This window comes from Macrotis lagotis, chromosome 1 (genome assembly GCF_037893015.1).
Source record: "Macrotis lagotis isolate mMagLag1 chromosome 1, bilby.v1.9.chrom.fasta, whole genome shotgun sequence".
Lineage (NCBI taxonomy): Eukaryota > Metazoa > Chordata > Mammalia > Peramelemorphia > Peramelidae > Macrotis > Macrotis lagotis.
This window is the reverse complement of record NC_133658.1, coordinates 903,775,738-903,847,826: the sequence shown is the minus strand read 5'-3', so window position 1 is coordinate 903,847,826 and position 72,089 is coordinate 903,775,738. Positions and strand designations below refer to the sequence as shown.

Below are 72,089 nucleotides of genomic sequence, written 5' to 3'. Positions count from 1 at the left end.
CTTCCAGTGAATACAATTCACTAAATTCCAATTATAATCTTAATGAAGTCCCAATTAACAAACCCCTACCTAAAGCTTGATTATCCTTCCTGGGTCTTTGCCTAAAACCAGGTATTCTAACTATGACTGGCCCTACAGGCCTGTCTCCTACCTCTTACTAGAGACATCCCTTTGTCTGAAATCATATCTACTCCATCTCTATATATAGATGGTATATCAGATTCCCCTTGGCTAGTGAAACCTCTCTCTAGCCTGTTGTGTCTTACAACAAATAAATGCCTTCTTTGGAGATTGCAGAGGAAAATCTTGAATTTTTTGTGTTTATCTTTCTCATATCACATGCTTTTGCTTCAAAGCACACAGTCACCACTTTGGAATATACATATAGATCTAAAATATTCCCAATTCACACACATAGCTAGAAATTTCTATACATAAACTTGTTTACCTACTAGACATCCTTAGTGTATGAATAGTTATTTTTGTTTTGGCAAGGCAATTGGGGTTAAGTGATTTGCTGAAGGTCACACAGCCAGATAATCACTAAGTGAAGCCTGACTTGAACTCAGGTCTGCTGACTCCTGGGCATAATGCTCTATCCTCTGCACCACCTAGCTGCCCCTTAACATACAAATTACTTTGTCAGAATTCTTTAAAACCATTAAAACATCTTAGGTAGCTTTAAATTTCCAAAATGCGTTCCTAATTTCATTATAAGAGGACAGCAATAAGAGTAACAGAGTAACACACAAATTACTAGATTGTACAAAGCAATCCTTCCATTATTACCTTATTCATGAATCCACAGACCTATCCCAGAAAGGGTCATACTTTTTCATATTTTCCTTATTGCCCTTCAAAGCAATTACCTTAATCCCAGGCTTAACAATACAGTATTTAAATAACATATTCACAATAGATAGTTGAATATTAAAAATATAATGTCCTTGTGGTTACAAAAGAATATCACATAACTGATAAAAACATCTTATTCATCAATAAGTTACCTTACAATAGGGCCCACAATTGCAATTTGTTTGGAGCCCCCCCTGCCCCCATCAGCTGTCTGCAGTAAGAGAGAAGTCCACATTTTGGACTTCTTGAAAATTAAACATACATTGTTAATATACATTAATCATAAGATTCCTATTTAAACATCTTATTTCCCTTAGAACAAGAGCAAAATGAATATCCCATGTTCTTTACACTTTTGTCTCTTTACCCACATTCTCAGAATCCAATCTCAAACATATGCCACATTTAAAACCCCAATGTAATTACAACACAACTAACTTCCCAACAGCTTAGTTTGATAAAAGCTTTAGAGTACCTTATACAGAGAATCCAGCACTCACTTCCAAAAGCTCTATCCAAAACAAAAATACAATTGTTAGCATTATTAAACTTAACATTAAAACCAATTAGAGCTTTTTCCCAAAAGAAATCAGTAAACATTTCTGGTAACCTAGGTATTTCTCTTCTTAGTTAACCCAGTACCACTTTTCTTTAACCCAAAGGTGTTACAATAGACTTTAAAATTCCAAACCACATAACTCATTGCAAGTTACAATAGTGTTAAAATAGCTTAATCCCAAAATAATTAACAATCTAGGTAGGTTATTTAATTCCTCCCATTCTGTACAAATTTTGTCAGAATGTTACAACACTAGTATCCCTCTTTTAAAACCCTCAGAGTGCTTTCCAAAACTCTCCTTCAGAAACTTCAAAAACAATGAGTCATTGCTCAGGCCCCATGGCCAGCAGAGATATTCATTAAAAGTGATTCCTTTCAATAAAGGAGTCTCTTAACCCCTGGATCTTATATATTTATTTTCTTCTTTCCTAATCACATATCCCACCTGTGGAGGGGTTCTTTCCCTTTAAGGCTTAAGCACTTGAGCTCTCCTGTCTATCCCCTCTCCCTCCACTGTCGGGTGGGCTCTCAGGTGGACTTGGTCTAGGGTTCAAGTCTTAACAAGATGGCGGATGGGATTGAGACCACCACATGTCTCACCAACCCTTCCCCCAACCCAGGGAAGAAAGCATAAGGATAGGAAATCTTCCCTCCTCTGACTTCTCACTCTTTCCCTTAAAGGTTCCTTCTTCTCTTGAACTTCTTCTAAACTCTTTCCCCAAAGCACAGCTTTTTTTTTCCCTTTAAGAATCCCCTCCCTTCCCTTAACTCTGCACAGCTACCACCGGCTCAGTGATGGAGGGCCTGATTTCTACCTGGGGGCTGCTGCACAACCACTTCCTTCTCCTCTTAGAATGATTTGTAAACCACTTTGTAAAGTTCCCAAAATGAATCTTTGGTGTACAAAGTCAAACCTGCTCAAACTTTCTGTCTACATGTTTCAACCAATTTTCATACTTAATTCCTTTTCATTAGCTCCTCTTGACTTTACTTCATACTATTCTGAACTAGAGTCACATAGCTTATCCAGCTATAGAAACCACAGATAGGATTCCACTTTTCACAATACATTTTCCATCCCGAGCTTTTAATAGTTAGCATTTCTTGATTATAACTGCTAAAACCCTGGAGAAGGCAAAGAATCATCCGAAAATCCCTTAGCCTAATCAGAATATTCCTTGTCTCCCCCTCCTTCTTCAAATAGAGTAAACTGAATAACTTTTATAGAAGGACAATCCTTTCTGAGCTTCTATTCTTAAATCCTTACATGTCCCATAATTTTCTGTAATAACCAACATTACCAGAATCTAAATTGATAAACTCCTGAAGCTCTGTTACCATATCATTCTGGAAAAAGATGAACAATTTAGTTTCCTCTACATTGGCATCTCTTGGTAACCACATTATATACTTTAGGATTAACCTGACTCTCTAGTCTTTCTGAAATTTATTTTCTAATAACCTATTTTTTTCAAATTAAAATAGCATTTCTTTCTATGATAATATTCACTGTCTCTTTCCTGTTTCTTTAACTTCAAAATAAGGTCCCTTTGAACATTTATTTTACTAATTCTTGCTGAAGTAACTCTCTCTCTCTCTCTCTCTCTTAGTCCTTTTTCTAAAAGAGAGTGGGTGAAAAACATTCTAGCACCACAGAATCATGGAGAACTAGGAAGAGAAGGGAATATAAGCAGGGAAGGGGGGACCCTTCTCATAATGGTAGAATAACAGGGTGAGTAGTTTGGCCTCCATAATCCATTCCTTTTTTTAGGCTTTTGCAAGGCAAATGGGGTTAAGTGGCTTGCCCAAGGCCACACAGCTAGGTAATTATTAAGTGTCTGAGGTCGGATTTGAACTCAGGTACTCCTGACTCCAGGGCCGTTGCTTTATCCACTGTGCCACCTAGCTACCCCAATCAATTCCTTTTTAACCAAAATAAAAATCCCTCTTTTAAGCACTCAAGAGACAACCTAGGAGTGAGGAAGGAGGGATCATATTATCCATTGTAACACAGGAAGAAAGCAGGCTCAAGGGAAGAGTTAGATGAATATTGCCTAAAAATCCAAACCAAAATGAGGCTACCCAAAGAACTCTTTAGGGGAACTTGCTAACTCCTCCTTTCTCTGTTTAACAAATCACACAAGTAAATAGACATAGACATTCTAAACACATAAAGACAGATGAGGCACAAAAACAGATCACACAAAAACGCAACAGAATTTTCCAAACTGACAATTTCAAAACATAGGCCAATGGCAAATTCCTGACATCTCAGGAATGCAGAAAGGGGAGATTTTAGTCTCTCATCTGACAATCTCTTTCTCTCAAAGGCAGACCAAATGCATTCCTTCTCCTATATCTTTATTTTCCCATGCAAGACTTAATCATTTTCTTCTTAGTTTTCCCTTTATATTTTAGTCTTATTTACCTGATTTACTATGGGGGAAGGCTTAAGACAGGGCCATTCCTATTTTAAATATTGACAGAGACCTCTCAGGATCAAGTGCCCTTAGATCCAAATCTCTTATGCCCAAACCTGGAAGGGGTCACCCCCAACCTTCAGTCACCCAAATGGACCCTCCAGGAATCTAGTGCCTTCAGATTCCAAGGTCTAGGTTTACCATCTTTTGGGTCACTGCAAAGAAGTTTAATGACTGTTCTTTGTCCTTGCTGATGGTCAGGGTCTTGCTGTGGATTTGCTGTTCTCTTCCTACCAAGTCTCTCCACTTTGGGTCACTTGCACAGAGGGGAAAACAAGGCTTCCCAGAAAATGGCAAACTGCCAGAATTTGGGGCAGTGGTGCATTTTTGCCAAGTTCTCAGAGGCCGAGGTCCCCAATGGGAATGCACTCCTGGTATGAGCCCCCAAACTGTGTGGGACAATTGCCACTTAAATAAATTTCGGAGATCTCTTAAGGTATGAAGAGAAAGTTTTGTTCGTTTCTCGAGGAACAGGCCACAATCAATTACAGAGATTGAGGCAAAAGCGAAAGGCCCAAGAATCTCATTTATCCTAACTCAATCCCCCCCCCCCCCACTGACACACTTTCGTTAATGAGGAATGTGGTCTTACAATATAGACTCACAAACTAATCTAGGGAAAAGAACATAAAATTCAAACCAAAACTAGATTATTTCTTCAGCCCCAGGAATTGAACGGTCATTGGACTTCATCAGATAAGATGGGGTCAGTTGACTCTTCACCAGTATCCCAGAGGTTGCTTTGTCAAGGGAGGAGGGACACATAGTTAACTATTCTCCAATCTATAATATTCTACTGAAGAAATCTCAGACTTTATCCCACTCAACAGTCAAAAGTAGGTCAATGGGCACCACTCTGAGTAGGACCTGAAACCATAGTTGGTTGATAATTTTGAGAACATCTAACAATACTTTCTCAGTAACTTAATATGAATTAGACAGTTTAACCCAATTTTGGGCTAATTCCAGGATCAAATGTTCCTGTGAGGGTGATACCTCCAACATCACTAACAGCAATTACTATTTTTCTACACTAAAGTCATCAAAATCATCCAAATGAAAATCCCTGCATTACACAGTAAAAACCATTCACTGGAGAGGGCTAGTCTCCATACTGTACTTTTGCATGAAGCATTCGGGTGACATAGTTTACCACCACTGATGCCAACTTCTGCTGAAGGGCACCATTCCTCATGACCAGTACAGTCAGCTGCACCACATCCATCCAGTCCAAGTCTCTGATAATGGCAAAGGCTTCGTTAAAAAGCTGCTGTTGCTCATTAGGGGGAAGTTCCATGATGATCTGAGGAATTGGTTTAAATTGTCCACTAGTCATCCAAGCACCAAGGAGGACACCCACTGCCACCCCAACAGCTATTCCTGGGGGGCCGCCGACCAATGCCCCAACCAAAGCCATAGCCCCTGCCACCAGTGCCCCCTTCCAGAAATGCTTAAAGGCAGCTTTCATCTTCCTCTTCTCTGAAATGGTGCAGAGCAATTTCATAATGTCTTCTATCTTGACTGGCCTTCTGACTGACCCCGCAGGTAGTAGGAGCCGCAGTACAGACCTGGTCTGTGGCGACAGAACCTCTGAAGTCTCGACGGGAGGGGGAGTGGCACAGCGTGGTCTCCTTCCTTTCTCCATGCCTGGGCCCACTGTTGCTGCCCCCATGGGCCACAGGGTCTGGAAGATAACAAGTGCTCAGTAAAAGCCTGTTGGTTTGATTTTCCTTCTTTTCTCTTGGTGATTTGGAGGGATTTCCTGAGGAGCTCTGCTCTCCCTTGTTTTTATAGGTTTGCTCTTAAAAATTCATTGTCTTTCCCAATTCCTGATTTTAATTATGCAACTAAACCACTCATGATTTCATAATCTATCTAAGTCAGTGAATGGGACTCACTACGTTTCACCACTAATGACTAGTCCTTTCATGGGCCCTTTATGAGTCAAGAATGGACCTTTCCAATTTTTATATATTAAATGATCGTTGAACGACTCTTACCGCAGAAATAGCAATTCATTGCATTATGTCTCAAGGCAAAAAGGAGACTTTCCCCCAACTTAGAAAGGTTCCATATGCCCCAAAATATTTGCAACAGTATTTTTTGTGGTAACAGAGATGCAAGCAAAGTCGATGCCCATTGATTTGGTGAATGACTAAATAAATTGGGGTACACAATTATAATGGAATTTTACTGTGCTATTAAAATGATTAAGTCAGAGGATTTAAATGAACAGAAATATATAACCAAAAGTGGGAATACACTGCCCAAAAAATAATATTCAAAGAATTGAAATCAAATGTTGTTTCTTTATAATGGCCAAATTTAGTCCTGATTGAAGACCTATAGAATGTCTCTCCCTCTCTCCTTTGTTATGACTTTTTTTTTGTTTTTTGCAAGGCAATGGAGTTAAGTGACTTGTCCAAGGTAACACAGCTAGGTAATTATTCCCTGTCTTCTTTGTAGAATGCCAAATATATTGTTGAAATCAGTTGATGGCAGTTAGGAGACACAGTGGCTAGAACACTGGGCCTGGAGACAAGGAAAACTGAGTTCAGATCCAGCCTCAAATACTTTCTGACTGTGACATTAGGAAAGTCTGTTTGTCTCAGTACCTTCAACCATAAAATGAAGACTGGCTTGGTGCCTACCTTCTTAGGATTGTTGTAAGGATCAAATGAGATAATAATTATAAAGTATTTAGCATCCTGCCTGGCACTACATATATTTGTTGTTGTGAAGAATGACTATTTTACAATTCTTAAAAGCCCTCTGTAAATGTTTCTTATGGTGATGATGCCTTTCTTTTTTAATTTTTATAATAAAGAATGGCTCTCTGGTTAGAGGGATAGTCTTGGAAATAAAGGGTGAAATAAAAATGAAAACTATCAATATTGTTTTTTCTAGCAAAAAGAAGGGGTCAATAGGGGGCAGTGGATAGAGCACCAACCCTGGAGTCTGGAAGACCAGGGTGAAATCTGGCATCACACACTTAATACTTACTTAGCTGAGCAACCTTGGGCAAGTCACTTAATCCTTCTCTGCAAAAATAAAAAAAAAGGGGCAAAATAGATGACTGGGTGGGTAGAACAGTTGTCCTGGAGTTAAAAGGACTTGCATTCAATTATTGCTCTAAGTGCCTTTAAGAAAGTTTGTGGTCGGAAGAAATGAAGTTTTGAATGAATGAATCAAAAAACTTTTGTGACTTGTCCTGTGAGAAGCACTGAAGATACAAAGACAGCAGGACAGACAGTTCCTTTCCTCAGGGAGTTTTACTTTACTCCCTCTCCTATCTTGCAGACACCTTGACCCTATCATTCCCTTTAGTTCCTGAAACAGAATTCATTCTGCCATTGCTCCTGGAAGGACTAAAATTTAAAACTATCACCATCATCATCATCATCATCATCACCACCACCACCATCATCATCACCACCACCACCACCACCACCACCATCATCATCATCATCATCATCATCAACTATCACACCACCATCATTACTACTACCATCATTGTCACCACCATCTCCACCATTATCATGGTCATCATCATGATTGCTCTTGTTGTCATACTTTCCCTGGCAGCTACAAGGCAACATAGTGCACAAAGGGCAGAATGTGATGTATGTTCTTTGTTTTTGAGGAAGACCATCAGTGAGATGATGTCATGACAAGCAAGTGAATTGGATTTGAGTGAGGGATCAACAGTTTCATTTTCTTCTCCAAAACCATCCGGGTCCAGTGATCAGATAAGGATCAGGATGACTGGAGATGGCCCTGGATTCGAGGCAACCAAGTTACACAACTAATCATTAGCAAGTGTCTGAGGTTGGATTTGAACTCAAGTCCTTCTAACTTCAGGGCTGGTGTTCTATACACCATCTTGAGTTCAAATCTAGTCAGTCACTTATTAGCTGGGAGACTCTGTGCAAAGGCACTTAACCCCCAGTTTCCTCATCTATAAAATGAGCTGGAGAAGGAAATGACAGATCTTTGCCAAAAACAATTCCCAAATAGGGTCACAGAAAGTGAGACATGATTGAAACAATACAACAACAACAGGATAAAAGGTAAAAGAGACCTCTGAGACCATACCATTGTACCTTTCAAAAAGCTTCGCGTCAAATTGACGTGGAGGCTGAGAAATACATGGACATAATTATAGAGGTTGAATTATTTTAAATGCCCAGGTTTCAGAGCAACTGGCAGGTGTTCTTTATTATACTCACTTCTGATCACGGAAATGGGAGTGTCCTTTCTTGCACAAGCAACCAGGTGCCTTTACTCCTCCAGATAAAGTTCTCCCACTTAAGACAGCCTAGGGCAGAACAACTTCAATAGAATCTCAGTCTTGCCAATCTGGCATGCAGAATGTTTTTTAAGGGCTCTGAGACTTTAGATCTCATAGATTACAGAGTAGATATTTCCATCCTCTCTTCTGCAGAACTGTCCTTATCTAATACTATCAGTGGGAGGAGGCAACTCTACTAGGGATGTTGTTATTGTTCAGTCATTTTCAGTCCTGTCCAACTCTTCATGACCCTATTTAGAGTTTTCTTGGCGGAGATACTGGAATGATTTGCCATTTCTTCTCTAGCTCATTTTACAGATGAGAAATCTGAGGCAAACAAGGTGAAGTGACTTGCCCAGGGTCTCATAGCTAGGAAGTGACTGAGACTGATCTGAACTCAGGAAGATATTTTCTTGACTCCACATTCTACAGTCTGTGCATTATGGAGTCACCTAGTAGTCAAGGATTGAGTATGACTACAATAGTCACCATGATGATGGTGATGATGACACACACCTTCCAGTATATCAATGAGAATATGATAATGATGGTGATGATGATGATAATGATAACACTATTACCAATAATGATAATATCTCACATTTGTTTACTATAGACTCCTTTAAACCCTCATCCATACTAGCAGATTGGGTCTCCAGAAGACCACTGCTTCCTTCTGCCATCCAGGTACTAATGGTAACTGAATAGTTTGAAGAATTTTTTAATGCTCAAGAGTCCTAACTGGTATCCTTCCTCATTAATTATTCAGTTGAAATCAATTAATGAAAGCAACTAGGTGGCATAACCTTCCTGAGGTCAGGAAGACTCACCTTCATGAGTACAAAATCAGACCTCAGACACATAGTAGCTGTGGGACCTTGAGCAAGTCACTTGACCCTGTTTTCCTTAGTTCCTCATCTTTAAAATGAGCCGGAGAAGGGTGTGAACAATGAAGAGTGCCCTTAAGAAAAAAATATTTTTATTTAATTCATTTCTATGTCAATAAAAGCAAAGTGGATAGAAAGGTCATCATTCATCTAGAGAAATCCTGGTAGCTAACTCAATTTACAGTTAAATAGACATACCCTGTTTTGGAGTCCCTAAACTTTATCAGATAAATCCTATACCCGCCCCCCAACTTTTGAGACTTTGATAAGACCTCCTCCCATATTTAGTATAACTGATAAATCTAAAATCAGGAGAAAGGAGGGATCATTTCTGAAATGCATAGAATTATTGATAACTATCTTTCTACTTGAGGCAAAACTCAGTAGAATGACCCAAAAATTCAGCTGCAAATTTCCTCTTGGAAAAGTGTTGAAGATTCTATTTACTGGAAACACCCCCTTCTGACCATATCAGGGGAATAAAACTTGAACCAATGAAAAGCTTTTTCTTGACCCTCAATCTTGTGAGTTCCTCTTTCATGAAAGATTCATGAAGGTCTTGTGAACATTAAACACGTGAATATTGCTCTGTTTGTCTTTTTTTTTTGAAGCATAGTATTTCACAAGGGAATGGTAAAACACTCCAGTATTTTTATCAAGAAAATCTCACGTGAGATCACAAAGAGTCAGATAAAACTTAACAACAATAATCGATTAATGAGCTAAAGTTAATTTGCCTTTAGAAATAATTTTTTACTTAGGTAGAATCATAAGAAAAATTGGTACAAAATATCCTCTAAACTGAGGGCACACTCTCTCACAAGTATATCCAGAGACTGGGGGAAAAGTCTTAGAGAACATTCATGGCAATGGAATAATTCACAACATCCATTTGCTGGAAGTTATTTTTCTATTTTCTGTTTTTTTCTATTTTTTTTCTATTTTTTCTCCCCTTTTTGAGGAGCTTATGAAGCTTCCTTTAAACAAGGCAAACTTTCTCTTGGGGTCTATGGTTCTTTATTCAATTTGTCTCTGTTTGCTTTGAATCTCAATGTAAACATTGCTGTCAACCGCTATTGTTCCAGGGACACTGCTGCTCTATACATTTTTTTTTTTTTGCAAGGCAAATGGGGTGAAGTGGCTTGCCCAAGGCCACACAGCTAGGTAATTATTAAGTGTCTGAGACCGGATTTGAACCCAGGTACTCCTGACTCCAGGGCCGATGCTTTATCCACTGCACCACCTAGCCGCCCCTCCAGGGACACTGCTAGGACACCAGTCTTCTAACTTTCCACATTCATTAAACAATGTGGTCATCCTCTGGTCAAGGGATAGGGGAAGAAACTAGTTTTTCAGCATGATGTCATGAAGTCTCTTGAATCAAATACAATCTCCACTTTGTTTTATGAAGTGTTTTAAGGATTAGCATGTATTATATGAATGATGTTTTTATCCATATATGTGAACATGTATATGCATCCATATATAATATTATCTAGTCGTCATGACCACCCTGTGAATTAGATGTTAATATTATTTCCATATTTTAGAGGAGGAAACAGAAAAGTTAAGTAACTCACTCAAGATCATAGGGTTAGTAATTGTGATGATGCATAATTCAAATGCTGACTCAATCCACTATACTTGCCCTTCAGGGAATTATATAAAGGTCTACAACTCAACAGTATTCTCCTGTCCTTCATCACTCTTAACCAGTTGGAGCAGGAGACATAGAATATTATTTGGAACTGCAAATTGCCTAAGACATGGGCTGCAGCCAAAAAGGATGAGTGTGCTCTTCTGAGTGTAAAATCCAGCCTAAATACATTAAACTGAACTCAGCCCATAGAAAATACTCATGGGAAGACCTGAAAGAATTACTTCATTCTTATTCTTCATGTGACTGATGAAGATAGATTGAATCATAGCTGGAAATGGATGAAATATCTTAAGTTTTCCATTCTCAAGTCTTGGAGACATTGCTAAGGATCCTCAATGGACTATGTCACTCCTTATAACTCAAAGATTGGGTCCGTGTGAAATTACATCAGTGGAAAATACTTTTGGAGTCTTTTGTGATGGGACCTTATCAGTACTGTTAACTATGAACACTGCCATAAGGTACTCCATCATTCATTTCCTACTGTATACAGACATCTTTTATTAACAACTTTTCCTCTCCCTGTCTTCTTACCTGTTCTGGTCTTTAGTCTCAATTGGGTCAAAAATCAGAGAACTAGTCATAGGTAAAGTGATGATGGGAAAAGGATTATAATGCAGAGTGTTAGGGAGATGAGTTTAGGAAGAAGAACTGGTGGCATGAGGTTTATTATTCTATAGGATTCCCATACCTTCTGAGTGAAACCACTAAGAGTTGCCAAAAGACCTGAGATTGACACAAACATGCCCTTTTAGGCTACACTGCTACTTATCATTCCTCCTAGAAAAGGATTCCTATCCATTGTTTTCTAATCTGGGACCCTTCTTTTTATTTGTAAACAAAGAACCTTCTTGAACTGGGTTCCTTAACTTTCCTTTCCTTCTTTCTCCTTGTCAAAATTAGGGGAGATTTGGTCTCCAAAGAGGAGGCCAAATGGAATGGGGAAAGGGAAATACTGATCAGCATGGTTCTGATTTTCTAGCCAAGATTATTAGAGGTCTGGAGACAGGAAGACTTACCTTTCTTAATTCAAATCTGACCTCAGCCACTTACTAGCTGTGTGACCCAAGACAAATCACTTCATCTTGATTGCTTCATTTTCCTCATCTGTAAAATGAGCTAGAGAAGGAAAAGGCAAATCACTCCTGTTTCTCTGCCAAGAAAACCCCAAATGGAGTCAGGAAGAATTGAACAGGACAGAAAAATGATTGAACAATAAATTGCCAGAGAGGGAGCTAAATCTTAAGGTGTGGCATTTCCCTGCTACAGACTAATCCTTTCACCTAAGTATATTCCTATTTCCCATTGAGAAAGTGATAGAGAGGAACTGAGGTAACTCAAGTCCTCACCTTTTTTTTAAAATATCTACCAGTCAGGATTGGTAACCTTTGCCAGAGGAGGTCCAAATATGTCTTGTTGGTCAACCATAAGGAAGACTCACCTTGGTTTAAAAGACTTGGTCTTGGGATAGCTAGATGGCACAATAGATAGAGTACCTGCCTGAAGTTAGGAGAACCTGCATTCAAATTTGACCTCAGACACTTAATCCTTACTTAGCCAGATGACTTTGGGCAAGTCACTTAACCCCATTGCCTAGCAAAGACAAACAAAAGCCACTACCAACAAAAAAAGACCCTTTCTGCCGTCCCTCCCAGTTCTTTTGGTTATTGAGAGAGAGACTATTGACTCAATTTATTGGTTATTGCTAGCCAACTAAGAAACTGATCACTCTCAGATACCTGGTCTTTGACTGAGATGGTCAGCTTGACCCATTTTACTAATGGTATAATCATCATCATTAATAAAATATTATCCTGCCCCAGAGAAAACTGTCTCAGCATGCCTTTATTGCAATTTTACTCACCACACCAACATTGCATGCTAATAAATATTGGAGGTGAGACTGCCAGGTTTCCTGGTAATTATCCTAGGATTCTTTTTACTACACTATACTGCTTTCACCCTGATATCCCTCCCCTCAATATATAGCAAAGAGTTAACCGGGAGCTTGCATTCCTTGAGGGTACTTCTTGGATCCAAAGAAGAGTCACAGAGAAGTGTCCAGTTTTCTGTCCTTTTTGGGTTGGGTCAAGTTGGCTCTGGGATGCCCCACTTTTTAATTGGATTGGAAGAAATGAGAGGTAATGACATATACAAAAAAGCCAGCCTGACTCTATGAGAACAACTCATTCTTTTTCTTTGTGATGTTGAAGCTGGTTTCTGTAATGGGGGATGTTGTTTCCGACCATGAACCTATGAAAGAAATGGTCTTGGTCAGAGAGTATCCAAAATTTATATACTTACAAAATCTCAGGGTAGGAAGCAGCCTCATAAGGAACCTGCTCCACATCTTCCTGGTGCAGAAATAACTGCAGAAGAGGTTCATCACCATTTTTGTGCCCTGGACTTCTTGGTAGTCTGGTGAAGCTAAGGGATCCCTTCTCAGAAAAATGGTTATATAAATATATAAAATAAAACATTGGATGACAAAGGAACCCATTATATTGAAATACAGTTAATGAATTGTTTTTTTTTAAAACCAAGTCAATGGGGGCAGCTAGGTGGTGCAGTGGATAGAGCACCAGCCCTGGAGTCAGGGGGACCTGGGTTCAAATCCAACCTCAGACACTTAATAATAATTGCCTAACTGCATGACCTTGAGTAAGTCAGTTTAACACCACTGCCTCGCGACAAACAACCAAGTCAATAGATGCCCATTTGAAAGTCAAGGGTCTCCCAACCCTCACTTAAATATTTTCCAAGAGGGCAAAACTTATTACTGCCTGAGGCAATTCACTCCCTTATAGAACAACCCTCTCTGTTGGAAGTCTTTTCTCTACATTGAGTCTAAATCTGCCTCTCTTCAAAGAAAGAGAAAAGGAACTTATAATGCAATAATATTTATTGCAGCTCTCTTTGTGGTAGCAAAGAATTGGAAATGGAGGCAGTGCCCATCAATCGGGGAATGACTAAATATGCATGTGATGGAATACATTCATGCTATAAGAAATGATGAAAGGGATTATTTCAGAAAAATCTGGGAAGACTTATTTGAACTGAAGCAAAGTCAACTGAACTGAACTGGGAGAACAATTTATTCAAAGATAACAATATAAGGAAGACAAACAACTTTGAAAGTCTTAGGAATTCTGATCAGCACAACGACCGATCATAATTTCAAAGGATTCAAGTTATAACATGGGACCCGGCTCCAGAGAGAGTTTATAACTCCTAGGGCAGACTGAGATATATTTTTTTTGGACATGGTCAATGTGGGAACCTTATTTGATTGACTATACATATTTGTGAATAGGGAATTTTAATTTTTTTACTTTCTCAGTAAAAGGGAGGGAAAGGAAAGGGAAAGAAAGGGAAGAGATAGAAGGTCAATCTTTATTTTTATTTATTTATTTATTTGTTTGTTTGTTTATTTATTCATCCACTTATCTATCTATCTATCTATCTATCTATCTATCTATCTATCTATCTATCTATCTATCTATCTATTTTTCAAGGCAATGGTGTTAAGTGAATTGCCCAAAGACTCACAGCTAGGTAATTATTAAGTGTCTGAGGGCACATTTGAACTCAGGTCTTCCTGACTTGAGGTTAAGTGCTCTATCTACTGTGCCACCTAATTGCCCCAGTCAATCTTTGTTTTTTAAAAAATTTGCATCTCTGTAACTTCCTCTTAATCTTGCTCCCTGGGGTCAAACTAATCATTTTCATCCCATGTTTCCATCACAGACATTTGACTATTTGAAGACATTCATCAATTCCCCACCCCCAAATCTTTTCTTCTTTAGCTTTAAAACTCCATTTCTTTCCATTCATTTCACATAGCATGTTTTCCAGTCCCTATCATCTGACCTAGTCCTGTTCTGAGAGTCCTCAAACAAGAATGAAGGGATGGGAATGAGAGATTTATGGGCTGTGTTTGAAGTGAGGGTGGACAAGAAACCTCTCAGAATCAAGGTCTGGAAGGAGACAAAAAGTTGCAATGAATTTGAGATTCTTGACCTTGAAAGATTTGAGGAGAATGGAGCCTGAAGGACAAATAGTATGTCCCATTAAAAGGGAGGGACAGAATTCTTTCTTCTGGACCTTTCAGAACTGGTCACAGTCCTTGGACACAATCCCTTGTTTGGGCTTCATAGGGAAGGTTCAGAGATTTTGTGACTATCATCCTCCCCTACTAATCTCATTGGTAATCATTGGTTCTGCTTCCATTCCACATTCTGAGACCTTGTCTCTCATGCAGTGCTGGGTATGGTACCTGAAGGAAGAGTCACCAACACCAGCAGCTGTCAAATAGATAACATTTTAAGGTTTGCAGAACACTTCCCAAATATCTCATTTTATCCTCATAACAACCTTGAAAGGCTCATTCATTCTGGTCTCCAATTTTTTTTGTTGGTTTTGTTCCCCAAGGCAATGGGATTAAGTGACTTGCCCAAAGTCACACAGCTAATTCAGTATTAAATGTCTGAGTTCTGTGCTCTATCCACTGCATCACTTAGCTGCCCCTCTAATCTCCATTTTACAGACGAAGAAACATATTCATCAAGAACACATGAAATCTCATCCCTTAGTTCCATAGCTCTTGGCTGGCCAGGCATTGGGAAAGGGTGGGCTAGTTCTCTGACTAGAGCTGGTAAGATAAGATTCCTTTCTAGGAAACACAGATGAGAAGATAAAGTGGTCTGGTCTGATGGCAGATGGGCTTCACCAGTTATCATACTTTCCTCTTTTTTTCCCTCCTCTTCTCCACACTTTCTAGGTCTTTCAGGGCTTTAGATTCCAGCTAAGGTTGGCCCATCCCTCAGTCCAGAAAGGCTTTATGACCAGCCCTAACCCCTGGGTTTTCTCCCCTCTGTGAGCTCCTCCAATCTTTCATGGAGTACCCTATACAGGATCACTGAGATTTCCAAAGGCCTGCATTTTACTACTGAGAAGAGTTAAATCTATCATAATTGATCCTGACACAATATTGTTGTTCATGTTTACAATGTTCTCTTCGTTCTGTTCACTTCATTCAGCATCAGTTCATGTAAGTATTTATTGGTTTTTCTGAAATCCACCTGCTCATGATTTCTTACAGAATTTCTATTTCATTCATTATAATCTTTCTCAATTGTATTCTTCATTCATAATATTCATTATTCTTCCAGAATTCCATTTCATTCATATACCACAATTTGTTCAGCCCTTCCCCAATTGGTGGGGCTCCCCTCAATTTCCAATTCTTTGCCACCATTAAAAGAGCTGCTATAAATATTTTTGTACATGTGGGTCCTTTTACCTTTTAATGATCTCTTTGGGATACAGATCTCATAGTAGTATTGCTGGATCAAAGACTTTGCAGTTTTATAGCCCTTTGGGCAAAGTCACAAATTGCTCTCCAGAACAGTTGGATCAACTCACAACTCCACCAGCAGTGCATTAATGTCCCAGTTTCTCCACAAAATTTCTTACAACATTTATCATTTCATTTTTCTGTCATTTTAGCAAATTTATTAGTGGGAGTTGGTATCACAGAGTTGATTTAATTTGCTTTTTCTCTAATCCTTATCTATTTTGAGTATTTTTTCATATGACTATAAATAGTTGTAATTTCTTCAGCAGGAAACTACCTGTAAATATCCTTTGACCATTTATCAATTGGGCATGATTTGTATTCTTATAAATTTGGCTTAGTTTTCTATATAATTTTTGAAACAAGACCTTTATCATACTTACTAGAAAAATTGTTTCCCAGCTTTCAACTTTTCTTCTATCTTGGTTGCATTAGTTTTGTTTGTGCAAAAACTTTAAAATTTTATGTAATCAACATTATCCATTTTGCATATTATAATCTTCTCTATCTCTCTTGTTTGGTCATAAATTCCTCCCCCTCCATAGATTTGAAGATAAACTATTTCTTGTTCTCCTAATTGACTAATGGTGTCACCCTTTATGTCTCAATCATATACCCATTTAGATCTTATCTTGGGATAGGGTATGAGATGATGTGTTATGCCTTGTTTCTGTCATACTATTTTCTAGTTTTCTCAGCAGATTTTCTCAGATTGAAAATTCTTATCTCAGAAGCTGGATCCTTTGTGTTTATCAAACTCTAAATCACTATGGTTATTTGCTACTGTATATTATGTATCTGATCTGTTCCACTGTTTCACTACTCCATTTCTTTTTTTTTTTAATAAATTTGTTTTTTCAATTACATACAAAGATAGTTTTTAGCATTCATTTTTTTTTTAGGTTTTTTTGCAAGGCAATGGGGTTAAATGACTTGCATGAGGCCACACAGCTAGGTAATTATTAAGTATCTGAGGCCAGATTTAAACTCAGGTCCTCTTGACTCCAGGTCCAGTGCTCTATCCATTGCACTACCCAACTGCCCCTTAGCATTCATTTTTGGTAGGATTTTGAGTTTCGTATATTTCTTACCCCTTCTTCCTACCTCTCCCTCTGACAACAATTATATGTGTACAACCATATTAAACATATTTCTGTATTATTAATGCTATAAAAGAAGAATCAGAACAAATGGGGAAAAAACCATGAGAGGGGGAAAAAACAATAAAATATAAAACAAAATTTAAATATGGTAAATAGTATGCTTTGGTTTTTATTCAGACTCCATAGTTCTTTCTCCGGATGTGGATGGTATTTTCCATTACAAATCCTTTAGAATTGTCTTTGATCATTGCACTACTATGGCAAGCTTAGTTCATCACACAGTATTGCCATTATTGGGTTCAATGTTCTCCTAATTATGTTCACTTCACTTAGCATCAAATCTCATAAGTTTTTCCAGACTTTTCTGAAGTCCTTCCATGCATGATTTGTTTTGTTTTGTTTTGTTTTGTTTTTGTTTTGTTTTGCAAAGCAAGGGGGGTTAAGTGACTTGCCCAAGGTCATGAAATCAAGTAAGTAGTAAATGTCTGAATCCGGATTTGAACTCAGGTCCTTCTGACTTTCAGGGTGGTGTTCTATCAATGCTCCACCTAGCTGCACCCCCCTTCATGATTTCTTAAAAACCAATAGTACTCCATCACATTCATATACTGAAAATTTGTTCATTTATTCCCAGCTGATGGGTATCCCCCAATTTCCAATTCTTTGCCATCATAAAAAGAGCTACTATAAATGTTTTTTTTTTTAACATGTGAATCTTTTCACCTTTTCTATGATCTCTTTGGGATACAAATAATATCCCAAATAGTAGTGATATTTTTGCCTCAAAAGGTGCAGGTTTTTAACCCTTTGAGCATGGTTCAAAATTGCTCTCTGAATGGCTGGATCAGCTTACAACTCCACCAATAACATATGAGAGTGCAAGGTTTCTACATGCCCTCAAACACTGATCACTTTCTTTTTTGTCATATTAACCAGTGTGATATGTGTAAGTTGTTACTTCAGAGATGGTTTAATTTGTATTTCTCTAATCAATAGTGTTTTAGAGCATTTTTCATATAATTATAGTTTTAAGTTCTACATCTGAAAAGGTCAGTTCATATCATTTGACAATTTGTCAATTGGGGAATAACTTGTTTTCTTATAAATTTGACTCAGTTCTTTCTGTATTTTAGAAATGAAGCCTTTATCAGAAACATTAGCTGTAAAAATTGTTTTCCAACTTTCTGCATTCCTTTTTAATTTTAGTTGTATTGTTCTTATTTATGCAAAACTTTTTAAATTTAATGTAATCTCTTTCTTTTGCTTGGTCATAAGCTCCTTCCCTCTCCAGAGATCTGAAAATGAAGTTATTCCTTGCTCTCATAATTGGCTTTTGGTATTACCCTTTATGTTTGAATCCTGTACCCATGTCAACCTTATCTTGGGATAGGGTATGAGATGTTGGTCTATGCCTAGTTTCTGCCCTGCTATTTTCCAGTTTTCTCAGTAGTTATTGTTAAATAGTGAGGATTACTGAGGTCATTTGCTACTGTTTTTTTTTGTGTGTGTCTTATCTATTCCGTTGATACACCACTCTATTTCTTAGTTTATTATGCTAGTTTATTATATAGTTTTAGATCTGATATGATTAACTAACTTTTCTTTGTGTTTTTTCCATTACTTCTTTTTTCCCCTTTTTTTTAGGGTTTTTTTTTTTTTTTTTTGGCAAGGCAATGGGGTTAAGTGGCTTGCCCAAGGCCACACAGCTAGGCAATTATTAAGTGTCTGAGGTCAGATTTGAACTCAGGTCCTCCTGACTCCAGGGCTGGTGCTCTACCGCTGTGCCACCTAGCTGCCCCTTTCATTACTTCTTGATGTTTGATATTCTTGATGTTTTGTTCCTCCAGATGAACTTCATTACTATTTTTCAAGTTCTATAAAATAAATTTTTTGGTAATTTGAATGGCATGTCACTGAGTAAGTAGACCAATTTAGGTAGATTTGACATTTTTTATTTTATTAGTTTGATCTACTAATGAGGAATTGATATGTTTTCAGTTGTTTAGATTTGACTTTATTTGTATGAAAAGTGCTTTGTAGTTATGCTTATATATTTCTGGGATTTTTCTTGGCGGGTAGATTTTCAAGTATTTTATATTGTCTACAATTATTTTAAAATGCAATTTCTCTTTCTTTTTATGCTGCTGGACTGTATTGAGAAAAGCTGATGATTTATGTGGGTTTATTTTATATCCTGAAGCTTTGTTAAAGTTGTTAATTTTGGGGGCAGCTAGATGGCACAGCGGTAGAGCACCAGCCCTGGAGTCAGGAGGACCTGAGTTCAAATCTGACCTCAGACACTTAATGATTACCTAGCTGTGTGGCCTTGGGCAAGTCACTTAACCCCACTGCCTAGCAAAAACTAAAAAAAAAAGTTGTTAATTTTTTCATAGTTTTTTCATTAGTTTTGTAGAATTCTCTAAATATATATATATATATATATATATATATATATATCAACTACAAAGAACGCGAGTTTTGTTTCTTCATGGCCTACTCTAATTCCTTTAATTTTTTCTTCTTCTTTATTGCTAAAGCTAAGATTTCTAGTACTTTACTGAATAATAGTGATGATAATGGACATTCTTGTTAAACCCCTGATCTTATTAGGCATGCTTTTAGCTTATACCATTACATATAATGCTTGCTGTTAGTTTTAGATAGATATTGCTTATCATTTTAAAGAAAACACCACTTATTCCTATACTTCTTAATGTTTTTAGTAGGAATGGGTGCTGTATTTTATCAAAAGTTTTTCCAGCATCTATTGAGATAATCATATGACTTTGTTATTTTGTTATTGATATGGCCAATTATGCTGATAAGTTTCCTAATATTGAATCATTCCTGAATTCCTGGTATAAATCCCACCTGATTATCATAGTGCATTATTCTAGTGATAATTTGCTGTAATCTCTCTGCTAATATTTTATTTAAAATTTTTATATAAATATACATTAGAGAAATTGGTCTTTAATTTTCTTTCTCTGTTTGGCTCATCCTGGTTTCGGTATTAACACCATATTTGTGTCATAAAAGGAATTTGATAGGATTCTTTCTTTGACTATTTTATTCAAATAGTTTATATAGAATTGGAATTAGTTATTCTTTAAATGTTTGCTAGAATTCACTTGTAAATCCTGGAGATCTGGCCCTGCAGATTTTTCTTTGGAAATTCACTCATAATTTGTTCAATTTATTTTTTCTAATATCTTCTTCTATTAATCTGTACAATTTATATTTTTGTATTCATTTTTAACTTAATTGACATATTTATTTGCATATAGTTGAGCAAAATATCTCCAATTTATTACTTAATCTCATCTTCATTGGTGATGAATTTACCCTCTTTCATTTTTGATCCTGGTAATTTGGTTTTCTTATTTCTCTCTTTTCAATCAAATTAACTAAAAGTTTATTTATTTGATTGATTTTATTTATTAGTTCAATAGCTTGCTTTCTACTTTATTACTCTCTTCCTTTGATTTTTCAGGATTTCTAATTTGGTATTTATTTGGGGATTTTAAATGTTTTTCTATCTTTCTTTTAATCACAGGAAATATCTATTCATAGTTCCTTATGATGGTGTCCCCCCCCCACCCCGGATGTATGCAAGTAAAATGATTCGTGTCTGAGTCAAAAGAAATGTCCCTACCTACTCAGTAGGCTAAAAAAAGTCATGTTAATAATACATGAACAACACAGAATCCATATTTTCTCTTTAAGTCTGAGATTTGGGGATTCTGCCAGTTTTCCTTGGGACTCCCAGTAAATTAGGGAGGGACTTTTTCTCTGTACAACTCCCCACTCCTGGTAACAGTGGTGGCTTAGGGCTAGAAGCACATTGCAATTGCCCACAATTGAACCCCAAGTCTGTAATGGTTTCTTTTGCTTGCTATTTCTTTCCCTGGCTTCTGATCACTGAACAATGATCTTGGAAAGATGGACATGTTTGTTCTTGTCAGCTACCTCATGAGTCTGAGAGGTTCTGGGTTCATTAATCAGTGCTGACTACTCAGCCTCAGGCCTCTTGGAGAGAGAAGAGGATGACTCGCATGACTTCTAATGATAGGAGTAGTGATAAGGGTTTAAAAGTGACAATATGTCCTCAGTTGATAACTGGTCAAAGGATGTGAGCAGACAATTTTCAGAAGAAGGAATCAAAGTTATCAATAATGATATTAAAAAAACTCTAAATCTCTACTGATTAAATAAATGCAAAAAAAAAAAACTCTTCTGAGTTTCCATCTCATTCTTATAGGAAAATGGCAAATGTTGGAGGGGATGTGGAAAAACTGGTACAGCAGTGCATTGATAGTGGAATTGTGAACTCCATTTTAGAGCACAATCTGGAACTATGCCCAAAGAACTATAAAGTCATGAATTCTATTGCTCTGTCAGAAATCACGAGCAGGTAGATTTCAGAAAATCCTGGAAATACTTAACATGAACTGATGCTGAGTAAAGTGAGCAGAACCAAGAGAACATTGTATACATGAAGAGCAAAACTATGTTATGATCAACTGGGATAGATTTAGCTCCCCTCAGCAGTCCAATGATCAAAGAGTTCTGAAAGACGTGATGGAAAATGCCATCCACATCAAGAGAAAGAACAATGGAGTCGGAATGAAGACCAAAGTATACTATTTTCACTTTTTAGAATTTGTTTTATGTTTTTTCTTATGGTTCTTTTCACTTTTGTTCTGATTCTTCTTTACAGCATGACTGATAGGGAAATGGTATTATTGCTTGCTGTCATGGGGAAGGGGGAGGGAAAGAAGGAACTCAAAATCTTACAAAATAATGAGTACTGCAAACTATCTTCAAACTGAGGTAATAGTCAGTGATTTCAATATTGACTGAATATGGTCTCTTGAGAACACTATATACATGTTCAGTCCATCTATCTAGGTTCAGGTCCCTATCATTGATCAATGCGACTCTGTCAGGACTGGGTAACTGGCCCATAAATAGTCTTCAGGGCATCATAAAAGCACTTGGGTTTATTACTTTAAGCATAAAATGGAATTTCACCTGCCTTTTTACTGAGCCAAGAATCCTACATTTCTCTAAACTTCACTTATACGCAATTTTGATAGAATTAAACGCTGCCTTTTAAGAAATGGATAAATTATCCTGTTGGTAAATACTGTGCAGTTCTCTTTTTTTCCCACTTAGCAACTTCTGATTTTTACCATAACTTTCATTAAATCTGTCTTGATGCTTGTGAGTGGTCTGACCCAGAAGAGCAAATGCAGCGCTAAACACCAAATCTATGAAAGTTCCCCACTCCTAGTCGACTCCACTGTTGCCAACTGTGTGTTGTTTCAACTTTCCTTCCAAGTTAGCAACAAACTGTGCCTAATCAGAGAAGCACTCTAATCTCTTGACATTAGTTTTTTTGGCAGTTATTTTGTCTTGGGGCCTCCATTTTTATTATTTAGGAATATTTTGATTGGAGAGGATAAGAGCATATATTTGGGGTAATATTGAAGAAGAGGCACTAGAATTGAGGGCTACTTGGAAAGCTTGCCAAGTTTAGGGAACAGCTTGTTTCAAGAATGCCATGGAATCAGGATCTGGAATATCAGGAATAGAAAGTGGGCTGGTTTGGTGGACCCTCTGACTGAAGAGTAGATATATCAATTCATAAATAAATAAACATTTAAGCATCTTCTATGTCCCAGGAACTGTGTTAAGTACTGAACACACACACACACAAACATACATATACGTGTATAAAACAGAGGCAAAAGACAATTCCTACCCTCAAGACACTTATAATCTAATCACTTTCCTTGCAGATTATATTACATATAATCATATAATGCCTTGAACTCAGAAGACTTCCTTGATACATTCCTGAACCTCTGATTCATGAGAACTCTCCCTTTCTATTATTGTTGAATTGTTTCAGTCCCTAGTTGATGATGTTGTTGCTTTTAAGTCATTTTTCAGTTGTGCCCAATTTTTCATGATTCCAGGGTTTTCTTGGTTAAGATAGTGAAGTGGTTTGTCATTTCTTTCTCCATCTCATTTTACAGATGAAGAAACTGAAGCAAACACTTTATTTATTTATTTGTTTGTTTGTTTGATTATTCATTTATGTATTTATTCACTTATTCATTCATTCATTCACTCATTCATTTATTTAATGTAATTTCATTCATTCATTCATTTATTTAGTTTTTAGTTTTTGCAAGGCAATGGGGTTAAAGTGGCTTGCCCAAGGCCACACAGCTAGGTCGTTATTAAGTGTTTGAGGCTGGATTTGAACTGAGGTCCTTCTGACTCCAGGGCAGGTGCTCTATCCACTGTGCCACCTAGCTGCCCCATGCAAACACTTTTATTAAGCTACTAGACACCTGAGGCCAGATTTAAACTCAGGTCCTCCAGTAAGTCTGTTTCACCCAGCTGCCTTCCTGCATGGTACCTAATGCAACACATCTCTCTTTTATCTACCTTCCTCTCTCCAATCTAGTCCTCTCACAGCTTTCAAAGAGATAGTCCCAAGACACACATTGGAACATGTCAGCATTGTGCTTAAGAGGCTCTTGGGGCTTGTTTCTAGGTTAAATATAAACTTCTCTGATCGCTATTGAAAGCACTTCACGATCTGGTTCCAATCTAGCTTTCCTGTCTCCTATCACTCCCACTTTGGTACACTCCGTTCTTTCTCAAATGACCTATCTGCCATATTCTGAACTACATTCCAAATCTTTCTCCTCATGTAGACTGTCCTCTAATGTCTGGTATGCTCTCACTCATCTACCATCTTTTTGAATCCCTAGTTCCTTCTATACTGAAGTCCCACTTCCTGTGTTAAATCTTACTCAGTCCTTCCACCAGTTCTCCCAGAAATTACTTTGTATATAATTTGCTATTATATTTGTATGTATGCATCCTACTGAACTCTGTTTCCCACCCCACCACTACAATCACAATTCACACTATGGGTTAGGTTCCCCTTTACTCTAATTCAAGATACTTTGTAAAACTGTATCTCATGAACCCCTAGTGATATGATTACCTTTTCATGTCCATTTGAATTGGCCATTCTTGTTAAAAATCGAAGAATAAATGATTTTTTTTCTTAATTTAACAGGCAGCATTTAGCATTATAGGTGATGGAGATAAATCAATAATTTTTCCAGTAAGAGCAGGGATAAAACAAGGATATTCATTATCATCCTTTCTGTTTAATATAGCACTATAAATGTTATTCATAGCAATAGAACAAGACAATGGAATGAAGGGAATAAGCATAGGCAAAGTAGAAACAAAAATAGTCTTTTTTTTGCAGATCATATGACTTTTTTTTTTTAGGTTTATTTTGCAAGGCAACCGGGGTTAAGTGGCTTGCCCAAGGCCACACAGCTAGGTAATTTTTAAGTGTCTGAGACCAGATTTGAACCCAGGTACTCCTGACTCCAGGGCCAGTGCTTTATCCACTACACCACCTAGCTGTCCCTCATATGATGCTTTAAGTGAGAGTCAACTAAAAATCAATTGAAGCAATTGACAACTTTACAAGTTGGTAAGAAGTAGAGTAAGTCCTGGAAATTGGAGGTGAGGAGTGCCCATCAATTGGGGAGCAGCTCTACAAGTAATAGTTATAGGATTGATATATAAGAAATGATGAAGACCAGTACCTTAGTCAAATGGTGTTTAATGATGATGTTTGAGAGGGTAATGATATGAGCACAATAAACAAAAAATATTTTGTAATCATGCAAATGTCTTTATGACAGAGATGTGACTGATTGAACCAACATCATGGGCATATCATTATGAACTTAATACTTTGCATCCTCTTCTCTTTTTTAAATGCTATTTTGGTAATAAGACTTTTAGATAAAAAAAATGAAATAGGGGAGGCTAGGTGGCGCAGGAGTACCTGGGTTCAAATCCGGTCTCAGACACTTAATAATTACCTAGCTGTGTGGCCTTGGGCAAGCCACTTAACCCCATTTCCCTTGCAAAAAACCTAAAAAAAATGAAATGATAAAAATATTGATTTCAAAGAACCCTGGGAGGACATGTAGGAATTTATACAAAATGAACAGAAACAGGAGACCAATGCATACAATAAAATAATATTGTAATGACAAACAACTTTGAAAAACTAAAGAATTATGAATAATGCAATGATCAGCCAAAATTCCATAGACATTATGTTGAAAGTGCTAGCCACCTGCTGAAAAGAGAGGTGATTGAATCAAGAGAGACAGAGGAATTTTTTTTTAACATGGCCAATGAAGGAAATTGTCTGCTTGGCTATACCCATAAATTATAAGGACTTTTGATTATCTTTCTTTTTTTTATAATCAAGGGGAGATAGGAGAAAGAGAAAATATTTTTTATTAATCAAAAAAATTTTATTCAGAAAAAAATTACAGTTTATGAACCAACATTAGCTGCTGATGGTAGATAGAGAAATTCGTTCACATTCTTAAAAAGACTGTTCACATAAAGACAATGTTCACTCTGATGGTTACTTCTTTGCAATCACGGGGAAAGCAGAGAATGGGTCCCATATATTGGAAAGTATGGTTCAGAAAAAGCACTGGAGAGGAGAAATCATAGGTTATAATAAAAGTTTCATGCCTCTGCATCATCAACCCTTTTATCAAAAAGCAAAAACTAAAAACCCAGTTGGTTAGTGATAGGTCTGGTAAATCCCCCCCAAAAGATGAGTAAGAATATCTATCACTTCTAGCCTTTAAGCTTAGTTTCCTATTTCTGTAGCATCTTTAATGGTCATCTATAAATGGAGAACATCTTTGAAGAGAGTATTATTAGTAGGGAGCAAATGGATTTTTCCATAAGTGATAATCATCAATTAATCACATCTTTACAAGGGCTTAGCATAATGTATTGTAAATATGTTGGTGCTTAATGTATGCTACTTGGCTGACACACTGACCTCACAATTATTTGAAAGATATAGAGAATAAAAAAATTCCAATTTACATAAGAACCAGGTGCCATCTGTCTCCCATTTATACGTCACGACTTCTTGGAAGATGTGGCAAGAGAAACAATCCTGTTCAATGACCTTCTAGTAATAAACATCAGGTGAAAAAATAGCAAGATTGAACAAAAACATTCACTGATGTCATAAATGAGATCTAGATTAGAGTCTGGTACTGGTACTGGTGAAGTCTGCAATTTGTGGATTTAGCAGCTTTTGTATTTCCCCATTATTTTCATCAAACCAGTCTTGATGTTTGTGAGTGTTCTGACCCAGATGAACAAATGCACTGCTGTACTCAAAGCTGCCCACTCCTTTTCTGCTCCGCTGTTGCCAGTTGTGTATTGGCTCCATTTTGAAGAGAAACAAGGATGTTTAACATGGCCAATGAGGGAATAAAACAAGGATATTCATTATCATCCTTGCTGTTTAATATAGCACTATAAATGTTATTCATAGCATTAGAACAAGACAAAGGAAGGAAGGGAATAAGCACAGGCAAAGTAGAAACAAAATTATTCTTTTTTGGTAGATCATCATTTCTGGCAAGCATACATATGACAGTCTAACAACGTGTCCAGCTCATCGTCGTTGCACTTTCTGTAGTGATGGTGGAATGCTAGGCAGTCAAGAAAGGACCTCAATGGAGAACACCATCTGTATCCAGAGAAAGAATTGTGGAGTTTGAACAAAGACCAAAGACTATTACCTTTAATTTATATTATTATGTAATTTTTCTATCTCTTATACTTTATTTTTCTTCCTTACTTTTTAGCATGATGTTTTCAGCCATGTTATCAAACACCTTCACTGAAGATGAACATGACCTCTATTTCAGCTACTGCACTGATGGCAAATTCTTCAGCTTGAAAAGGCTACAAGTCAAGACCAAAGTGGAAGGATTTTCTGTTTGTAGATGATTGTGCCCTCAATGCAGCCTCTGGAGCTGAGATGTGACAAAGGTTGGATCGATTTCCTGCTGCTTCTGTTAATTCTGTTCTAACAATTAACACTAAGAAAACACAGGTACTCCATCAGCCAGCACCACACCATCCATATGTGGAACCATCGATTACAGCAAATGGAGAAGTCTTGAGTACTGTGGACAAGTTCACTTCTCTTGGCAGTGTCCTTTCCAAGGCGGTACACATTGACAATAAGGTTGACACTTCCATTGCCAGAGCTATCTCAGTATTTGGGAGGTTCTGAAAGACAATATGGGAGAGAAGAAGTATTAGACTGACACCAAACTGAAGGTCTACAGAGCCAGTTGCTGGCCTCATTGTTATATGCCTGGGAAACCTGGGCAGTCTACCAACACTATGTCAGGAAATGGAATCATTTCCATTTAAATTTTTAGGAAGATTCAAAGAAGCTATCAGACACCAGACACTGAGTTTTTTTTTTTTTTAAGTATTTGCTAGGCAATGGGGTTAAGTGGCTTGCCCAAGGCCACACAGCTAGGTAATTATTAAGTGTCTGAGACCGGATTTGAACCCAGGTACTCCTGACTCTAGGGCCATTGCTTTATCTACTGCACCACCTAGCCGCCCCTCTTTTCTTTTTTTAAAGAAAGATTTTATTTATTTTGAGTTTCACAGTTTTTCCCCTAATCTTGCTTCCCTCCTCCCCCCCAGAAGGCAGTCTTGTCTCCATGCTATACATTGATCTAAGTTGAATGTGATGAGAGAAAAAAATCATATCCTTAAGGAAGAAAAATAAATATACGAAATAGCAAAATTACATAATAAGATAAAGTTTTTTTTTTTTAAATTAAAGGTAATAGTCTTTGGTCTTTGTTCAAAGTCCACAATTCTTTCTCTAGATGCAGATGGTATTTTCCATTGAGGTCCTTTCTTGACTGCCTAGCATTCCAACATTACTACAGAGAGTGCAACAACCATGGGCTGGGCATGCTGTTAGAATGCCACATGTATGCTTGCCAGAAATCTATTTTATGGAGAACTCACATAGGGCAAGTGCTCACAAGGGGTTAGAAGAAGCAACACCAGACACCCTGAAGGTGTCATTGAAGAACTTTAGAATTGATTGTTCAGCATGGGAGACACTGGCACAGGACCACCCAGCATGGCGTGATCTCATCAGTGGGGGGCTGCACTCTATGAGGAAAGCAGAATTGAAGCAACTCAAAGGAAATATGACATATGTAAGTTTGGGGTAAGCATATAAACTATTTGTGCTTGTTTCTGTGATAGAGATTCTGAGCTCCTATTGCTCTGATCAGCCATAGTTGGACACACTATAATTTGTCTCAAACATAGTGATGTCATTTTGGTCTTCTTCAATGAGAAAGGACAAGAATCATTTGTGGGTGTTGTGTTGATTGTGTCAGGCCCTAGAACAGGATGGACTCTCCATGAAGTCATCTCAAAGGCATTTGGTCTGTTCATAAATACGGGGAAGAACAAAAGGTTGAAGGATGTTTATTGTCCAAATTTCAAAATGCAAGTGGATGGACAGGCTCTATACAGTATCTAGGACTTAGATAAGCAACAGATTGGACCCAGGAAAAGAATGGAATCTTTTACTGATTTCAAAGATAAGGGGAAAAATCTTATATTAATCAAGCATTAAACTAATGAACTTAATCATATTTGTTTGTGCCCTATTTCCCAATTAAGGAACTTAGCCATAAGGAGCAAGTTCTCTGAAGACTCCTGCTCTTTATAAGTCATTCCCCTTTTCCTTCAGGTGGGAGAATTTCTATAGGGAATTCAACCCATTTCTTTGAAGGAAATACGTGTCCTTTATTTATCCCTAGGGTCACTGTCTCTTTTTCATTTTGCTCAATCCAAACTTCATCATATTTGGTGCATTAGCCAGAAAGGAGAATCGATTCTGACTCCAGAAGGCCTGAGTTTGTGGGAAGCCTGTTCTATATGGGCTCAACCCCCCCTTACTACCTAGGATAAGTTTGGGGGTATTTTGCAGATTCCTTTGGTTGGGGATGCCTGTCAAAAATTTCTGCTGAGTGTTGGCAGTAGTCAACTTCTCTCCCTCTCCAAGATGCCAGTGGAGTGGGATGAGATCTGTACCACTGTGGTAAGCCTGCAATGTGCATCATGATCTGAAAAGGACACATTCAATATTTCTACCTTTTTGCATTTTATTATGAGATTTTTATGCCCTAACACATGGTCAATTTTTGTGTAGGTGCCATGTATTGCAGAAAAAAGGTATATTCCTTCCTATCTCCATTCAATTTTCTCCAGAGGTCTATCATATCTATTCACCTCTTTAGCTTCTTTCTTGTTTATTTTATAGTTAGATTTATCTAATTCTGAAAGGGGGAGGGCTGTGTTCCCCCACTAGCATGATTTGCTGTCTATGTCTTCCTGTAACTCATTTAGCTTCTCCTCTAAGAATCTGGAGGTGAATATATGTTTAGTATTGAAATTGCTTCATTGAAATTACCATCCTTTTAGGAGGATGTAGTTTCCTTCTTTACTTCTTTTAATGAGATCTATTCTTGTAATTGTTTGTCTGAGAAAGGGATTGCTATCCCTGTTTTTTTTTACTTCAACTAAATCTATTCAGCTAATCTATTCTGTTCCAGATTTTTATCTCTACTCTGTGTGATTTTCTCTGCTTCAAATGTATTTCTTGTAGGTAGCATATTGTAGGATTCTGGTTTTTAATCCACTCTGCTATCTGCTTCTGTATTATGGGAGAGTTCATCCCATTTACATTCACAGCTATAATTACCATTCTTTACTACTCTCTCTGCTATCTCCTCTCTGTCTGTACTTCCCCCCTCCTTTCACCTTATCTCTCTTCCCCATGTTTTGCTTCTGAATACCACTTCCTTCAATGTGTCCCCCCATCTATCTACCATCTTTTTTCTTTCCCTTTCCCCTGCTACCTTCCTTTTTTTCTATCAGTCCATCCTTCCCACCCCCCACCTGATTTCCCCTCCCAATACTTAAAGGATAAGATAAATTTCTAAATCCAGCTGAATGTGTGTATTAATCCCTCTTTGAGCCAAACCTGATGAGAGTAAGATTCAGGCATTTCTCACCTCCCCCTTCTTTCCCTCTAATGCGATAGGTCCTTCACATGATATAATTTATCCCATTATACTTCCCCCTTCCTCTCATCTCTTTACAGCCACCCTCCCTTTATAATGTCCTAATTTTTTTTATAAATCATTCCATCAAAGTTATAGACATACTATAGTTGTCCATAGCTTCAGTCTAAGTATATTCCTTCTAATAGTTACAATTCTCATAATTTATGAGAATCTTCCTCCCAGATAGGGATGTAACCTGTTCAGTCTTACTGAATAGCAGCCTTTTTATTTTCCCTTGTTTACCTTTTCATGTATCTTTTGAATCTTCTGTTTAAAGTTCAAATTTTCTGTTCACCTCTGGTCTTTTAAACAGGAAAGTATGAAAGTCACTGTGTGACTTTAAATATCCATCTTTTCCCCTGAAAGAGAAAGCTCAGTTCTGCTGGATAGTTAATTCTTGATTGTAATTCAAGCTCCCTTACTTTCTGGAATATCATATTTCTTGCCCTTTGATCCTTAAATGTTGATCTAGCCAGGTCCAGTGTAGTTCTGCACTGAAGCTCCTCAGTATTTGAATTGTTTCTTTCTGGCCACTTGCAGGATTTTCTCCTTGATGTGATAATTCTGGATTTGTCTACAATATTCCTTGATGTTTTCATTTTGGGGTTCCTTTAAAGAGGTGATGGATTCTTTCAATGACCATATTGTCCTTTGGTTCCAGACTATCAGGGCAGTTCTCCTTAACTATTTCCTGAAGAATGCTATCCAAGGTCTTTTTTTTATCATGGTTTTCAAGAAGTTCTATGATTCTATTTTAATTTTTTTTTTATTTTTTCAAGGCAATGGAGTTAATTGACTTGCCCAAGGTCACATAGCCAAGTAAATTATTAAGTGTCTGATGCTGGATTTGAACTCAAGTCCTCCTGACTTCAGGGCTGGTGTTCTATCCACTGTGTCACCTAGCTGCCCCCCAGTAATGTCTCCTGGATTTATTTTTCAGGTCAGTTGTTTTGCCAATGAAGTATCTTACATTTTCTATTTTTTTATTTTTGATTTTGTTGAACAGATTCTTGGCACATTAACTTCTACTAGACCCAATCTGTTTTTCAGGGAGGTTCTCCATTTAGTTTTTCTATCTCCTTTTCTATTTGTTCAGTTCTATTTTTTTTGCAAGGCAATGGGGTTAAGTGGCTTGCCCAAGGCCATACAGCTAGGTAATTATTATGTATCTGAGGCTGGATTTGAACTCAGGTACTTCTGACTCCAGCACCAGTGCTCTATCCACTGTGCCACCTAGCTGCCCCTGTTCAATTCTGTTTTTAAGGAACTTATCTTTGACTCCAGGGTCAGTGCTCTATCCATTGTACCACCTAGCTGCCCCCCCCCCCAGTTGTATTTTTAAAGGATTTGTTTTCTTCTGTCATTTTTTGTTGAGAAATGTTAATTTTCTCTTGCATTTCTTTCCTCAGTTTTCCCAATTGATTTTTAAACCCTTTTTGAGTTCTTCTATGAAGTCTTTCTAGGCTAGAAACCAATTCATATTCTTCTCTGAAGCTCATCCCTTCTGTTCTCTCCTTTTGAGCTAGTATCCTTATCTCCAAGGTAACATTCAGTAGATCCTGCTTTTCTCTGGCCTTTCTTCATTTTGGGATTTGTTATCTATCCCAGGTGTCTTGTGTTGGGGGATGGATCTTGTTCCCAGATGTCCAAAGATGAGAATACTAGAGACTTGCTTACTGGCCTGGGGCTGTAGATGTTAGGAACTCCAGGTTGGACTCTTTTGACTAGATTTCCCAAATATGACATTATGGAAATATCTCACCTGGCAGACGTAAAGTCTGGTTTAATGAATTTGGTCATCTACATGACCTCTGCCTGGAAATTGACATCTAAATAAGAGAAAAATTTTTCCTTTTCTTATGTCCCTGTTTTTTTATAGTAAATTTCTATAATCATATCAAGTGATAAATATTAAAAGTAAGTATAAAAGTTTATGCCATGTTCTAACAATCAATTAGACCAGTGTGTAGTTTTGGAGTCTGTTGTTAGATACATGTTGCAATAGTCTATTTAAAAATATAAAAAATATATATTATTCAGTTAAGGATTTTTGATTCATTTTAAAATATTAGCAAAAGCTTAAAAGGGCTGTCCTAGAATAATTATCATATGGATATGTTACAAACTCAAAATAAATTTAGTAGATCTTTAAAGAATTCACTTTTGCAGTGGAATCCTCCTTTTTTATGGAAGTTTATTTTGTTAAATGCAATAGCATCCTACAAATGGTGAAATGAAAAAAAGGAATAAGATAATGTCAAAAACAAAACTAGGTTATTTTCTATTTGGAACTGAATTTTCTGTATATAGCAACATGAGAGTGGACAAGTCAAAAGATAAATCATCAGGATCTAAAGAGTTTCAGAGTTTTATTTCTTAGTGCTGAAAATGTGAGTTTTGACCTGATTACAAGTTGGGGGTAAGAAATTCTTCTACAAAAAAGGAAGATTTCTACCAGTAACCTGAACTGAAGAGGACCTCTAGAACAATATCTAGAGCCTCAGAATTACATCAAAAATACTCTAGGATTTGAATTATCCTTTCATTTCTTTATACAGGTTATTTAATCAAAGGAGACTGCTCCTTTTTGATCTCTGTAACTTTCCTCTTGATTGTATAAATGTGTCGTCCTGCCCCACCTCCCCCTTTAGACAGATCTCATGTTTGTTGCCTGTCCATTCTTCCAACAACCCTAGGTCTCCAAGAGATGTTATCTCTCCCTCTAATATGTCCCTCATCTTTTTTCTACACTTCTATAGTTGATGTATAGCTGTGATCAAAATGGGGGTAAATGTTACAAAGCACAAGATTCTCAAAACTATAATTCTGATAAAAAATTGATTTCTTTAGAGAGTACTCAGGCTTCACATATCAGTTTCTTTGCTGACTTAGTAAGAAATTAAGACTCCCAATATCTTCCCTTAATTAAAGATTCAGGAGGACAAAGACCAGGATGCTAGAGGACTTGTCCTGACAGGAAGAGACTACAAGACTACAAGAGACTACGAGATAGTACTGGTCAAAGATGAGAGTCTTTGAGAAACAGTTTGGCAAATTAATATTGTGCAACTTTCATAGTCAGACCACAAAAGTACATTAATGATTTTCTCTGTTCTCAGTTTTTATATAAAACTTCAACTCTTTTCTGGTTCAAGCATGGTCATTTTCTGAAACAGTTATAGATTAGAGGTAAGATGTTAGAGAAGAAAACTTAAAAATGACATTTTATTTTAACTCTGTATTTTTAAGAAACTCTAAGTTTTAGGTTTGACATTCCTCAGGATTGTTTTTAGAGCCTATTGTCTATATAGATGTGAAAGTTAAACTTTCAAGTTTGCATATGCAGTTAGAGAAAACAAGTTATGTGAACCAGACAAAGCTACCTTCAGACTGATATCTATAAAAACACAGACCTTGAGGATGTCAGAGGTTAAGATACAAATCCTAATTTGAGACTGAGAATCCAATTTTTGATCAGAAACATAGGATGAAAGACTTTAAATGTAGACATTTGCCAATTTGTAAGAAATCAGGATTCCTGGGGATCTCCCCCATGTTAATTACAAACTACAAGGAAGTAAAAACAAGGAGTCAGATAATGGTCTTTTTTTCCCCCTATTTAAGAAGATGGCTTTATTGAAAACCTTTATACTGCTTAAGCACAGACTAGAATTTGTGGAGATTCAGTTGAGCAACCTTCTCTGCCCCCTCAAGTGCCCCAACTTTACCCTCCTCTCCCCAAAGTAGAAGGGCAGCATTGGTGAAGAGGCTTCTAAGAAAACCTCCCCCGCCCCTTTCCAAGACCACACCAGGGTCCCTGAAGACCCCTTTCAGAGTCCTAGAACATGCTATTCCAGTGTAGCCCCTATGATGAGGTCTCCTTGAAAGGTTCAGGGTAAGAGGAAGAAGGTTGTAAGCCACCAAAGTTCGCCTCAAGGAAAATCTGGCTTAAAGGGTAAATCCTATGTTTATAGTCTCTGTACTGGAAAAAAAAATGCAGTCAAAATTTTAGAAAATACAGTTTGTTGAAGATTTGTGAAAACCCTAACATCCCCTGCCTTCCCTCAAAGGCTGTAAAGATGGCTGGTATTCTGTCTCAAGGTGGCCAAGGTCTGAGAGAGTGGCTCACCTTTGACCTTAGCAATCTCTCAAACCGTGTGGAGGGCCAGACCTGGGTAGGCATACTGGCAAAGGCTCTTGGGGACCTGACGAGGGAGGAAATAGGGAGCATCAGTTTCCACAATGATTCTCTCCAAAGGTATCTGTTTCAATGCTTCCCTGGCTTCCCAGGCAGAAGAATAGGTCACAAGGGCTGTGAATCCCACAGAGAGATTGGGAAAGTGTTTCAACAGGGGTTCAATGATGGAATAGCTGCCAGTAAAGCAGTGCCTATGGATTTTATAGTCAGTAGGTACAAATTTTTTCATGATGGAGAGTAAATCTTCATCTGCTTCATGACAGTGTATCACCAAGGGTTTCTTCATAGCCACAGCCAATTGCAATTGCTTTTCAAATACCTTCTGCTGATCTGAGACAGGAGAAGTTCATTTATAAGAATAATCCAGTCCCATTTCTCCAAATGCAACAGCCTTGGGATGCCTCAAAGCCTGAAGGAGGTTTCTTTCTTGATGTTCATTGTAGTATCGAGAAAAATGAGGGTGACAACCAAATGCCCCCCAGACAAGGTCCTCTTTTAATAGATCCTCCTATAGGGTAATCTGGCAGGGTACGAGGGTCACAGAAGTCAGCAATGCAACCCTGGAACTCTTTTGGAAAGGAACTGCTATAAATCTTTCTAAACTTTGAAAAAGTGCCTTGGAATGACAACTTAGAATAAAGCATGTCCAAGTGACAGTGGGTGTCAATGAAGCCCACTGAATCTTGGCTCCCCCTGCTTTCTTGGTATGAAAAACTTGATATGTGCTCTTGATAACAATGAGGCACCTCTTCACGGAACGTTCTTTTCTTCCTCACCTTTTCTTCTTCTCATATCCAAGAAGAATGAAGTGAAGAGGATGTGTGGGGTTTGGCTTCCACCAGTTCCAAATCCTTAGAGGTATTTTTGTGGTTGCTATTAGCATTCTCAGTAGAATAATCACTGGGTTGGCTCATATTATATCCCACTGGGTTGGAAGCATCACCAATGCTCTTAGTGGTAGGATAACAGAAAGGATAGGGACTGCCAGCCCAGTAACTGGCATAATTATGCCAAGGGCTGCCATACAAGTGAGCTGGGTACATAACACAATCAGTAGTGGAAGATGAAGGCTCTGAAACTACAGAAAAGTTCAAAGAAACAGAATCCTCTTGGGAGAACCTGTCGGGGGACATATCTTCCATATGTGACCAGTCAGGATTTTCTATCACCAACTCCCTCTCTTTAGGCCTCTGTTCTTCTGCGTGGGACTCTGGGCTTTTTTCCAGGACTGTTCTCGGGTTACCAGGTGGCTTTTCACTTGAATTATCTTGAGAGTCCCTAACCATAATTAGGCTGCTGAGATTTCCTGGGGCTGCTCTATCTTCCCCTTGGCTGTTTTCTGGAAGGTCTTGCTGCGTTTCCTTAACTGGAAAGGAAACTGTAGCACTCTTCTTGCTGGATTCTTCTCTGCATCTAGGGCTGGGGTCTCTGCTTGGCTCTGGATTCACAATCTCTCTTTTTTTCTTCTTTCTTGGTATGGCTTTCCCCAAAATGCCCTGAAGGGCCTTCGGATAGATCACTGCGGGCCTCTGGTCCTTAACTCTCCTTTTCATCTTCTGAGCCACCTCTGTGTCCTCCACAGACTTCCTTTTACTCTTGGTCTCAGCTGCAAACTCAGAGCGATAGGATTCATTCCTGGGATTAATCTGGCGCGGGAAGGGCGCGGGGCAGGCGCGGTCCTGGGCCCCCGGATGGGGTGGGGGGTCCGCCGGGGCCCCCGCGCCCGCGAGGCCTGGTGCAGGCTGGGCATCCCCGCACCCTCTCCAGCCCCCTGCGCCCGCCCGCCGCGCCCCTCTCTCACCGGCTCGGCCGCCCCGGCCCCGCGGCCCCCAGATAATGGTCTTTGAGGAGCATTTGGGCAACTTGATATTGTGCAACCTTCATTGTCAGGCTACCAAACAAAGTTAATAATTTTCACTATTCTCTGTTTGTGCATAAAAGGTATATACTCTTTGCTAGTGCCATTCCCTCAAATGGCCATCACCGAGAGATTAGAGGTAAGATCTTAGGGAATAAAACGTAAAATGTCTAACCTATAATTTTTGTCACTTTATTTTTAACCTATAGTTTAAAGATTTTTACAGTTTTAGGTTTAACAGCAGCAATAAGAAAGTCTGCTTGCCTCACTTTTCTCAACTGTAAAATGAGGACTGTATTAGAGTTTACTTCCCAGGGTTGCTGTAAGGGGCAAAGGACATACTGATTGTAAAGCAATTAACAATTTGGTACTATATAAATACTAACTATTAGTGTTGTGAGGATGCCAGCAAGGAAGCCACCCTTAGGTTGTGACTTTTACCAGACTAATCCTCATCAGGTACTAATTAGCACCCGGGTACTACTCCTGTCTCCCACTGAGAAAATAGAGTAACTCTTAACTCATGTCTTTTTTAAAATGTCTACCAATCAGAATTGTGTTACCTTTGTCAGGGAAGGTGCAAATGATGCACAGTTGATCAATCAGAAGGAAGAACCAACCTCATTTATTTATTTATTTATTTTAATTTTTTTTTTTAGGTTTTTTTTTTAACAAGGCAGTGGGGTTAAGCGACTTGCCCAAGGTCACACAGCTAGGCAATTATGAAGTGTTTGAGGCCGGATTTGAACTCAGATTCTCCTGACTCCGGGGCCAGTGAAGAATCAACTTGATTTAACAGATCCTTTCTGCCCTCCCTCCCAGTCTTTGATTATTGAGGAATTTCATTGACTCAATTTATTGGTTTTTGTGAGCCTAATTAATGAATTGATCATGCTCAGGTCCCTGGCTTTTTTGGCTGAGACGGTCAGCTTGATCCATTTTACTAGCAGTTGTTAAAAGTTTTGGTTTCTATATTAATTTATATGATATGTGTAATGAATTTCATAATAATAATTTAGTTTCTGGTTATCCTTTTTCCAGGCAGGCTCTGGGACTGGGAGACAGTGAAAACAAAATCATCCATCAGTCATGACTGGTCCTTCCCTGCCCTGTGCTTGCCTGTATCAGTATAGTCTGCACTGTACTATAACCCCCAAACTTTACAATCAAGTTGTTCCCACGGGACTTGCATTTGGATGATCCCAAACTGATATATTCATCTATTGTATTTTCCTGAATGCTGAGCTTGACTTGGGAGGATCAGTCAAGCCCCAAATCTGATTGTGCTATGATCCACTGGTTCTCATTTATGATTATGTATAAAATATCTGGCTCCACTATAGCAAGGTGGAACTCCAAGAAATAATCACATGATCTACCAAACTGGATTCTTGCAAAGAAAGTAATTAATAAACTGTTATCTAATTTACTGACATTCTGTCTATGACCTGCTTTGTCATGCCCAGGTTAGAAACTGCTCAGTAAGAATTTGGTTAACAAAGTATATTCATTATTATTAATAAAATGTTATTTGGCCCTGCAGAAAACTATGACTCAGGGGTGGCTAGGTGGCACAGTAGATAGAGTACTGGCCCCGGAGTCAGGAGTACCTGAGTTCAAATCTGGCCTCAGACACCTAATAATTAATTAGCTGTGTGGCCTTGGGTAAGCCACTTAACCCCATTACCTTGTCAAATAAAAAAGACACCCTAAAAAGTAAAAAAATAAAAATAAAAAGAGTTAAAAAAAAGTGAATGTAAAAAAAAAGGGCAGCTAGGTGGAGCAGTGGACAGAGCACTGGCCCTGGAGTCAGGAGTACCTGAGTTCAAATCTGGCCTCAACACATAATAATTACCTAGCTGTGTGGCTTTGGCCAAGCCACTTAACCCCATTGCCTTGCAAAAACCTAAAAAAAAATGACTCAGTTTGCCTTTTATTCACTATACCAAAGTTACACAGCTAATAAATATTGGAAGTGAGATTGCAAGATTTCCTGGCAGTAAGCCTACAATTCACTCTACTCCATTCTACTGCCTTCATCCTGACCCTCCTCAACCCCCCCAATATTTGTTAAAGAGAAACCCAGGAGATTGCATTCATTGAGGGTACTGAAATGGATATAACCCTTGGGAATTGGGTTTTTCTGACCCAAGGAACTGTCACAGACATGAGCCTCAAGATGGAAAAACCAGTTGTTTGCTCTCTTTGGGTTGGGTGCAATTGACTCTGAGATACCCCACTTTTTAATTGGATTGCATAAATCAAGAGAAAATGACACACAAAAAAGCCAATCTCACCCTATAAGAATAACTCACTTGTTATTCATGATGTTTCTGAAATGGGAGATGTTGTCTCAACACTGAATGTATAAAAAATGGCCTCTGTCAGAGAGAAGATCCAACACATAGATTCACAGTATCTCAGGGTCACAAATTGCTCATAAGGTACTTGCTCTACACCTTACAGGTGAAGAAATACCTTTCAGCAGGGTTCATTTTTGTGCCGCTGGGTTTCTTGGTAGTCTCGAAGCCTAGCTATAAATAAAGCTAGAATAAAGTCTTTGAATGTATAAAATAAAACTCATTGAATTACAAAGGAAACCCATTTCATTGAAATATAGTTAATGAACTTAAAAAAAAACAAGTCCATAGATGCCCATTTGAAAGCCCCTTCTCTACAACAAGCCTGACAAAGGGTCACCTAACCTTCACTTGAATATTTTTTAAGAGAATAAAGCCTATTAGCTTCTGAGGAAGCCCACTTCATTATAGAACAGCCCTCACTGTTAGGAAGCCTTTCCTCTACATTGAGTCTAAATCTACCTCCCTTTAAAGAGAGAAAAGGGATGAGAAAAGAACCCATAAATGCAGCAATATTCATTTATTTATTTTTAGTTTTTTAGATTTTTCAAGGCAATGGGGTTAAGTGGCTTGCCCAAGGCCACACAGCTAGGTAATTATTAAGTGTCTGAGGTCGGATTTGAACCCAGGTACTCCTGACTCCAAGGCTGGTGCTCTATCCACTGCGCCACCTAGCCGCCCTAGGCAGCAATATTTATAACAGCTCTCTGTGGTGGCAAGGAATTGGAAACTGAGGCAGTGTTCATCAATTGGGGAAAAGCTGAATATGAATCAGATGGAATACTATCATGCTATAAGAAGTGATGAAAGGGATTATTTCAGGGAAGCCTGGGAAGATTTACATGAACTGAAGCAAAGTCAACTGAATTGAACTGAGAACAATTTAATCAAAGACAATACTAGAAAGACCAACAACTTTGAAAGACTTAGGAATTCTGTTCAACACATTGACTAACCACAAACCCAAAGAATTCAAGAAGAAACATGAAATTCCTCTCTAGATAGAGCTGATGGACTCAAGGAGAGACTAAGACAGAAATTTTTTTGGACATAGTCAGTGTGGAAATCCCTCTTGATTGGCTATTCATATTTGTAAGAGGAGATTTTGATTTTCATGTTTTCTCAGGGAAGGGTAGGAAAAGGAAGGGAAGGGAAACCTGAGATTTATGAAAATAAAATTAATTTAAATTTTAAAAAAAATATTCATCTTTGTAACTTCATCTTAAGCTTGCTCCCTGGGACTAAACACAACAATTTTAATTCCTCTTTCCAAATATAGATCTTTGACTATTTAAAGAGAGTCATAAAGTCCTAATCCCCAAATCTTCTCTTTATCCTCAAAATTCTATTTATTTCTACTAATCCCACCCAGCATGTTTTCCATTGCCCATCACTAGGCCCAGTCCTGTCCTGAGAGACCCCAAACAAAAATGGGTGGATAGTGATGGAGGATATGGTAGGATGTGAGAAGAAGAAACCTCTTAGAACAAGTGTCTGACTGGGATGGGATGGTATTGAAAACAAAAATTTGCAATGAATTTGAGATTCTTGACCTTGAAAGATTTCATAGGGAGCAGGACCTGAAGGCCAATAGTGTGTTCCATTAAGAGGGAGGCTCAGAATTCTACCCTATGGGCCCTTCTGAAATGGCCATAGTCCTTACATAAACCGTTTGGGCCTCATATGGAAGATTCAAACATTCTGGAATCATATGGTGGGAATACCATCATACTTATTGATAATCAATGGTTTTGATTCCATCCCGAAATCAGAAGCCTTGTCATGCAGTACTGGATATAGCACCTGAAGGGAGAGTTAGCATCATCATTAGCTATCAGATATGTAACATTTTAAGGTTTTCAAAACACTTTACAAATATCTCATGTTATCCTTACAACAATCCTGAAAATATGCTCTCTGATCCCAATATTACAGAAATCCATTTATTCATCATCAAGTACCCTTGCAACCTCCTCCCTTGGGTCATGGCTCTTGCTAGCCAGGCAGTTGGGAAGGCTAGGCTAGCTTCTTAACTACAGTTGATGATATGAGGTTCCTTTTTTTTTTTTTAAATTGATTTTTTATTTTGTTTTTCTGGTCACATACTATGGTTGATTTTCAATATTCATCCTTTGCTAATTTATAAGTTACACGTTTTTCCACTACCTTCTTTTTCTTCCCCCCTCCCCTTGACAGAGTCTGATAAAAGTTATGCATGTACATTTGTGTTGAACATATTTTCATAGTAGTCATTTTGTGTAAGAGGAATTATGGCTAAAGGAAAAGAAAGAAAATATGAGATAGGAATGAAAACCATAAGAAAAGTTTAAAAAAAAATCTGTGTTTTTTTTTTGTTTTTCTTTTTTCTTCTCCTGAATGTGGCATTGTCCACAACAGGTCTCAAAGCGTGATCTCTGAACTGTTGAAAGAAGCTGCATCCATCATAGTTGATCAACTCACAACGTTGTTGTTGATGTGTACAATGTTCTCTTAATTCTGCTTCTTTTGCTCAACATCAGTTCATGAAATTCTTTCTATGCTTCTCTAGAGTTCGACCCCAAAGGATATTAATAGGCAGTTTTCAAACAAAGAAGTTAAAGCTATATTACATTGACTAAGATGACAAAAAGGGAAGACAATTAATGTAGGAGAGGTTGCGGGACAATTGGAACTATTGATAGAGTTGTGAACTAATCCAACCAATCTGGAAAGCAATATGGAACAATGCCCAAAGAGGAAAAAACTGACCATACCCTTTGACCCAGCAATACCAATACTAGGCCTATATCCAAAAGAAATCATAAAAAATGGAAAGAGTTCCATGTGTTCCAAAATATTCATAGAAACTCTTTTTTTTTTTTGCAGTGGCAAAGAATTGGAAATTGAGGGGATGCCCAATGATTGGGGAATGGCTAAAAAAGTTTTGGTATATGAATGTTATGAAGTACCATTGATATATAAGATTAATATGTAAGGTTCCTTTAAGGAAACCATCCAAGTCCCCTCCAGGCCTTTGGAAATCCCAGTGTTTCTGCATGGGGCTCACCTTGAAAGACTGGAAGAATTCACAGAGGAGAGAGAACTGAAGGGGTCAGGACTGGTCATGAAACCTTCCTGGAATGAGGGATGGGTCAACCCCAGTTGGGACTTAAAGAATTGGGAGACCTGGAGAATATGGAGAATTGGGAGAAAGACACTGACACAGGGTGAAGTCCATATGCTAGCAGACCAGATCTCTTTATCTTTTCCTCTTCTTCGTTTTCACATCTGATCCATCTTGTACAGTCCCATTCACCTCTAGTCAACAAGAACCTCAGGTGCACAGAAGATAGAGGTAGTATTATGCTTGAGCCAATGCTGGAGTCCTGAGGTCCTCTTTGACTCTGGATTCCCCAGGTAAATATTTAAATAATATCTCAATCAATAGGAAAGTAGGGGGGCGGCTAAGCGGAGCAGTGGATAAAGCACTGGCCCTGGAGTCAGGAGTACCTGGGTTCAAATCTGGTCTCAGACACTTCATAATGACCTAGCTGTGTGGCTTTGGGCAAGCCACTTACCACATTTGCCTTGCAAAAACCTAAAAAAAAATAGGAAAGTAGGATCTGAACTAACATAACCTGTTAGAAGCACACATCAGAAATAAAAGATGTGGGAAGAAAGTCTATAGTTATTCAGGTATTGGGACAAGAGGGTGGAGACCAAGGATTAAAGTAATATTATTGAAGCAAAATGGTAAATGAGTTTAAGAGGTTTCCTGGCAGTGTGCATAGGGGCTGTTGAAATGGTGAAAAAGAAATAAAATCCCTTTCTTCTTCCTCCTCCCTCCTTCTGGAGAGTAAAAGTGGGGAGGAGAAGATATCCTTGGAAATGGAAATCATTTCAAAAGCAAAATTCAATGAAGCTTAATAGGGGCTCCTTCCATGAAAGTGGCATTGAAGGAAGGAAACACTGGTCCTTTTCTTTGGGAAACATTATCTGACCCCTTGTTGAAGGGCATATACTTGGAAAAGATAGAGCAAATTTTCTTTTGTATTTTATTTTTTTCCAATTTCATGTAAAGATAGTTTTCAACTTTCATTTTTTGTAAGATTTTGAGGTATTTTCTCTTTTCCCAGAAAACAAATAATTTGATAAAGGTTATACATGAATGTATAATCATACTAAACATTTCCATATTTAGTAAAGAAGAATCTGAGCAAAAGTGAAAAACCATGAGAAAGAAAAAGCAAAATTTTAAAAGTGAACATATTATATTTTGATCTGCATTCAGACTCCATAGTTCTTTCTTTGGATGTGGATGACATTTTCCATCACAAGTCTTTTAGAATTTTCTGATCACTGTATTGCTGAAAAGAGTTAAATCTATCATAACTAATCATCACCCAATGTTGCTGAACAGTGAACAGTTTTCTGATGGTTCTGCCCACTTCACTCAGCATCAGTTAATGTAGGTCTTTCCAAGTTTTTCCAAAATCCACCAGCTCATGATTTCTTATAGTACAATAGTTCTATTCATTCATACATCATAACTTGTTCAGTCATTTCCCAAATGATGGGCATCCCCTCAATTTCCAGTTCTTTGCCACCACAAAAAGAGCTGCTATAAATTTTTTCAAACTTTATTTTACATTTATTTTACATGTATTTTTATTCATGTAAGTCTTTTTTTATGATCTCTTTGGGAAACAGACTATTGGTAGTGCTGAATCAAAGGGTCTGTACAATTTGATTGCTATTTGGGCATAGTTCTAAATAGCTCTGCAGAATGGTTGGATCAGTTTACAACTCCACCAACACTGCCTGGTTTTTCCCCATCACCTCCAATATTTATCATTGTCCTTTTCTATTATAATAACCAATCTGAGGTGATACCTTAGAATTATTTTAAATTGCATTTCTGGAATCAACAGCATTTTAGAGCATTTTCATATGACTTCCATATAGCTTTAAATTCTTCATATGAATACTACTTGTTCATATTTTTTAACCATTTATCAATTGGATAATGATTTATATTCTTGTAAATTGACAAAATTCTTTATGTATTTCAGAAGTGAGTCCTTTATCAGAAATCCTGGCTAAAAAATTATTTTCCAGCTTTCTGGATTCCTTCTAATCTTGGCTGCTTTGGCTTTGTTTGGGGAAAAAAAAACTTTTTAGTTTATATAATTAAAAAGATTGATTTTGCATTTTATAATTTTTCTGTCTCTTGTTTGCTTATCAATTCTTCTCCTCTCCATAGATCCAACATAAACTATCCTTGTTCTCCTTCTTGGCTTATGGTATCACCCTTCATGTCTTAATTATGTAACCATTCTGACCTTGGAATAAGGTCTATTTGACCTTATCTTGGAATAGATGTTGGTCTATGCTTAGCTTGTACTATTCTATTTTCTACTTTTCCCAGCAGTTTTTTGACAAATAGTGAATTCTTATCCCAGAAACTGGTGTCTTTGGTTTTATCAAGCAGTAGAATATCATTATAATCATTTATTGTTGTTTCTTTTGTACCTAATTTATTTCACTGATCCACCACTCTACTTCTTAGCCAATGCCAAAAAATTTTGATGAATGCTGCTTTATAATATAGTTTTATATCTGGTATCTTTCTTTAGACCCTCTTTCTTTGCATTTTTTCATTAATTTTCTTGAAATTCTTAACCTTTTGTTCTTCCAAATGAATTTTGTTACTATTTTAGCTCTATGAAATAGTTTTTGGTAGTTTGATTTGGATGGCCCTAAATAAATAGATAAATTGAGTAGAACTGACATTTTTATTATATTAGATCAGCCTACCCATAAACAATTGATATTTTTTCCAATTGTTTAGATCTGACTTTGACTGAAAAGTGTTTTGTAATTGTGTTTTTAGCAAGGTTTTTCTTGGCAGGTAGACTCCCAAATATTTTATATTGCCTATAGTTATTTTAAAAGGAATTTCTCTATGTCTTGCTATATCTGCTTTGTGTTAATACATAGGAATATTGATGATTTCTGTGGGTTTATTTTATATCCTTAACTATGCTAAAGTTGTTAATTATTTCAAGAAGATTTTCATTTTATTCTCTAGGATTCTCTAAGTATACAATCATGTCATCAGCAAAGAATGATAGTTTTGTTTACTCATTGTCTATTCTAAATCCTTCAATTTCTTTTTCTTCTTTTATTGCTAAAGTTAACTTTACTATTATAATTTTGAATATTGGTGGGGATAATAGACATTCTTGTTTTACCCCTGATCTTAACGGGAATTATTCTAGCTTATCTCCATTACATATAGACATACATATATGTGTATACACACCTACACACACATATGTATATGATTTTAGATAGATACTGCTTTTCACTTTAAGGAACTCTCCATTTATTCCTAAGCTATATAGTGTTTTAAATAGGAATGGGTACTGTATTTTGTCAAAACTTTTTCAGCATCTATAGAGATAATCATATGATTTGTTAGTTTTATTATTGATATGATCGATTATCCTAATAGGTTTCCTATATTAAACCATCCCTGCATTTCTGGTATGTCTTCTCTTCATAATATATAATTCTGGTGAAAAATTGCTATAATCTCTTTGCTAATATTTTAAAATATTTGCATAAATATTTATTAAGAAAATTGAGCTATAATTTTCTTTTTATATTTTGATTCTTTCTGATTTAGGTATTTGTGTTTTAGGTTTACTATTTATTGTTTTTTATGTATGTCTTTATATGTATCATAAAAACATTTGGCAGTATTCTTTCTTTGCTTGTTTTATAGTTTATATAGAATTTGAATTGATTGTTGTTGGTATAATTCACTTGTAAATCCATCTGGTCATGAAAATTCTTAGTGAGTTCTTTGATGACTTGTTCAAGTTTTTTTTATAAAATGGTATTATTTAAATATTTTATTTCTTTTTATGTTAATCTGGGCAATTTGTATTTTTGTAAATACTCATCTATTTCAGTTAGATCACCAGATTTTTTTTTTTTTAGGTTTTTGCAAGGCAAATGGGGTTAAGTGGCTTGCCCAAGGCCACACAGCTAGGTAATTATCAAGTATCTGAGACTGGATTTGAACTCAGGTACTTCTGACTCCAGGGACAGTGCTTTATCCACTGCACCACTTAGCTGCCCCTAGATCACCAGATTTAATGGCATGCTGTTGAACAAAATAGCTCCTAATTATGGCTTTATTTTCCTCTTCATTGATGATGTATTCACCGTTTTCATTTTTGATTCTTGTAATTTGGTTTTCATCTTTTTTTCCCCATAAAATTAATTTTTAGTTTTTTTTATTGGCCAAATAGTTTTCTTATTTTCTTTCTTTCCTTTTTTTTTAGGGTTTTTTTTTTTGCAAGGCAAATGGGGTTGTTAAGTGGCTTGCCCAAGGCCACACAGCTAGGTAATTATTAAGTGTCTGAGACCGGATTTGAACCCAGGTACTCCTGACTCCAGAGCAGGTGCTTTATCCACTACGCCACCTAGCTGCCCCTCTTACTTTCAATTTTGTTAATCTCTCCTTTGATTTTTTCACAATTTATAATTTGGTATTTAATTGGGAATTTTAAATTTATTCTTTTTCTAGCTTTTTTGATTGATCTCACCTTTATTTTATTCAAATAAGCATTTAGAAATATTGACCTACTTTGTAACCCATAAACTTTGGTATGTTGCTTCATTATTGCCATTGCCTTGGTTGAAATTATTATTTCTATGATTTGTTGTTTGATCTATTCATTCTTTAAAATTAGGTAATTTAGGTTCCAATTAATTTTTAGTGTAACTTTCCATGGCATTGCATCATGTTCTGAAAAGGATACATTTAAAGTTTCTCACTTTTTGCATTTCGCTGTGAGATTTTTGTGCCCTGATACATAATCAATTTTTGTGTAGATGTCATGTATTATTTTTTTCATAAAATTTGATAAATATTTTTTAATCAATGAACAAAATCTCTCACCCGTTTCCTCCTTCCCACCTCTGAAAAGGAAAAAAAACCAATACCCCTAATTGGGCAAAATACCTGCCAACAGGTCTCATATTGAGCCCCCTCCCTTGTCAGAAGGTAGACAGTATTCTCCATTCCTAGTGCTCTAGGTTGGTCATGGTATTGACTTGAACTAGGAGTAGAGTCTTGGTGAGAAGTCCATTACATTTCCAGATGTTCTCAGCTCAGAGTCGGGGAGAGGCATTTCTTGAAACTGAGTTAGACTAGGCTCTACTGGGAGAGAGGAGTCCAGATGTGAGATGCCCTTGATTCGTCTCGGGGCAGCTGTTCCGACATCAGCTCGGGTCCAAGGTGTGGGCGGCTAGTACCACCCGAGCACACATTGCACCACATCCAGTCCTCGGACGCAGGCTTCGTAGCTCCCATAGATGTAGACAGAATGTTTCGTTCCCTCCGTCTTGATGCTTATGCGAGTGCGAGTGAGCATCTGGATTGCCTTTATAGTAGCGCCCTTAGGACCAATAAGCAAGCCCACCAGACGCCTGTCCACCGGCAGACGAAGTGAGGCTGTGGCTGCTCTCCTTCTGAGTCTTTGGTCTTGTGGATTTTCTCTTCAGCCTCGTAGGCTTCTGCTGCTTCTGCTTCTTGAGCTTCCTCATCCTCAGCCTCGTGGTCCTCCTCCTCTGCCGCGGGCTCCCTGTAGTCTGCCTGAGCCAGTTGGTCGGGGAGGCTGTATTCTTGCTCCGTCTTTCCGGCTTCCTCCTGAAGGTGGCTCATGCTTGCAGCACGGCGTGACAGGTAAGGCAGATAAGGCAGGAGTTGGCTCGATGTCATGTATTATTGAGAAAAAGGTATATATCTTTCTATCCCTATTCAATTTTCTCCAGAGGTTTATCATATCTAACTTTTCTAAAATTCTATTCACCAACTTTACTTCCTTTTTGTTCATTTTATGGTTAGATTTATCTAATTCTGAGGGAGGAAACTTGAAGTGCCCTACTATCTTGCTTTCTATGTCTTCCTAAAATTCACTTCACTTCTCCTCTAAGAATTTGTATGCTATAACACTTGATACATCTATATTTTGTATTTATATTACTTCACTGTCTACAGTACTTTTTAGTAAGGTGAGGTTTCCTTCCTTATCGTTTTTAATTAGATCTATTTTTGCTTTTTTTTTTTTTAGGTTTTTTGCAAGGCAATGGGGTTAAGTGACTTGCCCAAGGCAACACAGCTAGGTAATCATTAAGTGTCTGAGGACGGATTTGAACTCAGGGACTCCTGACTCCAGGGCCAGTGCTCTATCCACTGTGCCACCTAGCCGCCCCACTATTTTTGCTTTTGCTCTGAGAGCAGCATTGCTACTCCTTTTTTTTTTTGATTCAACCTTTTCCCTTTATTCTGTGTGTATCTTTCTGCTTCAAATGTGTTTCTTGAAAACAACATATTGTAGGATTTTGGTTTTTAATTCCCTCAGCTATCCACTTCCATTTTATGGGAGAGTTCATTATAGTCTTATTTACAGTTAAAATTACTATGTATTTTCCTCAATTCTATTTTTTCCCTGTTTATACTTTTCTCTCTCCTTTCACCCTGTCCTTCCTCACCAGTGTTTGCTTCCAACCACCACCTCTCTCAATATGCCCTGCCCTTTAACAGCCCCTTCTTCCCTTTTCTTTTCCCTTTTCCTTCCTAATTCCCTATAGGGTAAGATAAATTTTTAGACTCAACTGGGTGTATATGTTATTCCTCTTTGTGTCAATTCTGATGATATTAAGATTCACTGTAATAGGTGATTTGTACCTCTTTCTGTGATGTAATTTATCTATTATGCCTTCCCTTTTCCTCTTTTACCATGACAAAACTTTTTTCATGCCTTTTTTAATATCATCACATCAAAAATCAACTTAGGCCCACACACTCCAAGTATACTCTTTTTAATAGAGATACATTTCTCAAGAGTTATGAGCATCATTGTCTTGAGTGGGGATGTAAACAGTTAAACCTTATTGCATAACTTTTCTTCTTTCCTCTTCATCTTTTTAAGTGTCTCTTCAGTTTTGTATTTGACGATTGAATTTTCTGTTCTGTTCTGTGCTGGTCTTTTCATCAGGAAAGTTTGAAAGTTCCCTAGTTAATTGAATGTTCATTGTTTCCCTCTAAAAGAGAATGCTCAGTTTTGCTGGGTACTTGATTCTTAGTTGTGATCCAAACTCTTTTGCCCTCTGCAGTATCATATTCCCGGCCCTCAGATCTGTTAACACTGAAGTTGCTAAATCCTATGTAGTCTTGACTGTGTTTCCTTGGTACTTGAATTGCTTCTTTCTGGTTGTCTGTAATATTTTTTCCTTGATTTGATAAATCTGGTATTTGACTACAATAATACTGTTTTCATTTTAGGATATTTTCATTTAGGGATCTCTTTCAGGAGGTGATTTTTTCAATGACTATTTTAACCTTTACTTCTAGGCTATAGGGCAGTTTTCCTTGATAATTTCATGAAAGATGTGTCCAAACCCTTTTTTTTTTGGTGATAGTTTTCAGGTAGTCAGATCTGGGATTTTTCCAATGAGATATTTTAGCTTTTCAATTTTTTTCATTTTGTTGATTTTGTTTGACTGAATCTTGATGTCTCAGAGAATTATTAGTTTCCACTTGTCTAATTCCCGTTCCTTAGGAATTATTTCCTTCAGTTGGCTTTTGTATATCCTTTTCTATTTGAATTTAAATCCAATTTAATCTAATTTAAATCTAATTTAAAGGAATTGTTTGATTTAGTGGATCCCCCCCCCCCAAATTTGGTCAATTCTGTTTATAAGGCATTGTTTCCTTCATTTAATTTTTGTTCTTCTGGGGTGGCTAGGTGGTGCAATGGATAGAGCACTGACCCTGGAATCAGGAGGATCTGAATTTAAATTATAGGCAATAATTATTGCCTAGCTGTATGACCTTGGGCAATTCACTTAACCCATTGCCTTAAATAAATAATTTTAATTTTTCCATTTCTAAGCTGTTGACTTCTTTTTCATAATTCTCCTGTTTGCCTCTCATTTCTTTTCCCAATTTTTCTTCTACCTCTATTTTTTGATTTTTGAAATCCTTTTTGAGCTTTTTCAAGAGAATTATTTTGGGTTTCAGGCAAGTTTATATTCTCTTTTGAGGTTTCACATGTAGGCATTTTACCACTGCTTTCCCCTTTTGAAGTAGTATTTTGATTTTTTTCCCTTTCACCATAGTAGCTTTTATGGTTAGCACCTTTTTTTCCCCTCAATTAGAAATTTGAGCTCTGTTCCTGGGGCGCAGGGGGCACAGTTTCAAGCTTCTTGTGTAGTGGGCCAGGGGTTTTGCCATTGACTTTCCATGCTGAGGCTTCAGGTGCTAACCTTTTGCACACTGGTCTGGAACTGTCCCACCTAATCACATCCTCTGTACTGGGATTCCAGTTTTCTGTGCTTGAAATTAGAGCCTTTACAGGTGACCTTGTTATATCATTGACCTGCTGAATCAGGACCAAGAGACCCCAGTTGCTTATCTCTGCTGTAATTAAAACCCTCCAACTGGCTTGTTTTTCTCTGGTATTTTTGGTGTTAGCTAGTAAAGGATCAGTCACTTTTTTTTAATGGATCATCTTACCAGTACTAGTTTGAGACTTTAGAATAAGAGCATTGAGATGAAATTTCTTCACATGGAATTGTTCCAGCTACTAGCCTTCCCTCAAAGTATAAGGTAAACAATTCCTTAACTCACAGTCTGTGCTTTCTCCCTGGTGGTTGGTGAAATTTTAAAAATTCTCTTTTCTCTCTTAAAACTCTGCCTGGGTTGTTTTCTTTGACTATGTTAGTTGTGTATTTTATTTTCTCTGTCCTGATTTGGCCAAATCCATTCCAATTTTCCCTCCCTGCCAAGGAAGTGGTTTCTAGTGAGCTGCCATTTCTCTACTTTTTTTTTCAGCTAGAAAAAGGTTGAAATTCTTCTTTCAAAATTCATGATTTAGGTGACATGAAAAATTTTAATGTAGAAATTGCAATTTTGGAGGAGGAAAGTGTGTTTTCTCTGTTTCTAGCTTAAATTTGGGTATTGCCTCATGGCCCATTCATTTTTTTTAAAACTTTGCTCTGGTTACCATGTTGCAGAGTTTCTCTTACCTTATTCATGTTAGAGACTGTTCTCGCCTCCTCATCTTCAATTTGAAGAAGTTAGAATTATAGTACTGTTTCTAGAATACAAAGTTTGTTTTAAGAAAATGAGAGTAAAATAGATAATTGGGTTATGATTGGGATTTTAAAAAAATCATACAAGTTAAATTAAAACAAAATGTACTGTTGAATTGAAAGTTATATTGTAGAAATTTGGAATTTTGACTACAAATTATACATGAGACTTGTAATCATTTCAAATATTGTCTTTTAAATCTTGGAAAATGTCTTGTTCCTCACCATAAAAGATAGGAAGAAACTTGAAAATGTTGAGTTGCTACTTTTTTGAATAATTTATCAGAATTTGACTACAGTTGAAATAGATCAAGAAACTTTTTGTAATTTTATTTCATTTCATTTTATTTTTTGGTTTTTGCAATGCATTGCAGTTAAGTGATTTGCTAAAGGCCACACAGCTAAGTAAGCATTAAGTGTCTAAGGCCAGATTTGAATTCACTCCAGGGCCTGTGGTAAATTAAAAATCTTAATATCATAAAAATAAACAGTACTAATTTGAGAAACTCTCAAGGGTGATTTCAGAATACAAGATGGAAACTGAAAATCCTATTCTGTTATTAACAATTTAAAATATAAAATGATATATATACAAATATATTTATAATTATATAATAGGTAAAATAATATAAATATATAAAAAATTTTAAAACCCAGAATGTTAAATTATTAGTATAAGACTCTATTTGATAACATTTGAAAAAAAAATCCATGGACAGCTGAGTTGATTTCTAGCCTTAGTCTAAGTGAAATGAAAGTTCTAAAATGTGAATTACTTTATTTATTCCTTTGGGATTTGGATTTAATTGTTTAAAAGACTAATTTAAAATTAATAAGCAGTAACAGCTTATAATCTAATTTAAGATATCATAGTTTTTAAGATTTCATGACCTAGTTCCATGCTAGATTATTTAAAAAATATTTTTTAAATAGTATATTTACTTGACTTCAGTCAGAAACTTCATGAAGATAAGTTTTTCTTTAGAAATTGGTTATTAAATCAGGTTTAAATTAGGAGAAAAAGTTTGAGATAAAAATCCATAGAAAACTTTTGGAACTGATCTCAACTTGGAATGCAGCAACGTAATTTTCCTAGGGCCAAACTATAGTTCATTATGTTCATATAAAGAAGAGAGAAAATATATATTAGAAATTAAGTTTTTTGGTAAGTCCAGATTTGGTTTGATATAGGTGAAATTTTAGTCTTGAAGAGAAAAAGACCAGAATTTCTAATTTAAGAAATTTATTGATCTATACAATTTCTTTTAATTGGATAATTTTATATGGGCTGATCTGTGCAAGATCAAAAAAAGTATTAAATTAAATCAAGAAATTTTTAAAAGTGCATAACTGTGATTATGATAGTTTGATGTTCCAAGGCAGCTAGGTGGTACAGAGCACTGTCCTTAGATTCAGGAGGATGGGAGTTCGAATCTGACCTCAGACACTTGTCTCTTACTAGCTGTGTGATCTTGGGCAAGTCACTTAACCCTGATTGCCTTGCATTCAGGGCCATCTCCAGTTGTCCAGATTCATATCTGACTACTGGACCCAGAAGGAGAAAATGAGGCTGGTGACTTAGCACAGCATCCCCTCTCTCAAATCCAATTCATATGCCTATCATGGTGTCACCACCCTGATGTCATGATCTTTGAAAATGAAGGGCAAATTTTATTTTGATATTCCTAAATGTTCTAATATTAAGTGACAAAAATTATAACAGGATTATTGATAAGGACAGATATTTCATAAACTAAACATTTGGGGGTTAAAAATTTTGCTATTGACAACAAATGGAATGAATGAATTAAGAAAATTTAACTGGGGGTGGCTAGGTGGCACAGTGGATAGAGCACCGGCCCTGGAGTCAGGAGTACCTGAGTTCAAATATGACCTTAGACACTTAACAATTACCTAGCTGTGTGGCCTTGGGCAAGCCACTTAACCCTATTGCCTTGCAAAAACTAAAAAAAAAATTAACTGACATAAATCTATGTTCTTTTCTTTAGTGTGTATTGAAGCTAAAATTTAACTGTATTTAGCCCCAAGTTATGATTAGTGATATTTTGATTGTGGGTAAAAACCTTGGGGATATAACTAATTTTATCCTGCTATAAAAGTATTACTTATCATGGACTAGGACTAGTTTGATGTTTTATGACAAATCCTCACAATCAAAGTATTATATCAATATAACATAATATATTATATGCATTGTTTCCCTTCATATTAAAAGGATAATCTTTACCTGATTTGGAAAAACAGCCACGATTTTTTTCATCTACATTGCGATACTAAAAAGAAATGTATTTAAAGTTATTTTGGTTATGATATATAAAATTCTTAAGATTATTAACTGAAGAATAAAGAAAATCTTGTCATTCTAAAAATTTTTTTTTAAAGAAACAGCTAGTCATGAATCTTTATCAAGAATTTTCTGCATTAGATCTTTGTACAAAAATCAAGGTGTCCATCATTACTTTGTTTTTACCAAAAGTTATATTTATTAAAAATACCTTACAGCAATTTGGGTTTGGTTAAGTCCAAACTTTAAAGACTTGTTTTTGCTTTGAGGTTGAATAGGATCATGATATTTTCCCCAATTAGTTTAAGATAAGTTTTGCATGTGATTTTAATTTTTCCAACAACTGTTTTGTCTACCATATTTTAATTGATGAAATCTTGGGGACTATGTATATTTGATGTTCCCAGTGTTCAATTTTTCTATTTTGATGTAGATTTTTTTTAGAGACAACATGGTAAGATCTATTTCTGCCCCTCATGTTAGTGTAGCAAAGGGGCAGTGAACCTCTTATTCAAGGGTTTGGCATTGCCAAGGCAATCGCAGGTGGTACTTGAAATTTAGTAAATATAGATGATTTTTAGAGGTGAATTAAATGTTTGACCAAATGTAACCCACAGATAATCTTGTAAATATCCAAACAGCCATTGCCAGAAAAAAATGGTTTCTCACCTCTTTTTTAGCATAACTAATAAATACCCTAGGTCAATAGGGAAGATAGTCTCTGTTGAAATTATTTTTTGCTAACAGTCCTTTTGCTCTCAACGAATGGGACTCAAAAACACATCTTGAAATTCCCTTTGGATGGGAATTCATGGAAGCCTGGAAAGATTTGCATGAACTGATGCTGAGTGAGATGAGCAGAACCAGAAAAACATTGTACACCTTAACAGCAACATGTGGGTGATGATTGACCTTGATGGACTCGCTCATTCCATCAGTGCAACAACAATCAGGCACAATTCTGGGGTATCTGCAATGGAGAATACCATCTGTATCCAGAGAAAGAATTACGGACTTTGAACAAAGACCAAAGACTATTACCTTCAATTTTGAAAAAAAAAACAAACCCTGTTATCTTATTACATAATTTTGTTATCTCTTATACTTTATTTTTCTTCCTTAAGAGTATGATTTCTCTCTCATCACATTCAATTTGGATCAATGTAAAGACTAACAGACTGCCTTCTGTGGGGGGTAGGGGAAGGGAAGCAAGAATAAGGAAAAAAATTGTAAAATTCAAAATAAATAAAATCTTTCTTTAATTAAAAAAAAGAAATTCCCTTTGATACAAGCCACTGTAATGAAGTGAGACACTAGAACTTTGAATGTTTCTTCTGAAATTTCATTGCCTAGGTCTTGTCTGCCTGATTAGCTATGCCCTTGTTTAGAGTTCTTATAGAAGATTTTCTAGTTTTCAAGGCAGTAAATGTGGAAGGTTACTATTTGCAATATTGTCATTGGATAAATATATCTTAAATTACTGTTAGAAGAAATGATTTCACCGTTTTTGTTCTGAATTTATTGCCATTTCCATGGCATAGGTAAAATTTGTAGTAATAGGTTGAATTTATCACAAGGGTTTAATTCAATTCCTGAAGAATCCCGTTTTCTTTTTTTAAGAATGATATGAGGGGCAGCTAGGTGGCATAGTGGATAAAGCACTGGCCCTGAAGTCAGGAGTACCTGGGTTCAAATCTGGTCTCAGACATTTAATAATTACCTAGCTGTGTGGCCTTGGGCAAGCCACTTAACCCTGTTTGCCTTGTAAAAAAACCTAAAAAAAAAAAGAATGATATGAGTAGGGGTGGCTAGGTGGATAGAGCACTGGCCCTGGAGTCAGGAGTACCTGTGTTCAAATCCGGTCTCAGACACTTAATAATTACCTAACTGTGTGGCCTTGGGCAAGCCACTTAACTCCATTTGCCTTGCAAAAACAAAAACAAAAAAAGAATTATATGAGTATATTTGGGTAGAAGTAAATAAACTTATAAAACAAAGGTTGTTAAAATCCATTATGTTTATAAGGTTAAAGTTAAGAAACCTCTTTGTTGCTAAGAAATAAGATTGTAGTATGGAAGCACTATGTTTAATGAAATGTTATAATTCTTGTGTCACCTTACTTGGAAATCAGATTTTTTTTTATGACTTTTGTTGTTGAAATTAGTCAGAGTGTTGAAATTATTTTAAAGTCACCTAAGATATTCTAATTGTTTAGAAGGATTCTAAAAGCAGTAGTTTGTGTTTATGTCAGTTTGAATAAGGATAAATAACAGAATACATTTACTACAAAATTTTTGCATAAAATCTGATTCTAGATGAATTTAATTTATTTTTTACGTTCCAATTTTTATTAAATGTTTATTATATTTCATTTTAAAGCAGAGTCCTTATGTGCATCAATTGATAGAATGAATTGTTTCCACTGTAAGATTATAGTAATCCTATGACATTCTGATCCTTTAGAATTGAATTCACTTTTGATTAGAAGTTGTGCTATTAAAGATCCCTTGAGACTAAAAACTGGCCTAAGTCTGAGTCTGAGTATCATGTAAATTTATGTTGGACCAATGAAGTCAGAAATTCTATGGAGTTTGAACATGGATATCATGGATGACAGGTTCATTGGGAAAGGCTGGGGAAATGGCTGTTTAACAAGTTCTAAGATTATATTTTCTTAACTTGATTTCCCAACATGACATTGGGAAATGTCTCACCTGGCAGACTGAAAGTCTGATTCAAGGCATTTTGCTGTCCACATAACATGTTTTGGCAAGGCAATGGGATTAAATGATTTGTCCAAGATTACACAGCTAGGTAATTAATTATTAAGTGTCTGAGGCCACATTTGAACTTAGGTCAGCACCTGACTCTAGGGCTGGTGCTCTATCCACTGTGCAACCTAGCTGTTTCCCTGGCTGCCACCCACCCCCATCCACATAACCTTAACCTGAAAACTGACATTTAAATAAAAAAGAATTTTTTTACCTTTCTCATGTCCCTGATCTTTAAAGAAAAATTCTGTAATCATGTCAGATGAAATTTATGCCAGTTTTCTTATAATTCCCTAAATTCTAAAAGGCAATTAGGCTAGTGTATAGCCTTGGCATCTGTTGTCAGCTACATGTTCCTATGAGAATTAAGATCCTTTAGTTTTTCAAAATACTAATGCAATATTTAAGAAAGATTTTGTGAAATCAGGACATGATTCTCCATCATAACTATCTCAGGTTCAGTTTTAAGAAAAGGAATGTGTGTCAAGTAAGAATAACTTAAATTTAATTATTTAATTAAATTTAATTATTAAAAAAATTTTTTTTTAAAAGAAATTCAAGGGTAGCTAGGTGGTGCAGTGGATAGAGCACCGGCCCTGGAGTCAGGAGGACCTGAATTCAAATTTGGCCTCAGACACTTAATAAATACCTAGTTGTGTAACTTTGGGCAAGTCACAACCCCATTACCTTGCAACCCCTCCCAAAAAATAAAAGAGAAATTTATTTTCAGCTAAGAATTTTTTGATTCATTTTAAACATTGGCAAAAGATTAAAATTGATTTTTTTATAAGTCAACTACTAGATACACACTATTCTAAAATGATTATCAAATGTTTATGCTGCAAACTCAAGTCAATTTGGAAATTTTTTTTTTTTTTAGGTTTTTGCAAGGCAAATGGGGTTAAGTGGCTTGCCCAAGGCCACACAGCTAGGTAATTACTAAGTGTCTGAGATCAGATTTGAACCCAGGTACTCCTGACTCCAAGGCCAGTGCTTTATCCACTACGCCACCTAGCCGCCCCCAATTTGGAAAATTTTAAAGTAGAATCCTTAGTCTTATGGAAGTTATTTTATTACTGGAAGAAACATCACCCAAAGGGGGGAAATAAACGAATAATGCCAAGTATAATAATGAGTTTTAAAAACATGTTTGCAGGAAACTGATTTGGTTTTCAAATTTCTTATTTGGAATTCAGTTCTCTGTGCAACAATTGGCAAATCAAATTGTGATTTGCAAGATCTAAAAATTCCAAATTTCTTTTTTTTAATGATGGAAACATTTTGTTAAAATTTGTGTTGGGATAATTCTTTTTCCAGAAAGGAAGATATCTACATTTAATCTGAATCTGACATGGAAGAATTTGGTCCTTTACAGAACCTGGAGCTTAAAGAATTACATCAAAGTCTTTGGAAGAGAAGAATGCACCTGAATTTTACACTACTGTTTATGCTCTTCTTCTTGGACTTCTTATTTATGCCAGTTATTTAATCAAAGGGGACTGCCCCTTCTTGATCTCTGTAACTTGTTCCTTTGATTCTGTAAATGTGTCATCCATCCTTATGCCCCTTCACAGACCTTATACTGCCTGCCCATCTACTAGCAACCCTAAGACTTCAAGAATGTTATTTCTCCCTTCATTTTTTTCTACATTTGATTTACATTTGATGTAAAAGGAGAAATGAGAAAATTTAACAGTATTTCAAACCTATATTCCTGATTTTAAAAAAAAGTCTGATTTTTTTTTTCTGTTGTAAGAAATAGAATGCTATGTCCCCTATGCTAACTGTAAATTCAGGGAGACAAATGATTAGAATAGCCAGAAAACTTGTCCTGTCATTATTCTTTCTTTCTTTCTTTCTTTCTTTCTTTCTTTCTTTCTTTCTTTCTTTCTTTCTTTCTTTCTTTCTTCCTTCCTTCCTTCCTTCCTTCCTTCCTTCCTTCCTTCCTTCCTTCCTTCCTTCCTTCCTTTCTTTCTTTCTTTCTTTCTTTCTTTCTTTCTTTCTTTCTTTCTTTCTTTCTTTCTTTCTTTCTTTCTTTCTTTCTCTCTCTATCATCTATATCTATCTATCTATCTGTCTGTCTATCTATCTATCTATCTATCTATCTATCTATCTATCTATCTATCTATTAGGTTTTTCAAGGCAATGGGGTTAAGTAGCTTGCCCAAGGCCACACAGCTAGGTAATTATTAAGCGTCTGAGGTTGGATTTGAACTCAGGTATTCCTGATTCCAGAGCCAGTGCTCTATCCACTGCACCTCCTAGCCGCCTCCCCCCTCCTTATTATACTTTAATAAAGGAAGAGATGACAGGGATGGGAAACCTTTTTTCTGCTTAGGGTCATTTGGATATCATTTACCTGCTAAAGAGATATTTTCTTCCATAAGATTGCTAATTTACTCTAGTTTATCCCATCTATAGCTTTTCTTTTTTGTGTAGTTGTTTGCATATTACCAGTTGTGTGACCCTGGACCAGTAAGTTAGCTTCTGGCAACCTCTATTTCCCCAACTGTAAAATGGGGAAAACAACCACACTTATCTCCCAGAATTGTTTTGAAGATCAAATGAGATAATAGTTTTAAAGCACCTAGGTTGTGACTGGTGAATAGTAGGTGCTTAATAAATGCTGTTGATTTGATTTAACTTCTTTTCTCTTACTGACTGGAGGGAATTCACTGAGTAACTCTACTCCCCTTTGTTTTTATAACTTTGGTCTCAAAAACTCATTGATTTTCCAAATTCCTGATCATGATTTTATAGCAATCATAAGTCAGGAATGGGACTTTCTAAATTTCACTCTTTATAATCCATGAATAGTCTCCTTTCAGTTTTAGGCCCTTTATGAGTCTTTAATGGGTCATTCCAACCCTTGTATCTTTTAGACTCTGACTCAGCTATATGGAGTGGCTATTCAGGGTCTGAAATTGAATGACCCTTACAGTAGAAATAGCAATTCATTGTATTATATCTCAAAAACAAGAAAAACATAGAAAAGGTCCCACAGTCCCCAAAATAATTACAGCAATATTTTGGGGGGGTAGGGAAGAAAAGGAAACAAAGTAGATCCTCACAAGTTTGTGAATGGCTGAATAAATTGGAGCACTCAAATGTAATGGAATTTTACTGTGCCATAAGAAATGATGAATTCAAAGGATTTAAATGAAATGCCAAGCAACATAGCCAGAGGTGGTAAAACAAAATACCCAAGAAACAAGAATTAAAGAATTGAAACCACCATCACTATTATCATCATCAAAATTGTTCTTATTGTTGTTATGCTCTATCCCTGGAAGCTAGGTGATGCTATAGTGCTCAGAGTGAAGGATGGAGACTCAGAAAGACTCATCATTCTGAGTTCAAATCCAGTCATAGTCCCTTATTAGTTGTGAGACTAGGCAAAATTGCTTCATTCTCTATGCCTCAGTTTCCTCATCTGTAAAATGAAAGAGCAAACTCCTCCAGGATATTCACAGAAAATATTTCCCAAATAGGGTTGAAGAATGTGAGAGAAGCCTGAAACTGAAGTACAATATCAATACTTGTGAAATTCCTGTATAGAAAGGGGTCCCTGACATCCTTCTGGGCCTTGAGAAATTCCTTAGAAATATAAATTTGTCTAGGCACCTTTGGGTCTGAAGATAATGTGACAGGACCCAAATGCTTGACTCTGGGGGGCACAGATATACCATAAATTTGGCTAAGATTAAGAAAGCCCCTTTATTAGCCTAATTATCTTGCTGTATCTGTAAAATTCCTGTTTCCTCTCAGGACTGCCTCTCCCTTCCCCAGATGTGACTGGAACCATAAGATAGTAAATTCCACTCCCTCAAACCTGTGGGAAGCCCTGGAATATATGACTCCCACTGTCTCAGGAAACAAGTTCAGACATAACACAGAGACCCTGACCCTTTTCCTATTCTGTCTAGCCCTCTATCTATACCGAGCCATATGTTTACATATATATGTAGTAGTATGACAAGAAAATATATCTTTGCTTCTGTATCCTGCTTGCTCTCAGTACCCCCCCCCCCAAAAAACCACTATAAAAACCCTATGCCCTGAACACTCAGGTGCTGTCTGATTTGGGTATTCTTTTTTTCTTTTAGGTTTTTGCAAGGCAAGTGGGGTTAAGTGGCTTGCCCAAGGCTACACAGCTAGGTAATTTAATTATTAAGTGTCTGAGACCGAATTTGAACCCAGGTACTCCTGACTCCAGGGCCAGTGCTTTATCCACTACACCATCTAGCCACCCCAATGAGTTGGGTATTCTTTATCCCCAGGCAGTCCCTGGGAAATAAAGTTCTCCAAGCTTATCAAATTCTGGTCTCCACCTCACTCTTTGGGTTCAACATTTGGAGGCCCCAGCAAGATCTTGGTGTTTTGTGTCACCAAAGGAGACCACAGGAGCCTCGAGTTTAGGTTCAAATGGACTGTCTCTTCCTTTTCTAAGGGAGCTGGCCCCAGGACCAGGTAGACATAGTCTTAGTATGAACCTCTCCTCGACTGCCTTCCCCCATTTGGCCCAAGTGGAGATCCTGTTACACCTCCAGAGGTAAGCTTGTTCTGGTTCTGGGTCTAGACAGTTGGTTGCAGTGGAATTCCATATCAGACATGAAGTCCAGGTCCCCTCTTTTGGGTGTTCCTTGCAATAGCAGGGAACACATTTTGTTCGCCTTTGGGAGGAAGAGATTGTAGGATACGATGCTGAAATCTCCCTTCACGGCCTTCCTGAGATGTCAGGAATTTGCCATTGGCCTGTGTCTGTTGATATGTGTTGAGATTGTCAGTTTGGAAATTTCTGTTGCATTTGAATGATCTGTGCTTGTGCCTCATCTGTCTTTATGTGTTCAGATTGTCTATTTATGTGTGTGTTCAGGTTCTTCTGTTGATTTGTTAGGTGAGGAGAAAAGTTCCCCTAAAAATGTCCTTGGGTTGCCTCCTTTAAATTGCTGCTCTTTGTTTTAGGCAGTATTCATCTAATGCCCTCACAGGCTCTCCCCTTGAGCCTGCCTTCTGCCTGTGTTTCAGTGGATAATAGGATCCCTCCCTCTTCACCCCTGCCTTGTCTCTTGAGTACTTCCTGATGAGTCTGGAGGAGGGAACTCAGGCCGACATCAATATGATGCATAAGCTGGTTCGTTTATTGATCACAGGATACATACTTTTATAATCTACATTTACGTAACCAATTACATAAGCGTTTTAGCAAGCATTTTTTTCACATGCATACCTTGTGTATGTCTTAGGTGATTGTTTTGAGAACCAAACAGTGTTTTGATAAACAGAGTGAAGATTGTTTTGAGAACCAAACAGTGATTTGATAAACAAAGTGCAGAAGGTAATTATCTCAGAATGTGCTATCTATCTGAGCCTGGGAATACACCTAGTTAGCTCAGACATGCAGCTACTCCCTTATCTAAGCTCTGAAGCACATCTTGCTCGTTAAAGCACATAACTATTTCTGTGTTAACCCTTCATAGCTCTTAGCCTGGAATACATGTGACACAACAACTTCCAAGAGGGATTTTTTATTTTTATTTAAAAAAGAAATGGATTTTGGTGTTAAACTGACTGAGGTCAAACTACTCACCCTGTTATTTTACTATTATGAGAAGGTCCCCCCCATTCCTTGTTTATGTTCCCTTCTCTTCCTTGTTCTCCTTGATTCTGTGCTGCCAGAGTGTGTCTCCCTCCATCCCCCTTCCAGGAGAGAGAGTTCCTTCAGGAAGAATTAGTAAAGTAAGTGTTAAAAGGGACCTTATTTTATAGTTAAAGAAACAACAAATATTACCAAATATGTTAAACAAAGAAATCATAGAAAGGAATGCTATTTTTCATTTGAAAACAGGGGAAATAAATTTCAGGAAGACAAGAGAGTCAGGTGTATAATGTGGTTACCAAGATATGCCTGTACAGGGTAAACTAAATAGTCTTTTTTTCAGAATAATATGGCATCATTAGAGCTTCAGGAATTTATCAATAGAGATTCAGATATTGTTAGTTATTACAGAAAATTATGGGACAAGTAAGGATTTAAGAATAGAAGATCAACTCCCCAGAAAGGATCTAGGACTGTTTACTCTATTTGAAGAAGGGGGGGCAGGGAACATTCTAATTAGGCTAAAGGATTTTTGAATGACTGTTTGCCTTCTCCAGGATTTTAGCAGTTATAATCAAGAAATGTTAAATATTAAAACCTTGGAATGGAAAATGTATTGTGAAAAGTGGAATCATATGTGTGGTTTCTATAGCTGGATAAGCTATGTGACTCTAGTTCCGAATAGTATGAAGTAAAGTAAAGAAGAGCTAATGAAAAGGAATGGTGGAACACTATATAGAAATACACACACACACACACACATATACATATATATGTATATATATACACACACACACACATATATATATATATATATATATATATATATATATATATATATATATATATATGAAAATGTGAGTTGTATAGTCTGAGTAAGAGATTCTGAAAGTACTGGAAAGAAAATCCAGACATAGAGACAATTGAGTTTTTTTCAACCATTTAAGTATGGAAATTGGTAAAAGCATGTAGACAGAAGGTTTGAGCAGGGTTGACTTTGTACACCAAAGATGATTTTTGGGAATTTTGGCAAATGGTTTACAAATCATTGTAAGAAAAGAAGAAAGTATAGAACTGTAAGTCTATAGGAAGATATGTGCTCCTATGAGGTTGGGGTGATTTAAAATTGCATTAAATTGGTACTTTTTGCAAATTTGGCAGTGAATTGATTAGAAAAGTAATAAACCCCATAAAGTGAAAAGTTTGATATGAAAGCAATTGCTAGGTAAATGTTAATTTTATTATGTTCTTATTGATCTTATAATGTGCTAATCTAAAGATACATGTAAATTGAATTAAGGGGTTTGTAAAAAAATGAGTTTGGATTCTGATGTTTTATGGCCCCCTCCAGAATCATGGGAGTCAGGCCAGACTTGTGAGTTATGTGTTCTTAAGCTTTAGAATAACTATGGGGAGAGGGTAGGTGACATTTTACGCTGATTGTGTCTTTGGGAAAAATCCGGAGTGAGTAAGTAATGATAAACAGTAAAGGTAAAGAATTAGTCCATATTACTTTGCTATCTCAAATTGTGGGGAATCTCCAATTCCCAGAACATAGAATGTTCTAATATTAAGAAATGTTGGACAGTGAGGATAGAAAGCTCTTATTAGTGAGAGCACTGAGAAGTTAGAATTGCACTGATGAAGATAAGAATTTGCAAACTTTTTTTAGACTTTTGAAAAGAAAATGATCTAAAGCAAATTTGAATATGACCTTTGGAATTTAAGAGAAGTATGAAGAAAATCTTGTAGTTAAAAGAAGGGATTTTGTTTAGTAACAATTAGTCTTAAGAATTCTTTGTATTGTAAAGTTTTAGGGAGTAAATTCCCAAACCCCATCCCCCACCCCTGTCACCAGGTCCCCTCTGTTCCCCCTTGGAAGATTACTTTGCTAGATCAAAAGTGGGGAAATACAAGAGCAGGGAAGGGAATGAACATCCCTAGACCTGTCTCCCCTTCCCCCGAACCAGCCTACTTCCCCCCCGCCCCAGAAGGTTCCTTTGCTGAATAAAAAGGAGAGAAGAAGGTAGCAGGAGGATGGTGGGGAACTGGCAGGAAAAAGTCTTATCTCAAAAACAATAGAAAGAGAGACAGTAAAAACCTTCATGAAACCACCAGCAGCAGGTTTTGAGTATCTCTGGGTTTTTGTTGACACATTTTCAGAATCGATAGATGCTCATGAAACAGCCTTGGAAGTAGTTTAAAAAAAAATTCTGAATGGGCCCCTCCCCGATTTGGCCTCCTGCTAGGAATCAGGTCAGACAGTGGCCCTGCCTTTCCAGCTAAAATCTCTCAAGGAATACTCCAGATGCTGGGAGAACCTGACTGCTTTTTGAATATTTAGAAAGTAACCCTATTTATTGTATTCTGAGGACAGGGACATACAGAGTAGATATAGGTTATATATGTGTAAGGAAGGCAGCTGATTGATTGTGACCCCCCCCCCCCATCTAGATTGTGAAGTGGATTCACTTGGAAATCTAATTAGGTAAAACAACTATTTTAGGTCACGGGACTTTTAATCATTTTTCTTTTTATATCAGATACCAGAATGGTCAGAAAAGGAAATGCTACTGGGTAAATGTCATGTTCTTGCAGCCAAGGAAGCCAAGATGTCAGGTGACTGGGATGGGCAGCCAAAGGGGCTACTTCTCAGTATGGCTGAGGTTGGAGCCCTTTGACTTTATTTCCCCAGAATGACATTTGGATAATGTCTCACCTGGAAGAATAAATCTGGCCTAAGGCATTTAATTACCCACATGACCTGTGCCTGGGCCCTGATATTCAATACCTATAAGGGAATTTTCCTTTAATGTCCTGGATCTTTATAGTTAGTTACTAAGCAAGCTAGAAAAAGAAATTTTAGGTAAATTGGATCTAATAGCCAGAGATAGGTTAGGTGTGTTAGGTGTGTGGCTCTGACACCTGCTAACAGCTACATGTTAAGATAGGAATTAAGTTTCTTTAATTTTTAGAAGGGATATTTAGGTAAGAAGAAGAATAGGAAATTCTTAGAATAATTATAGTTTTAAGGACTAGCTTAAGTTAAGCAATGTGAGTCAGATAAGTATATCAGGAAAAGGAAAATCAATGGTATATTTGAGAATATTTTGAAAAATTTCATTTTGGTTAAGGATGTTTGAGCCATTATTGTAATAAGAGCAAGGGCTAAGATTGTTTTATTTTTAAACCATATGCTAGGTACTCTGAACTAAGATGATTGGTGAATGTGTTACAAGCTTAAGTCAGTATGATCATTCTCATTTGGAGTTTGCTCATATAGTAAAACACTAATGAAAGTTTATTGTGTTAAAGTGAAGTATGTGCATCAATATGGCAATAAAGCAAAATGTAAAGTGCAATAAGCCCCAAAATCTCATTGCCTTGTAATGAAAACATGTGTTTTGATCTGAGTAAAATGCTAAGCAGTTTCTTTACCAGAAGACAAAGTCTCAACTAGTCACCTGAGCTGGAGAGGACTTTTTGGAACAGATTCAGAAGATGCAGAAGGACATCGGAGGTCTCCAGGAGAAAAGAGAAGAGAGGAGAGACACTGGACCAGTTCATCTCTACCATTTCTCACCTATGTATATACATTGTATGGTCAAGGGATCTGGTTTTGTAACCTCCCCTTGATAATGTAAGTATGACACCCCTATTTATGCCCTTCTCATTATGAAAAGGAGGAGAGGTAGGGTCCAGATGTTCTCCAGTGAAAGAAAAGGAGGAAGACTATTGGGTGGTATGTTTATATCCTATTTAAGGAGAGTCTTATCTCTTATGTAGCTGGCCTGTACAACTTAAAGAGATAGGTGGATTGAGATGTAATGATGATACCTGGATCCTTTGTAAAGATGCTTGTAGTTCATGCTTATCCAGGTTATGAAGATGATAACTCAAGGGTTTGAATTATTTTGAAAAAAAGTGGGGAATGAAGTACAACATCAATGTTTGTGGAAATTCCTGTATAGAAAGGGGTCCCTGACATCCTTCTGGGCCCTGAGGAATTCCTTAGAAATATAAATTTGTCTAGGCACCTTTGGGTCTGAAAATAATGTGACAGGACCCAAATGCTTGACTCTAGGGGTCACAGATATACCAATAAATTTGGCCAAGATTCAGAAAGTCCCCTTGCTAGCCTAATTATCTTGCTGTATCTGTAAAATTCCTGCTTCCTTCCAGGACTGCCTCCCCTTCCCCAGATGTGACTGGAACCATAAGATAATAAATTTCACTCCCTCAAACCTGTGGGAAACCCGTGAATATGTGACTCCCTCTGTATCAGGAAACATGTTCAGACAGAACACAGAGACCCTGACCCTTTTCCTACTCTGTCTAGCCCCCTATCTATACTGAGCCATATGTTTACATATATATGTAGTAGTATGTAACAAGACAATATATCTAACTGCTGTCTTTGCTTCTGTATCCTGCTTGCTCTCAGTACCCCCCCTCAAAACACTATAAAAACCCAATCCCCTGAACACTCAGGTGCTGTCTGATTTGGGTATTCTTTATTCCCAGACAGTTCCCAGGAAATAAAGATCTCCAGACTTATCAAATTCTGGTCTCCATCTCGTTCTTTGGGTTCAACAAAACAACTCAACAACAGGAAAAAAAGATAAAGGAGATCTTTGAGACCAAACCAATGTAGCCTTCAAAGGATTTTAAGTCAAATTGATGTGGAAGCTGAGCAATATATATATATATATATATATATATGTATGTATATATATATATACACATATATATATATTTATATCTATCTATCTATCTATCTATCTATCTATCTATCTATCTATCTATAGACCTGGAGGCTGGAGTAGAGGCAAAGTCATTTTAAATCCTCAGGTTTTAGAGCAAATGACAAGTGTTATTTACTACACTCATTAGCAGATGGGAGTAGTCATTTCTATCAGTGATGATGTTGATGTTGAATCATTTTCAGTCTTGTCTGACTTTCTGTGACCTCATTTGGGGTTTTCTTGGCAGAAATGCTGATATGATTTGCTGTTTCCTTCTCCAGCTTATATTACAGATGAGGAAACTGAGGCAAACAGAGTAAAGTGACTTGTCCAGGGTCTCACAGTTAGTAAATAACAGGGGCAGGATTTGAACACAGGAAGATGAATCTTTTTGATTCTACCTCCTGTCCTCTGGGCACTCTGGTGCCATCTTGCAGACAGGTATAGAGCTTGACAACAAGAGTAGCAACTAGGAGATGATGATGATGATGATAACTTTAAAACTTACTCCTTTCAGGAGCAATGTCAGAATGGATTCAGGTTCAGGAACTAGAGGGGATGGTGGTCTTAAGGATGTTTAATTCATTCATTCAAAATTTCATTTCTTCTACCCACATGCTTTCTCACCAGTTACCAAACCTCTTTTCTATTACTATTGAAACTATATGTGACTGGCAGGCTCAGTTTCTCACCTGTCCTCCCCATCCTTTTTTTTTTTAATGAGATGCTAGGCTATGCCACTTATTCTACTACACGTAAAAAATAAATGAGCCCACTTTGTTATTCTTTTGAAATTTTCACCTTCTTTAGCACACTCTCAAATGATGAAATTAATTTTTAAACAAGTTGTACTCTGTGGTCTCAGCATATGAATGAGATGATGATGATGATACTAATAATAATGATAATAACTCCTTTAAGTCCCCATTCACACTGTCAGATTGGGTCCCCAGAAAGCCACTGATTATTTCTGCCATCAGGGTTCTAATGGTAATTAGTTTGGTTGGGAGTATTTTTCTTCTTTTTTTTTTGTTTTCCTTTCAATTTAGGGCAATGGGATTAAATGACTTGCCCAAGGTAACATAGCTAGGTAATTATCAAGTGTCTGAGGCTGGATTTGAACTCAGGTACTCCTGACTCCAGGGCCGGTGCTCTATCTGCTGCCACCTAGCTGCCCCAGGGATGTTTTTCTAAGGCTTTTGCTCAAGAATCTCAACTGATATGCTCCCTCTTTGATTGTTCTGTTGATATCAATTAATGAGCGAATCTAAATAGAGTTGTGGACCTAAAGACAGGAAGAAAGACTCATCTTCCTTAGTTCAAATTTGGATTCAAATACTAGCTGTTCGATCCTATTTAAATCACTTCACCCTGTTTATCTTAGTTTCCTCATCTATCAGATGAATTGGAGAAGGAAATGGGAAAAGACCTCTTAGTGTCTCTGTCAAAAAAATTCCCAATGGGGTCAGGAAGAGTTGGACAGGACTGAAAAATCATTGAGCAATAAATTGTGAGAGAGAAAACCAATATATTAAGTGTGACTTTTCCCAACTGCAGACTAATCCTTTTACTTGAGGATTTCACCAATCTCCCAATAAGAAAAAAGTAGGGATAAACTTAACTCATTTCCTTTTTTTAAAACTCTACCAATCCAGATTGTATTACCTTTGCCAGGTCCAATGATCAATTAGAAGAAAGACTTACCTAGGTTTAAAAGACCCTGTCTGTTCTCATTCCCAGGCTCTTGTCATTGAGAAAATTCATTTACCCAATTTATTGGTTATTGCAAGCCTAAATAATAAATCGATCATGTTTAGGACCCTGATTTTTTGACTAAGATAGCCAACTATTGCATTCATTGAGGTACTGAAAGAGGTAGATTCCTTGACCCAAGAAAGGGTTATAAACAGGATCCCAAATATGGAAGAATCAGTTGCTTGTCCTCTTTGGGTTGGGGATCAACCCAATTTGTATCCTTGGGATTCAACATTCATTTTTGTAAGACTTTCAATTGTACTTTTTCTCTCCTCCCCTTTCCTTCCCCTCTTCCCGTAACAGCAAGTAATCTGATATAAATTGATCATGTACAATCATGTTAAACATTTTCATATTAGTCATGCTCTGAAAGAAGGATCAGAAGAGGGGTGGCTAGGTGGTGCAGTGGATAGAGCACCGGCCTTGGAGTCAGTAGTACCTGAGTTCAAATCTGGCCTCAGACACTTAATAATTACCTAGCTGTGTGGCCTTGGGCAAGCCACTTAACCCCATTGCCTTGCAAAATCTTAAAAAAAAAAGAAAAAGAAAAAAAGACTCAGAAGAAAAGAGAAACCCATGAGAAAGAAAAAATTTGACTTTTTAATTGATTTAGATGAAACTAGAGACAATGACATACATAAATAAACCAACCCAACTCTGTAAGAACAACTAACCCTCTTTATTTGTGATGATGAAGTTGGTTTCTGAAATGTAGGATGTTGGTTCCAACCCTGAAAGAAATGCCATCTGTCAGAGAGAAGATCCAACATTTATAGAATCACAAAATCTCAGGATTGGTAAGTGCACATAAGGCACCTATACTAGACCTTACTGGTGCAAAAATACCCTACAGAAGGGGTCATCACCATTTTTTTGTGCCCTATACTCCTTGGAAGGCTGATGAAGTCCAGGGACTCCTCAGAATAATGTCTTTACATGTATAATTTAAAACAAATTGGGGATTACAAGGAAACCCATTATTTTGAAATACAATTAATGAATTAAAAAAAGTCCAGTGATATATACATTTGGAAGTCCCTTCTCTATAGCAAGTCTGACAAACTTCACTTGAATATTTTTTTTAAGAAGGTGAAGTCTATTAACTCCTGAAGAAGCCCACTTCATTATAGAATACTCCTCACTTTTAGGAAGCCTTTTCTCTATACTGGGTCTAAATCTGCTTCTCTTTAAAGAAAGAGAAAAGGAACCTCTATATATGACAATATTTCTAGTAACTCCCTTTGTGGTGGCCATGAAATTTAAACTGAGGCAGTACCCATCAATTAGGAATGGCTGAATAAGAATGTGATGGAATACTATCATGCTATAAGAAATGGGGAAAGGGATTGTCAGGAAAATCTGGGAACACTTATGTGAACTGAACCAAAGTCAACTGAATTGAACTGGGAGAACAATTTATTCAAAGACAGCAATATTAGAAAGACAAACAACTTTGAAAGACTTAGGAATTTTGATCCACAATAATCAATCACAATTCCAAAAGACTTAAGAAGGAAAAAGGGGCAGACTGAGTCAATTATTTTGGACATAATCAATGTGGGAATCCCTTTGCATATTTGTAATAGAGATTTTTGATTCTCTTACTTTCTCAGTGAAGGGGAGCGAAAAGAAAAGGGATAGAAGGCTGAGTTTTATGATAAAATTAATTTAATTTGTTAAAAAATCTACTATTCCTGTTCTGTGGAGCCAAGCACAACAATTCTCATCCTTCTTTTCCATCATGCACCTTTGACTATTTGAAGACATCCATCAAGTCCCCATCCCCAAATTTTCCCTTCTCCAGACTCAAAAATCCATTTCTTTCCACTCATCCCACATACCATGTTTCCCCATTCTGAGAGGGACCCAGACTCTGAGTGATCCCAAAGAAGAATGGAGGAGTAGGCACAGACTTGGGGGAAGATCATGTGGGAATGTAGTGGCGATGGATAAGAAACTTCTCGGATCCAGGGTCTGGCAGCAATGGAATGGTGTTGGAGACCAAAAGCTGAATTGAATTTGAAATTCTTGGCCTTGAAAGACTCTAGGGGCCTGGGGCCTGAAGGACATTAATGAGTCCCATTAAGAGAAAGGGGCAGAATTCTGCCTTATGGGCCCTTCTGAAGAGTCCATAGTCCTTGGAAACAATGCCTTTTTTGGAAGGTTCAGATATTCTGGGACCATCATCCTCTATCACCATACTCAGTTAATTAGTGATTCTGATTCCATCCCAATTTCTGAGGCCTTGTCACTCATGCAATGATAGATATGGCACCTGAAGGAAGAAAGTCACCATCATCATTAGCTATTATCTATACAACATTTTAAGGTTTTCAGAACATTATACAAATAATTCATTTTGCCCTCACCTTTACCCTGAAAGATAAGTCCTCATTAATTCTGATCCTCAATTTGTGGATGAAGAAACACATTCATCATCAAATGCCCTTGATATCTTATCCCTTAGGCTCTTAATCTTGGCTGACAGGTTATGAGGCAGGCTGTGCTAGTTCCTTGGCCTTTTGAATTAAGCTTCCTTTCAAGTAACTCTGAGACCCCTCCAGGTCTTTAGAAATTCCAGAGCTTCTGTATGGGATTCATCTTGAAAGACTGGAGGAACTCATAGAGAGGAGAGGACCCAAGGGACCAGGGCTGGCCATGAAGCCTTCCTGGAGTGAGTGATGGGCCAACCTCAGTTAAAGGATTGGAAGGTTTGGGGAGTATGGAGAAAAGGGAAGAAGCCCCATCTGCAAGCAGACCAGATCATTTTATTTTTATCTCATCTTTGCCCTCACATCATGACCCACCTTGTAAAATTTCATTCACTACCAGCTAACAAGAACTTCATGTGCAGAGAAGGCAAAGGAAATACCTTATGGTTGAAACAACTCTGGAGTCCTGAGGGCCTTGCTGACTCTAGATCCCCAGGTAAATATGTAAATAACAACTCAATTAATAAAAGATGAGGATCTGGACAAACATAACCTATTAGAGACATACATATCAGAAATCAAAGGTGTGGAAAGAAAGTCTATAATAGTTCAGATATTGGGACAAGAGGGTGCAGACCAAGGTCGAAAGTATTAGAATTCGAACAAAAAGGCAGCTGAGTATTTTCCAGCAGTGTACAAATTAGTTGATTATGGACTGAAAAAGAAATAAAAACCTTTCCCTTCTCCTTCTCTCTCCCTTCCTCCTTTTGGAGAAGATACCCTTGGAAATGGAAATCATAGCAAAACCAAAATTCAATGAGGTTGGACAGAGGCAAGATGAATCCCATACAGAACTGGCATTGGAGAAAGGGATCATTCTGGACCCTTTATTTGAGAAATGTCCTCTGGTCTCTTGCTGAAGAGCATATACTTGGAAATGACACAACAAATTTTTTTGGTATTTTATTTTTTCCTGATTAAATGTAAAGATAGTTTTCAACATTAATTATACATTTCTCCCCTCCCCTTTCTTTCCCCCTCCCCCAAACAGCAAGTAATCTGATATAGATTGATCATGTACAATCATGTTAAACATATTTTCATACTAGTCATGCTGTGAAAGAAGAATCACAACAAAAGAGAAACCCACGAGAAAGAAAAAAATTAAAAAAAAATTTTAAAAAGTGAAACTAGTATGCTTTGGAGTGCATTCAGACTCCATGGTTCTCTCTTTGCATGTGGATGACATTTTTGTTCAAAAGTCTTTTAGAGGGGTGGCTAGGGGGTGCAGTGGATAGAGCACCAGCCCTGGAATCAGGAGGACCTGAGTTCAAATATGACCTCAGACACTTAATAATTACCTAGCTGTGTGGTCTTGGGCAAGCCACTTAACCCCATTGCCTTGTAAAAAAGAAAGAAAGAAAGAAAAGTCTTTTAGAATTGTCTTTGATCAATGTATTACTGAGAAAAGCTAAGTCATCATAATTGATCCTCACACAATGTTGCTGCTAGCATGCAGAATGTTCTCTTGGTTCTGTTCGCTTCATACTTATGCCTTCACACCAACTGGACAAGTATTTGTTCCCTGGTCTGCCTCTTGCCTCACACTGAAGTGGCCCCTAACAACTAGTTCCTTCCTCAAGAGACACAAAAGGTAC

General features: G+C 37.1%; 1 protein-coding gene and 1 pseudogene across 1 annotated transcript; both read right to left on the bottom strand.

Annotated features, from left to right (window-relative positions):
• Positions 1–4,933: 4,933 nt before the first annotated feature.
• On the bottom strand, positions 4,934–5,230 carry LOC141491865 (protein C19orf12-like). The gene has a single exon (XM_074192631.1). The coding sequence runs from the start codon at positions 5,228–5,230 to the stop codon at positions 4,997–4,999; it is 234 nt and encodes a 77-aa protein (XP_074048732.1). The 3' UTR covers positions 4,934–4,996.
• Positions 5,231–34,319: 29,089 nt separating this feature from the next.
• LOC141508595 (putative deoxyribonuclease TATDN2 pseudogene) lies at positions 34,320–47,100 on the bottom strand (annotated as a pseudogene).
• Between the last annotated feature and the right edge of the window lie 24,989 nt (positions 47,101–72,089).

What these genes read in the sequence shown, in the direction of transcription:
- LOC141491865 (XM_074192631.1), bottom strand. Translation starts at nt 5,230, where the DNA reads ATGACTAGTGGACAATTTAAACCAATTCCTCAGATCATCATGGAACTT.